Below are 63395 nucleotides of genomic sequence, written 5' to 3'. Positions count from 1 at the left end.
TTGTGTTGGCTGATATATTCAGCGGTGCTCTGCCACTGCAAGGTGTTGAACGCAACTCGTTCAAGGTTACGATGGTGCTCAGTTTCATCTTGTTCCTAAACATCCTCACCAACGTGCTTCCTGAAGACAGTAGATGCTGTGAGTCGGGGTACAGACAAAACGATTTGTACTGTGCAAATAGAGCAAAACATATAAAAATGATAGCAAGACAAATAACTATTATCATCTTAATGCGGCACAGGAATCCATTTCTGAATTTCTTAAGTCCTGATGGTGACAAGCATCCTGGTGTCAATAGTGTTGACAAAGGTGGCTCAAGATGGGTTGTCTTTTATGCCTGCTTCTGTAAAAACGTCAAAATGCCAGAGACCACAAAGAAAACGAGGATGGAGATGAGTCTGGGTTTGTTGCCAGGGGAACAGGGTACACATATCGAGACTGAAGCATTTTCTCAGTGAATTTTTGTCCCATGGAGTGACCAACTCTATCTGTAACTTTGATCTCTGCAGAAGCCAAAAGGTGACATCAGCATCATACGGCGTGATGCGTCTGAGGACTCTCAAAGGCTCCTGAAGATGGTCAGATTCCTGGAGGCTTATGACACCAAACAGGCAGAAAGTGAACATTATCAGATGCTTGCAGATAAGCTGGATAAGACCTTTTATTGTTATATGTGGTCTACATTGCTGCCAAATCCTCTAATATTCTACATTATGATTGCAGATTTCACCATTTTACTTTTTGGGAGTAACATAGCAAGCAGATAATACCTAAGTGTCTTTGATCCCTAAATTAATAATAGATGTAGATCCTTATAATAGGATTATTTGCTAAAAGCACTGTTGTCTTAAACCATGTTACTTGTCAGTACTTAAGCATTTCCAACTATTTCATCAAGGTACTCGTGTATAGGGCCACTTTTTATTAAAAACTAGAAATACAGTAAATAATATAAGCAAATTGCAAGCTTCACATCGAAGGGTATGGTAAAACAAATTCAAAACAAATACACAGCTTTTTAGAGGCAAAAAAAGTCACTACCTAAATTTACCAAAGCAAATAGGTACTAGGCCTCCCATAAGTACACTATGCCTTGCAGCAAGAAGGTCCTGGGTTTGACTCCAACCCTGGGTCTTTCTGCATGGAGTTGCATGTTCTCCCTGTGCGTGGGTGGGTTCTCTCCAGGTACTCTGGCTTCCTCCCACAGTCCAAAACCATGACTGTTAGGTTAATTGGTCTCTCGAAGTTCTCCTTAGTGCGTGGATGGCTCTTTGTCCTGTCTGTCTCTATGTTGCCCTGTGATAGACTGGCGAGAGGCGAGAGGTGGAGTACACCCCGCAAAGGGTGTACCCCACCTCTCGCCCATTGATAGCTGGAGATAGACACCAGCACGCATCGCGATCCCATGAGGGATAAGCTTGTATAGATAATGAATGGATGGATCGACCTGGGTCAGGAGCTGTCCAAGACATTACTGAAACTGAAGGGATTGTGGGGACCCTTCATCATCGTGAAAGGAATGTGATACAAATGCAAATAATTTTGGTCAAGGGAGCATATAGATTGGTCTCTGGTACTAAGAAAGAATGTAACGTGGTCTAAAGCAACTAGATGCTGGTGAAAATGGTCATTCCAAAAAAGCAAAAAACAAAACAACTGGACTTTTGTCCAAAGTTTGAAAATGTTTCGCTTCCTATCCTGGAAGCTTTCTCAATTCAAAAAGTCGGGAGTAGTGTGGAGTTACTGTACAAGCTTTATACTACTGTCCAACAAAGACCCTGTAATGGCTTAGATAACATGCAAATTGAACTGAAACAGCTCCACCCCCTTAGTAACGAGCAGTCCTCATTACTAAGGGGGTGCAATGGGGAGATGCAATAAATAATAATCAATTATTATGATTATCAATAATAATCAAGCTAGGTATATTAAAGTGCATTTATTTGCCAAATAATTTAACACGATTAATACTTTAACCATGATGTTTGTTGCCACCTTGTGGACAAATTTTTACCTAGAAAGTGTCCCCTTCCCCCTCCTACTAAATTAGATTTATCCAATGTTATTACTAAAAGAGCCCCTAGCTCAAATATTCTAAAATAAAAGGGTGCCTGTTCATATTTGACACATGTTTTGGACAAACCCAAAAACAAAACAAACATTCTCAAAAATGCTACTTGTAGATAATTATTTTATTTTTATAGTTAGAAACATATCATAATTTGATCATATAGCAAACTATAACAAACTTTCACAAAGAAACATACAGTTTGGTCAAAAAACATTTTTATATTTATATAGTTTTACATTTACACGTCCTCAAGCTACCAAATGTTTTTACAAAAAAACGCTTAAGCTTTGATTTTTACCCTCATTATAATCTGACACTGAATTTCCTCAGAACCACCACATGTGAAGGAACAGAAAGAAGACCCTCTACCTTATCGAGCAAATATAATGGATCCCTTCGATTCTGAAACTGTTTTTGTCTGAAGGTTTTCTGTTCAGTTTCAGGTTTTCTGTTTCCTTCATTCCCTTTTTAGGAGAAGAAAAACAAAGTTTAATTGGTTGGACCATATTCCAAGTAAATATAAGAACGCTATTTCTCATACCTCTTTGAATTTCTTTCTATGAAAATTCCACACCTGGTTTAGTTAATGGGTTTGTTACTATTAATTCCATGTAGGTTTGTTTTATAAACAAATAAAAATAGTCACAAACCCTATTACTAAGTATTATTTTACTAACCTTCACAGTCCAGAAGTCGCACAACAGCATAAGGATGATGGTGACCATGCAGACAATAAAGCCAAAACTGAGAAATTCACATAGTAAATAAACAAAGATGGTGCATGTCCGGATGAAGAGGTGGAAGAAGGATGCCAAAGGGTGTCTGCAACATCCGTTACATTTTTTTGTTTCAAAGATCCGCTTGGTAATGATAATGTAATGACAGGGTGTAAATACACGCACACATCCTTGGTTTAAATACTTACCGAGGACCGTGCCTTGACTTCTTTTTCATTTTCAATCCTATCTATGGGTACTTACTCTGACCTTAACCCTAAACCTAACCTTTTCCAGAATAAACCTAATCCTAACCTAAACCTAACTGACACCTTAATCCTAACTCTTAACTCTAGCCCAAAAAATGCGGGGACCAAAAAGAAAGGGTTACATCAATGTCCTCACGTTACAATTAAAATGCCCAATTTTTTTCTCACTGAGCAGCAAGTACACATACAAACAATTTAACCTAATATTAGATCATTTTAGCCTAAAGCTTTCATCCTCCTCGCCAAAAAAAAGGAGACTCTTGAGAGTCCTGGAAAATAGAACGCACAAAATCCACCAGAAAGATTAACAAGAATCTTGCTGCCGACTCTAAACACGCATTTTTGTCTATTTTAGATATTAACGAACATGTGACTGAATCATGCAATAACCTCCTAAATGCGCCAAAGAAATATAAAAATTAAAAGAAAATCACCAGTTCATGCATTTCTGACGCAGGATTTTACCTGGTGGCATGGAAGGACCCAGAGAAAGGGTGGCCGTCAGTTTGCCTGAGTTAAATCTAAATATGTACTATAGTTTCAGCCATGTGTTGCCTTTAAAAATAAACCACTAACGTATCGGTTTCTGTAAAAAAATGTTGGCATGATCCATATAACTCATTTTCTAATTAAAATTAACTTTGTGGAACAGTTATGCCACAACTGTGCCTGATGAAATTGATACAGGTAGAATAATATTGTCATAATGTCTGTCATGGTGTTTTCGTGTTTGGCCAACGTGCAGAACACACTCGTCAGTCAGGAGAATGGTTTAAGATGTTTGTTTAGGCTACAGGCTGTACAGGGTGGAGCATGGGCAGTGTTACGATGTAGAAGGCAACGGGGAGTGTGGGAGACAGGGAAGCATGGAGGAGAGTCTTTCCACTTAAAGATTTCATGCATCATTTGCAACTATTTAGGCATATTTAGTCACTTTGACTCAATTGTTTCAGGTCCTACCCTGCTAACATGAAGCAATTGTGCTAAAGTAACTATGCTTAAGTAGATGGAAATGTGCATATATTTTTTTCAGTGAACAGCAGTGTATGCAATACTTATCTAGCAAGAAAACAATATTTACCACATCAGACGTTTCATTATCTAGACCATCAACACAGTACACATGATGGGTGATTGAAAACTGTAGAATATTTAGTTATTTTCAACATAACCCTTCTTTGATGTCTCTCCAGAATGTACTTGCGATAGGACAAGGAAAAAAGGTGTTCAGGGGAATCAGCAGAAAAACGGCAGAAGGCAAATCCAGTGACAATGAAGAAAATAGAAGGAAAAAAAATTAGGATTGAGGTTGGTAAATAAACAAACCAATAAGCATTTGCTTAAGAGACACGCCCACACTGTCGGACCTCCCAGAGGGGCGTGTGTGGGCGTTCCAATAGGGGCGTGATTGTTGCTGGTTGTCTCTGCAGTTATTCCCTTTGGGGAAAAAAAATCTGCTCCCAAGCCTAGTGCCTCAAAACGAAAGACAAATATGTGTGTGGGGCATTCAAAACTCAGACTGTCTGCCTTAAGCCAGACGCGTGGTCACCCTACTGTAATACGTTATTATTGTGTTCTTTCCTCCGTTATTGCAGTTTTGCAGTTGTTGTGTACCTCCTCAAGATTTTGCAATGTATGCTTTGTTTAATAAAAATTAAGTTTTTTCTATAGGTATATTTGTTTTCTTAAATCCGCCATAGCTGGCAACACTTTCCATTGTTCTTTTATAGATTATGAACGTAAAGGTTTTGTGAGCCCAGTTTTTCAAGCTTGCTCTTTGGGTATTATAGTGACACTTTTGTACCACCAGGGGGCTCCGTTAAGCACATACCCGTTTGTTCCTTTAGAAAGCATAAGATTTAAGATGAATGAGATATTTTCTATTCTATGACTTTAGTTTTGATATAACGCCTAGTTATATTATTGTGGGACCAACTGGATGATTTTTCAAAACTAAAATTCACGTTATTATATCTGGGTCAATTATGTATGTACATTTATTTATTATTTTTAGAACTAATAATGGGAAACCATTGTTGTTAATTGTGCACTAACACCAAAACATGGTCTCTGACAAATGTATTGCTTTACATTAGACTAAGGGCAGCAAAGTCAACTGCAATTGACAATAATAATAATAATAATAATAATAATAATAATAATAATAATAATAATAATAATAACATTGGCTTGGACTTAGATTCCTCTTTTTTATTGCTTGCAAACAGATATTACTGTGTAAACTGGATTGCACAAGATAAGCTTTACAAGACATTTAAATTGCAAAAATAAAGTTTTAATATATTTACATTGTTGCATAAACATACTACTAAATAAAAAATAGAAAAAAATAAAACAAGTTATTCAGTTTCTCCTTGACAAAAAAATACAAATCAAAAAATGCTCCACAAAACAGTTAAAAATGCCAGTTTACAACTTTCTGTATACTCTTTTCCATGTGCTTATTTACAACTTCTGGTAGACTTCAAATAAACTGGCAACGGAGTGCATTCGGTAAAAGATGCCAAAAGGAAGGCCCACGTTCACAACAGCAGCCCACATGCTGAACTGGTAGAACTGTGTTTCAGTGTCGTGATCAAACTGGGGACGAGCACCAAAGGCTGGCATGATCCACAGCTGTGAAATACAAAAAGAAGAGGCTTAGCGTCCGGGAAGTTGGCTGCTGTGAATGTGAGAGAGAACGGGAGAAAGATACTTACTATGACGTTACCCAGTAGCAGGAACGCGCAGATCTCTCTCAACACTCGCCTCTTCCACAGCTGTTTGTGTCTGTCTTCCACTGCTCTACTGTTGCCACGTGCTTCAGTGTCAGGGTTGGATTTTTGGTCTAAGTCTCTAACTTGTAGTCCGCTTCCATCTTTGCTGGACTCCGCCGCATATGGATTTGCAACCACTGTGTCAGGTTCAGCCTCATGAAAGGGCTCCCGGTGCAGGCCCACAATTATGAAAAAGTTCTGTAGGCCGAGCTGGAGTACCATCAGTATGCCCCAACTCAAGTTGAGCCTGTTCAGGTGGCCCTTGGCCCCAGTTGCAACCATGGCAACAATGGAGAAATAACTAACAATGAATTTCCCCAGTGAGGCACCCACCAGCAGCCCCACGTCCAGACTCTGGGTGGGGTTCTTCTCCGAGATGTGCTCCCTATGGTCCACCATGAAGATAGCGCTTCCGACGATGGTGCAGACACACATCGTGGTCGCAATGACTATGTTCATGACAAAGTGCATCATCAATGCTGTGTCATGGCTTTCTTTGTCAGAGAAATTCGTTTTCATATCGATTTCATACACAACGAAGGTCGCGATGCCTGCTGCCACGAGGAGGATGCCCAAAACGAGGCCAATGACCACATCCTTGAGGCTGAATCTGGCGTGGTGGTGGTGGTGGTTGCTTTCGTGCGCCGCTCGGCCCACATTCTTCCACATGACGAACGCCATGGTGGAGGCAAAGAGGCTGTACTCGATGTTGAAGGGGTACAGGTAGTAATAGGCATCCTTGAAGATGTCACAGGAAGTGTGGCTGCACGTACACTGGTCATCTCCATAACTGGCTGTAAGACCACAAATCATATAACACGATATAAAAGTGTTCCATTGTTTCTGCATATTGACTGCAAAAATCAGCTTTCATTTGCTGAGCCTACCGCTCTTGATGTACTGCTGCCGTCGTGAGAGCTTAGCGTGGTCGGTTGAGAACTCAGGAGAAATTGTTTGGTGAAGGGACTCCTCTGTAACTTCAGTCATCCATAAAACAAGGTTTGTGGAGAGGGTGAGCATCAGTCCGCAGCTAAAATATGAAAAAAGGGGAAAGATTAACAATGATCAAGCTGAGTGGCACCAACCCATCTGCCAAGTTTTCCTTTGACTGAGATTGACTGGCAATCTGTAGGTCACATACAGAAAAACCTGAATCATTCAATATTTAATTAATGTAACACCAAACAGTGAGCATTTTAATGTACCTTATTTAGTATTTTCTAAAAAATACTATGATGTTTAAATAGTTGATTTATGCATAAATGAGGTATTTAATGTACTCCTTTCATATACTGTTTGAAACCCACTGCTTCTATTAGGGCACCTAAAGCAGTTTTCTTTTTTTTTATGTTATAATCCTCAGACAAATAAGCAACGACTTCACAATCAATCAAAATCACCCAGATATAACTTGATCAGCCCATTTTTAATTATTACAAAACAAAGGCAAAGAATCTGTCTCGCAAAAATAGCTGTTAAACAAAAGGTTATTATGTGAGCTACTGGACTAGGATGAGCTTCTTGTAAAGGCCCATTTGGGTGAGGCACATAAACCAGCATTGGCAAAACCACATGGGCACGCCATACAGGCCTAACTTCTGTCTTCAATGTGTATTTTTTATCACCACATCGGTGCTAAATTCACCTTATCTCCCAAGTTGTGTTGATTTCCCACATACAGTATTAATTCAACTGACATTTGACCACAATGAGACCTGAGATCCAATTTTTAGGCCGTTTCCTATATTCCTCTGGACCCCATTTGTAAATGTTGGTTTGGAAGGCACAACTTGAACTTTTATTTCTCTTAGGCTATTCCATGTGTTTGGGGACAAAACGTTGGCAGATAATATGCATACACCTTAAAAGCTTACCGTGAAAGGTTCTTTTGGACCTGCACACAGTCCCTTGAATGGATCCAGAAAAAGTATGTCTACAAGTGCAATATGCAAAATATCAATATTTTTCAAACATCAGGACTGAAGAACATTAAACAATATTTGATTTCTACCTGTATGAGAACAAAGACAACTTGCACCACAGGGAATGCAACTTTAATGGCTGAATCACAGTGGAGGTATCCCACATAGCTGACTATCTTAAAGATGTCCATGATGATACTGAGGATTCCAAAGAGCAGAAGTCCACCTGAAGGACAACCAACATTTAGAGAAGCAGACAATTATCGATTTGTCCAAATAATACTCCTTACATTGAATGTTTAATTGTTAAAATTGTACTTTACCTCTGAGCCAAATGGGTCCCGCATGTCTATCCTTGAAGACAGAAACATTTCTTGCCCTGGAATTGTAGGTGAAATAGACCATCCAGATCGAGGTGAGCAGAAAGAGGAAGATGAGGAAACTCTGCAGGTCCAGGCTGCTGATTTTGACAATCTCTGAAGTGCCCGCGCTGACAAAGGCGCAACCCAGAATCAGGATGTTCAGGCAGATGAATGCAGAAAGCATCCACCCCCAGTTTTTGCCCCTGTCCCACCCAACTTCAGCTGAAGAGGTGTCCAGAATTTTTTTTAAAGAAAACTAACTTAAGAGACCTGAGTTATGTTATTAAATAATGACAAAGAATGAACTCAAGTGACCAGTAAAATGACCAAAATAAATATACCAAATAAATAAATAAAATAGCCTATTTAGGTGGGAATAGTACACTAGTAACTTCTCAGGTTTCATAATTGAGAGGCTGATGCAGGGCTGAGGTCCGAGGTTGTGGCGTGGGAAGACGCAGATGGCAGCTCATTCAAAATCTGTATATTATACTGTATATTATTATTTTTACCCATAAATCATGTCTGTCCAGTAATTTAGCACCATCTTGTTTGTTTGTTTGTATACATACATACATACATACACACAAACATATACTGAAAAACTCACACAGAAAGAAAAGGCAATTAGAAGAATTTTATTGATACAATATTTTAAGAGTTTGGCGCTCAGACCTCGGCAGGAAAAATTCACGCTGAATTATACTTTAATATGCATAAGCAGGCGTATGAGAATAGGGATATTTCCCCCCAGGTCTGAAACTGGTGGTGGAGTGGAGATACATAAAGTTTGTTCAGTCCATATGATGATCTGTTTGAGCTAGATGTTCAACTTGATAAACACAGGTTTGCATGAACTGTCCATGATGAGCAAGCATGAAGCGACTGTGGAGAGGAAAAACTCCCCCTTGGGAAGAAACCTCTGGCAGAACCAGGCTCAACATGGCGGTCTTCTGCCGGACCGTTTTAAGGAGTGACTGGGAATTCCATAAGAGTCCAGGAGGAATTACACTCTGATAGCGACGAAGTTGAAGGAGGACCGTAGGAAAGCCAGGCGAAGCTTTCTAAGATGGTGGAGAAGGGGATGGAGGTGGGTTGAAACCGGTCAACAGAGTCCAAACCGGACACGGCGCAGCCACCGCTTGCTCGCTGAGGAGAAGGCCGAGACGAGGATGTGGAGTTCTTTTTAAGATGAACCCAGGATGCTGATTGGCTTCGAGGAGGAGCAGTTCAAAGCTGATTGGCTTGTGTCGGAGGCGGATGAGTCCCTGATTGATGGAGGTAGGCAATAGTGTTTCTTCAGTCTGAATTTTCGCTTAAGCTGCATATACATACATACATATACATATATATATATATATATATATATATATATATATATATATATATATATATAATGTATATATACTCAGTCAGATCTTTTAGAAATCAGGGTGTTTAATGTACTCTTCTCTGCTTCCATCCCTGCTACCCATTAGCACATATTGTGTTTTTGCCAGAAAAATTGTAACTGTAAAGCATGAGGATTATCTATCATAGAATCTTACTTATGGAAGGTAATTCCCCAGGATCTGGTTCTTAGTGTCCTTTTATCTGCGCACCCATAAGCGGAGTAAAAGTCGGGCTTCCTGAGACGTAGCTCTGAAAGTTTGCTTACTTTCAATAGAAAATCGAAATTACTTATTAAGTAAGACAAAAATTTAATTCAATCAATTGGTCCCATGTAGCCCCTAAAGGGGTGACGTTTTCAGTCAGTTGATTCATCTGGAAATCGGTTGAGAATTCACCGGATTCAGAGTGTCTGAAAACATAAAGTACCACTTTCACGTGTATTCTCTCTGAGCGCAGCTTGGTCTGACCTAAGATGGCCGCTCTGTCGGCACGCCTCTCACCCGACGACGGGGCGTCTACGTATACATGTCTGTGCTCACGTTCACACAGGCGCAGCCTTTATCTCTGTTTATTTTTCCATTAACAACTCGTATCATGTAAGTATGTACAAAAAAGAAACTAATTTAATTTATTTTCTCTTTTAAAAGTTTATGATTCAAGAATGTTCTTTTGCGATTGATTATTTGCTAATATAAAAATAAATTGTATTATCTTGAGTGAAACAGACTATCGAAACACAATCTGTTGAAAAAGCATCCAATTTAGATCAGTGTAATGTCATTATGAAGACCTTTTTCAAAACGTGGAAATAATCTGTAACTGATAAATATACAACGGGTATTGAAATATTCAGCTAGCTTCTGATTTTACGGCAGATATATTGTGTCTTTCTAGTGACATAGCTGGTCTACTTCTACCCTGAACAGGAAGTCCTTATAGATTATTTTAAGTTTATGGGTATGATGTGAAATATATGGTGTGGTGGTGAAGATTCTCAGTCATCCTGGTCATGATTAATCCAAAAAAAGGTTAAAAAAAATAAAACTGGATTTCTTTTCTGAAGCTGAAGGCGTTCTGTTTCCCATCTTGGAGTTCCAACCTTTATAGACCTGCAGACGAGGCCTTTTTAGAGCTTAGATTCACCTGGAACTGGTCGCCCCCACAATGGAGAGTCGTTAAGCTCATCGTTAGCCTGGCTCACAGGAGAAATGTTGTGGTCACATGTGTGGAGGAAAGATAAGATAAGAGACTTTATTGATCTCACAGTGGAGAAATTCACGTGTCACATCGGCTCAATGATCAAAAGAAGGTGCCAAAAGGAGGAAAAGGTGCATGAGGTATATGACCCGCCGCTCTGACCTCTGTGGTTATGAAGTCCTTTGAGCGCCTCGTGCTTTCACACCTGAAAGAAATCACCGACCCCCTCCTGGACCCCCTACAGTTTGCCTACAGAGCCAACAGGTCTGCAGACAACGCTGTCAATTTGGCCCTTCACTACATCCTCCAGCACCTGGACTCTGCAGGAACCTACGCCAGGATCCTGTTTGTGGATTTCAGCTCTGCCTTCAATACAATCATCCCAACTCTGCTTCCGGAGAAGCTCTCCCAGCTGAATGTGCCCGACTCCACCTGCAGGTGGATCACAGACTTCCTGTCTGACAGGAAGCAGCACATGAAGCTGGGAAAACTAGGAGGTTATGACACCACAAAAATATGTAACTATTGAATACAATGGTTATATTCAGACTTCAGTAATGGTGCCAGCTGCAGGACTGAACGAGAAATTTACGAGAGCCTTGTAGAACAGATAATGTTTTTTAAAAAGCTTTAAATAGATTGCATTTAATGGCCGAGTGTCAGAAAGCACATGTCTGTGGCAGACTGAATGTCTCCAGAAAGGGGGGTTAGTCCAGCCCCCTTTTGGAGCCGTGTGTGTGATAAAAGACATGTTCCCAGGGTAAACGGACAGACACAACTTACAATTCATGGAAGATACTTCGGGATAAGATTAGGCTATCCGCGTCGTTGATAAAACTTGTAAGTTGTCTCCCATTTGGAATTCCAAATTGTAATAAATATGTGTTTTAACTGTTTCTGCCTTTGATTATTTGTGTCCTCTCTTGCTGCCAAATCATTGAACCAGATGGGTGAGACGGGCCGTGGTAATATTGGAGTAGGAACGGGCCCAGAGTTTTATCAGTGGACAGAAACAATGTCTCACTTTAATACTTAAAGTCTTTATTTATTGAAAACACGTTAATTTTCATCAAAAAAAATTGGATTTAGGTCATAATTGTGGTATAAATCTGTAATGCCTCATTTAAAGAAACACCATAAATTCACATTATAGCTCTTAATCACAGATTTTGCTGCTAAACACATCCTGTAAGTTTTAAGTTTCAAATAAAACTATATTGTACAGCTGCATTGTAATTTTTACTGAAATACTAATTAGAGTTGTGGTGATTTTGTTGTTTTGAGGTTATTTACCTTAAAGATGTTTTAAATGAATGGTTAAACATAGTAAAAAATTCAAAATATGATAATTCTCAGATGAGTAATTTACAATATTAGATGATATCTGTTGTCTCGTGTGTGTCTGGACTCAACAAAACGGGTCCAAACCAGAACCGGATCAAAGAACTGGTTCCACCTTTTAAACCTGGGGAATCATTTGACATTTTATTGCTGAGTTCACAGTTTTTGCTGCTAAAAGCAACAAGGAGGAAAAACAGCAAATATTCTGGTGCGGATCAGCTGGTTTAGAAAACAATGTTGAGAAATGAACAAACCCAACAGAACCAGAACATCAATTCTGAAGAAAAACAAGTGCTGACAATCTCTGACTATTAATTTCTGTGCAGTTTAGACATAAAACAACAACGATCAAGAAAATAATCTGCTGGAGATTTAAAAACCAGAATCAAACTCACTGAACCTTCAGTGGATTCTGTCTATTTGGGTTTACAGAACTCAGCAGAACCTCCAACATAAACATAAACTCCAGCATGTAGCGGCTGAGTGAAGGTGGTCTGGACTCTGTGGAGGAGAGTCATGGTTTCAGAGACGCTGTAGAAGGACAGAATACCTGCTCTGTGATCCAGGTACACTCCTACTCTGGAGGAACCAGGACCTGAGATGGAGGTCCAGATGCTGTTGTGACCAAATTGATAACCTCCTTGGTAACAATCTAATGCCCAAGATTTGTCATTAGCTCCAAATAAACATTCATTCCCACTTCCTGCTCTGCTGATATTCTTGTATGCGACTGCTACATAAACTCTCTCTCTCCACTCCACCTCCCAGTAACAACGTCCAGTCAGACTCTCTCTACTCAGAACCTGAGGCCAATAAGTGAATCTGTCTGGATGACTAGAATCAGACTGAGGTTGATCCATCCTTGTCACCTTCCTGTTCCCCTCTGATAGTAACAGACGACTGTTTGCTGTGTTTGGATCCAGTGTGATTTCACATGAATATCTCAAGAATCCAGCTCTGCTCTTTGGTTCTGGTTCTGACAGTAAAACATCCACCTCAGTGAGTCTCAGTGAGATGTTTGTCCATGCGTCTCTCAGGATGTCCTGTAGTTGATCTCTGAGCTCTGACACAGCTGCTGTCACATCCTCAAAGTAGCTCAGAGGACGGATCTTGATGCTGGATGAGTGTGTAGACTCACTGAGTGCTGACAGTGAGGGGTAGTTGTGGAGAAACTGGTTGTGATCCTCTGTGTCTGAGAGCTGCTTCAGCTCAGCGTCTTTCCTCTTCAGCTCAGTGATCTCCTGCTCCAGCTTCTCCTGAAGCTCTTTGACTCGACTCCCTTCAGTTTCCTGCTGGGATCTGATCTGCTGCTTCACATCAGAGCTTCTTTTCTGGATGAGACGGATCAGCTGAGTGAAGATCTTCTCACTGTCCTCCACTGTTTTATCAGCAGAGTGCTTGATGGCCTCCAGCTCCTGTTGAAGCAGCTTCACATCTTTCTCTCTGTCCTGGATTCTCTGCTGGATGTTTTCTCGTCTCACCTCCAGCTCTCTCTGCCTCTCAGTCCTTTCTGCTGCAGCTGACACTGTGTCGTGGCCTTTATGTTCATCCACAGGGCAGAGATAACAGATACACTTCTGATCAGTACGACAGAACATCTTCATCACCTCATCATGACGAGAGCAGATGTTCTCCTGGAGGTTCTTGGAGGGCTCCACCAGCTTGTGTTTCTTAAATGCAGCTGAATCATAATGAGGCTGAAGGTGTTTCTCACAGAAAGAGGCCAGACAGACTAAACAGGACTTGATGGCTTTCAGTTTTCTTCCAGAGCAGGAATCACAGGCCACATCTTCAGGTCCAGCATAGCAGAGATCAGCAGGAGCAGCTTGGAGTCCAGTCTTCTTCAGCTGCTCCACTAAAGCTGCTAACATGGTGCTTTTATTCAGCTCAGGCCTCGGTAGAAAGGTTTTCCTGCACTGAGGGCAGCTGTGGATTCCTTTCTGATCCTCTTCATCCCAGAAGTTTTTAATACACTTCATACAGTAGCTGTGTCCACAGGGAATAGTCACCGGATCCTTCAGTAGATCCAGACAGATCGAACAGGACAAGGTTTCTCGGTCCAGCTGGTTCTGCTCCATTTCTCCTCTCGGTCTCAGTGACTGTGTGAGTTTCATTTCCTGAAAACAGCAACAGCTCTGAGCTCTGATCTACGAATCACGTGTCAGAGCAGAGAGGCTGCAGCCAATCAGCTTTCACCTCCAGCAGATGTTGCTCCACCAGCTTCAAGGTGTGTCTGAGAGCAGGAAGAACAGGGAGGGTTATCAGGTTTTACAGCCTGCAGGATAAGGAGCAGAGGTCGCCTTTATAAAGCTTGCGTACGCACAAAATGGGCCTGAAACGTGTGAATTACCATTTACACGCAAAATTCAGATCTAGAATAAAAAATAACTTGAGGGGAAAATGTTCGGTCCTCACGGCAGCTCTGACCCAGGCTGACGCTCATTTTGGAGACGGAGGAAATTGGTGACACAGATGGTAAAGTGGTGAGTTGCAGCCAAACTGCGTCATGATTCCTCTCAGACGTTCAATTTCACTCCATATCAGATTTTAATCATAGATCAACTTCATCATTAGCCTTTCAAACCACAAAAAGGACCTTTAAATAAATAAAATAAAAATGCCCATAAGACAACTTAAATCTTAACATTTTATCAGGGTTTTCTACCATCAATTTCCCCGATTATTACCAGGGTGACGTTTTTCATAGATTACAAGATTATTGTGAAAAGGTGTGCAGCAATTAATTCCTGTAAACGGTCAAACACACTCATGCGTTAATCTGAGGATGCATTGGTACTGTTGGAAGACCTTGGATGAGGGAGAATTAGGAGGAAACACATTTTCAGGGATAAAATATTTCCTAACCAATGATGATGACTGGCCTATATACCGCTTTAGACTCTGAGCTTTACATTCTGCCATAACCTGCAGGGGAAAGAGGCTACACCCGCCTCCAGGTGCTGAAAGGCAGCTCTCCAACCCCAGAGCGCAGAAAAGGTGACCATGCAGCACTCAGCATCCATCGGCTAACTAAAATGTTTTTTCTTTTTTTGGTGTTCATTTATATTTATTCTTTTCTGGTGGGGGTGGGCAGTATGTATTTATTTGTTCTGTTCTTTTACAGCACTCAGAGTTTGAATTGTCTTGTTACTAAAAATGTGCTACAAATAAAAATGTCTTGTCAACTGTTCACTAGGCAAGGCAAAGTTATTTGTAGAGCATTTTAGTACAAAGACTAAAACAGATTAAAAGTAAGTTGGAATAAAATGTAGAAAAACGTTAAACAAAATAAAACATGGCATAATAGAAACTAAAAGCAAATATTAAAATCAGTTCGACTACAAACTTGAACTAGTGATGTTTCAGTAAAACATTTTAACTAAAACAGTCAAAGGAAATCCTAAACAGATGTGTTTTTAATCTTGATTTAAAGGAACTCAGGCTTTCAGCGCTTTTCCAGTTTTCTGGAAGTTTGTTCCAGATAAGTGGAGCATAGGAACTAAATGCTGCTTCTCCATGTCTGGTTCTGGTTCTGGTTCTGCAGAGCAGGCTGGAGCCAGAAGACCTGAGTGGTCTGGAGGGTTGATGCACTGATAACCAGTCTGTGATTTATTTAGGTGCTAAACCATTCAGGGATTTAGTTTTTTCTCAGCGAATTTTGTCCCATGGAGTGACCAACTCTATCTGAAACTTTGATCTCTGTCGAGGCCAAAGGTGACATCAGCGTCATTAATTGGTCTCTCAAAATTCTCCTTAGTGCGTGGATGGTTCTTTGTCCTGTGTGTCTCTATGTTGCCCTGCGATAGACTGCAGAGAGGCGAGAGGTGGGGTACACCCCAGAAAGGGTGTACCCCACCTCTCGCCCACTGATAGCTGGAGATAGACACCAGCACTCCATGTAATCCTATGAGGGATAAGCTTGTATAGATAATGAATGGATGGATCGACCTGGGTCAGGAGCTGTCCAAGACATTACTGAAACTGAAGGGATTGTGGGGACCCTTCATCATCATGAAAGGAATGTGACACAAAAGCAAATCATTTTGGTCAAGGGAGCATATAGATTGGTCTCTGGTACTGAGAAAGAATGTGACGTGGTCTGAAGCAACTAGATGCTGGTGAAAATGGTCATTCCAAAAAAGCAAAAAACAAAACAACTGGACTTTTGTCCAAAGTTTGAAAATGTTTCGCTTCCTATCCTGGAAGCTTTCTCAACTGAAAAAGTCTGGAGTAGTGTGGAGTTACAAGCTTTATACTACTGTCCAACAAAGACCCTGTAATGGCTTAGATAACATGCAAATTGAACTGAAACAGCTCCACCCCCTTAGTAATGAGCAGTCCTCATTACTAAGGGGGTGCAATAGGGAAATGCAATAAATAATAATCAATGATTATAATAATCAATAATGATCAAGCTAGGTATATTAAAGTGCATTTGTTTGACAAATAATTCTAACACGGTTAATACTTTAACCATGATGTTTGTTGCCACCTTGTGGACAAATTTTTACCTAGAAAGTGTCCCCTTCCCCCTCCTACTAAATTAGATTTATCCAATGTTATTACTAAAAGAGCCCCTAGCTCAAATATTCTAAAATAAGTACATATTTGACACATGTTTTGGACAAACCCAAAAACAAAACAAACATTCTCAAAAATGCTATTTGTAGATAATTATTTTATTTTTATAGTTAGAAACATATCATAATTTGATCATATAGCAAACTATAATAAACTTTCACAAAGAAACATACAGTTTGGTCAAAAAACATTTTTATATTTATACAGTTTTACATTTACACGTCCTCAAGCTACCAAATATTTTTTTACAAAAACACGCTTAAGCTTTCATTTTTACCCTCATTATAATCTGACACTGAATTTCCTCAGAACCACCAGATCTGAAGGAACAGAAAGAAGACCCTCTACCTTATCAAGCGAATATAATGGATCCCTTCGATTCTGAAACTGTTTTTGTCTGAAGGTTTCCTGTTCAGTTTCAGGTTTTCTGTTTCCTTCATTGCCTTTTTAGGAGAAGAAAAACAAAGAGGGTCAGAATGGGTTGGACAATATTCCAAGTAAATATAAGAACGCTATTTCTCATACCTCTTTGAAATTTTTTCTATGAAAATTCCACGCCTGGTTTAGTTAATGTGTTTGTTACTATTAATTCCATGTAGGTCTGTTTTATAAACAAATAAAAATAATCACAAACCCTATTACTAAGTATTATTTTACTAACCTTCACAGTCCAGAAGTCGCACAACAGCATAAGGATGATGGTGACCAATGCAGACAATAAAGCCAACACTGAGAAATTCACATAGTAAATAAACAAAGATGGTGCATGTCCGGATTAAGAGGAGGAAGAAGGATGCCAAAGGGTGTCTGGAACATCCGTTAATTTTTTTGTTTCAAAGATCCGCTTGGTAATGATAATGTACTGATAGGGTGTAAACACACACACACATCCTTGATTTAAATACAGAGGACCGTGCCTTGACTTCCTTTCCTTTTCAATCCTATCTATGGTCTTACTCTGACCCTCAACCCTAAACCTAACCTTTTCCAGTATAAACCTAATCCTAACCTAAACCTAACTGACACCTTAATCCTAACTCTTAACTCTAGCCCAAAAAATGCGGGGACCAAAAAGAAAGGGTTACATCAATGTCCTCACATTACAATTAAAATGCCCAATTTTTCCTCACTGAGCAGCAAGTGCACATACAAACAATTTCACCTGATGTTAGATCATTTTAGCCTAAAGCTTTCGTCCTCCTCACCAAAAAAAGGGGACTCTTGAGAGTCCTGGAAAATAGAACGCACAAAATCCACCAGAAAGGTTAACAAGAATCTTGCTGCCGACTCTAAACACGCATTTTTGTCTATTTTAGATATTAACGAAAATGTGACTGAAATATGCAATACGCTCCTAAATGCGAAAAAAAAAATATTAAAGGAAAATCACTAGTTGATGCATTTCTGATGCAGGATTTTACCTGGTGGCATGGAAGGACCCAGAGAAAGGGTGGCCGTCAGTTTGCCTGAGTTAAATTTAAATATGTACTATAGTTTCAGCCATGTGTTGCCTTTAAAAATAAACCACTAACGTATCGGTTTCTGTAAAAAAAAAAATGTTGGCATGATCCATATAAGTCATTTTATAATTAAAAGTAACTTTGTGGAACAGTTATGCCACAACTGTTATAATAAATGTGATGAAATTGATACAGGTAGAATAATATTGTTATTATGTCTGTCATGGTGTTTTCGTGTTTGGCCAACGTGCAGAACACACTCGTCAGGCAGGAGAATGGTTAAGATGTTTGTTTAGGCTACAGGCTGTACAGGGTGGCGCATGGGCAGTGTTATGACGTAGAAGGCTACGGGGAGTGCGGGAGACAGGGAAGCACGCAGGAGAGTCTTTCCACTTAAAGATTTCATGCATCATTTGCAACTACTTAGGCATATTTAGTTACTTTGACGCAATTGTTTCAGGTCCTACCCTGCTAACATAAAACAATTGTGCTAAAGTAACTATGCCTAAGTAGATGGAAATGTGCATATATTTTTTTCAGTAAACAGCAGTGTATGTAATACTTAGCTAGCAAGAAAACAATATTTACCACATCAGACGATTCATTATCAAGACCATCAACATAGTACACATGATGGGTGATTGAAAACTGTAGAATGTTTAGTTATTTTCAACATAACCCTTCTTTGATGTCTCTCCAGAATGTACTTGCGATAGGACAAGTAAAAAAGGTGTTCAGGGGAATCAGCAGAAAAACGACAGAAGGCAAATCCAGTGACAATGAAGAAAATGGAAGGAAAAAAATTAGGATTGAGGTTGGTAAATAAACAAACCAATAAACATTTGCGCTAACAACACGCCCACACTGTCGGACCTCCCAGAGGGGCGTGTTTGCTGCTGGTTGTCTCCGCAGTTATACCCTTTGAAAAAAAAATAAAAATCTGCTCCCAAGCCTAATGCCTCAAAACGAAAGACAAATATGCTTGTGGGGCATTCAAAACTCAGACTGTCTGCCTTACGCCAGACGCGTGGTCACCCTACCGTAATCCGTTATTATTGTGTTCTTTCCTCCGTTATTGCAGTTTTGCAGTTGTTGTGTACCTCTGCAAGATTTTGCAATGTATGCTTTGTTTAATAAAAAATAATGGAAATAAGAATAAAACAAAACAATGGGAGGATGACGTCACACCCGGTAATGACGTGCAGTGGGGACGCCCACACAGCGCTGCGGTTATTCCTTACTCAAAGGGGTCAGAGCCAGCAGAGGCCTGACTGGCGTTGCCTGCTGAGTCCTAACAATGTCATTCTATAGTTTTTTCTATAGGTTTATATTTTTTTTTAAATAAGTCATTGCTGGCAACACTTTCCATTGTTCTTTTATAGATTATGAACGTAAAGGTTTTGTGAGCCCAGCTTTTCAAGCTTGCTCTTTGGGTATTATAGTGACACTTTTGTACCACCAGGGGGCTCCGTTAAGCACATACCCGTTTGTTCCTTGAGAAAGCATAAGATTTAAGATGAATGAGATATTTTCTATTCTATGACTTTAGTTTTGATATAATGCCTAGTTATATTATTGTGGGACCAACTGGATGATTTTTCAAAACTAAAATTCACGTTATTAAATCTGGGTCAATTATGTATATACATTTATTTATTATTTTTAGAACTAATAATGGGAAACCATTCTTGTTAATTGTGCACTAACACCAAAACATGGTCTCTGACAAATGTATTGCTTTACATTAGACTAAGGGCAGCAAAGTCAACTGTAATTTATGATGGAATAATAATAATAATAATAATAATAATAATAATAATAATAATAATAATAATAACATTGGCTTGGACTTAGATTCCTCTTTTTTATTGCTTGCAAACAGATATTACTGTGTAAACTGGATTGCACAAGATAAGCTTTACAAGACATTTAAATTGCAAAAATAAAGTTTTAATATATTTACATTGTTGCATAAACATACTACTAAATAAAAAATAGAAAAAAATAAAACAAGTTATTCAGTTTCTCCTTGACAAAAAATGCAAATCAAAAAAGGCTCCACAAAACAGTTAAAAATGCCAGTTTACAACTTTCTGTACCCTCTTTTCCATGTGCTTATTTACAACTTCTGGTAGACTTCAAATAAACTGGCAACGGAGTGCATTCGGTAAAAGATGCCAAAAGGAAGGCCCACGTTCACAACAGCAGCCCACATGCTGAACTGGTAGAACTGTGTTTCAGTGTCGTGATCAAACTGGGGACGAGCACCAAAGGCTGGCATGATCCACAGCTGTGAAATACAGAAAGAAGAGGCTTAGCGTCCAGGAAATTGGCTGCTGTGAATGTGAGAGAGAACGGGAGAAAGATACTTACAATGACGTTACCCAGTAGCAGGAACGCGCAGACCTCTCTCAACACTCGCCTCTTCCACAGCTGTTTGTGTCTGTCTTCCGCTGCTCTACTGTTGCCACGTGCTTCAGTGTCAGGGTTGGATTTTTGGTCTAAGTCTCTAACTTGTAGTCCGCTTCCATCTTTGCTGGACTCCGCCGCATATGGATTTGCAACCACCATGTCAGGTTCAGCCTCATGAAAGGGCTCTCGGTGCAGGCCCACGATTATGAAAAAGTTCTGTAGGCCGAGCTGGAGTACCATCAGTATGCCCCAACTCAAGTTGAGCCTGTTCAGGTGGCCCTTGGCCCCAGTTGCAACCATGGCAATAATGGAGAAATAACTAACAATGAATTTCCCCAGTGAGGCACCCACCAGCAGCCCCACGTCCAGACTCTGGGTGGGGTTCTTCTCCGAGATGTGCTCCCTGTGGTCCACCATGAAGATAGCGCTTCCGACGATGGTGCAGACACACATCGTGGTCGCAATGACTATGTTCATGACAAAGTGCATCATCAATGCTGTGTCATGGCTTTCTTTGTCAGAGAAATTCGTTTTCATATCGATTTCATACACAACGAAGGTCGCGATGCCTGCTGCCACGAGGAGGATGCCCAAAACGAGGCCAATGACCACATCCTTGAGGCTGAATCTGGCGTGGTGGTGGTGGTGGTTGCTTTCGGGCGCCGCTCGGCCCACATTCTTCCACATGACGAACGCCATGGTGGAGGCAAAGAGGCTGTACTCAATGTTGAAGGGGTACAGGTAGTAATAGGCATCCTTGAAGATGTCACAGGAAGTGTGGCTGCACGTACACTGGTCATCTCCATAACTGGCTGTAAGACCACAAATCATATAACACAATATAAAAGTGTTCCATTGTTTCTGCATATTGACTGCAAAAATCAGCTTTCATTTGCTGAGCCTACCGCTCTTGATGTACTGCTGCCGTCGTGAGAGCTTAGTGTGGTCGGTTGAGAACTCAGGAGAAATTGTTTGGTGAAGGGACTCCTCTGTAACTTCAGTCATCCATAAAACAAGATTTGTGGAGAGGGCGAGCATCAGTCCGCAGCTAAAATATGAAAAAAGGGGAAAGATTAACAATGATCAAGTTGAGTTGCACCAACCCATCTGCCAAGTTTTCCTTTGACTGAGATTGACTGTCAATCTGTAGGTCACATACAGAAAAACCTGAATAATTCGATATTAAATTAATGTAACACCAAACAGTGAGCATTTTAATGTACTTTATTTAGTATTTTATAAAAAATACTATGATGTTATGGTTGATTTAGGCATAAATGAGGTATTTAATGTAATCCATTCATTTACTGTTTGAAACCCACTGCTTCTATTAAAGCACCTAAAGCAGTTTTCTTTTTTTTATGTTATAATCCTCAGACAAATAAGCAACGGCTTCACAATCAATCAAAATCACCCAGATATAACTTGATCAGCCCATTTTTAATTATTACAAAACAAAGGCAAAGAATCTGTCTTGCAAAAATAGCTGATAAACAAAAGGTTATTAAGTGGGCTACTGGACTAGGATGAGCTTCTTGTAAAGGCCCATTTGGGTGAGGCACATAAACCACCATTGGCAAAACCACATGGGCACACCATAGAGGCCTTACTTGTGTCTTCAATGTGTATTTTTTATCACCACATCGGTGCTAAATTCACCTTATCCCCCAAGTTGTGTTGATTTCCCACATACAGTATTAATTCCACTGACATTTGGCCACCAAGGGGACCTGAGATCCAATTTTTAGGCCGTTTCCTATATTCCTCTGGACCCCATTTGTAAATGTTGGTTTGGAAGGCACAACTTGAACTTTTATTTCTCTTAGGCTATTCCATGTGTTTGGGGACAAAACGTTGGCAGATAATATGCATACACCTTAAAAGCTTACCGTGAAAGGTTCTTTTGGACCTGCACACAGTCCCTTGAATGGATCCAGAAAAAGTATGTCTACAAGTGCAATATGCAAAATATCAATACTTTTCAAACATCAGGACTGAAGAACATTAAAGAATATTTGATTTCTACCTGTATGAGAACAAAGACAACTTGCACCACAGGGAATGCAACTTTAATGGCTGAATCACAGTGGAGGTACCCCACATAGCTGACTATCTTAAAGATGTCCATGATGATACTGAGGATTCCAAAGAGCAGAAGTCCACCTGAAGGACAACCAACATTTAGAGAAGCAGACAATTATCGAATTGTCCAAATAATACTCCTTACATTGAATGTTTAATTGTTAAAATTGTACTTTACCTCTGAGCCAAATGGGTCCCGCATGTCTATCCTTGAAGACAGAAACATTTCCTGCCCTGGAATTGTAGGTGAAATAGACCATCCAGATCGAGGTGAGCAGAAAGAGGAAGATGAGGAAACTCTGCAGGTCCAGGCTGCTGATTTTGACAATCTCTGAAGTGCCCGCGCTGACAAAGGCGCAACCCAGGATCAGGATGTTCAGGCAGATGAATGCAGAAAGCATCCACCCCCAGTTTTTGCCCCTGTCCCACGCCATCTCAGCTGAAGGGGTGTCCATGTCTGGCTCAATCACACCACTGGCTGAGTCTGCATCTGGAAGTAAGATATGAGACATGTCAGCTTCAACAGCAAGACCCAATCACTGACTCCCTAATAAAGCCACATCCAACACTAAAGAAAACCTTTCCAAAGATCACACAGTCAGTTCTTATCATAATTCACTTTCCTTCTGAGGTTTTGGGAAGAACAAAACCACACTAACTACAATTTATTTTCATTACATCAACAGTATTCTACTGCATTTGTAAAAAATAAAAACTGCTATTGATGACAAAGAACAAACTTCCAACAGTAATAAAATGCAGTGTTTAATCAATCAGCCTCTTTTTAACCAAACAACATCCAAGGTTTTCAGCATGTTTGTCAGCTTACCTGCTTGAACTGATGCCGTGTGAGACAGGATGCTCTATTGTGGCTTTTATATACCTCCAAAACCAAAGTTGTTTACGTGTAAAGAAAGTCATAAAGTCATTAAATGGTTACCTGTTTTTAACAACAACAATCAAAGTGTGTTTAGCACTAAACATTACCATAAACTCCATAACACTTTTCCAGGAATACCCTTTTCCCATTAGTTTCAGTATTTATAAAGATACAGGCTCCATACTGGAATAAATAGCAATTTTTTTCAAAATACATTTTACTATTTATTTGGAAAGTTGGATCTAAACCTGCCAAAAATGTGTCTGAAATCCATCCATCCATTTTCTGACCCGCTTTATCCCTCATGGGTTTGCTGGTGCCTATCTCCAGGGTTCACTGGGCGAAAGGCGGGGTCCACCCTGGACAGGTCGCCAGTCTGTCACAGGGCAACACAGAGACAAACAGGACAAACAACTATTCATGCAACATGCAAACTCCATGCAGAAAGACCTAGGGTTAGATTTAAACCCTGAACCTATTTGCTGCAAGGCACAGTGCTACCCACTGCACCACTGTGCAGCCTCGTGTCTGAAATCCATGTTTTTTTCAAATTTAAATTTAAGATTCTTTCCTGCTTTCATTGTATTTGCTTTTTTATGTACAGAATGGCATGCAAATTTCCTGTGATAGTGGCATAGGAGTTAGGGAGTTTGTCCCGCAATTGGCGGGTTGCCGGCTTGATCGCCCGGTCCAACCGTCTCAGTCGTTGTGGCCTTGGACACTTCACCCGAATTGCCTGTTAGCGGTGGTCAGAGGTCCTGATGTATGGCAGCCTCACCTCTGTCTGTCTGCCCCAAGGCAGCTGTGCCTACGGACAAAGCTCACCACTGTGTGAATGTGAAGGTGAATGGGTGAATGACGTAGTGTAAAGCGCTTTTGGGGTCGTCGGACTAGTTAGAGTGCTATACAAGTACAAGCCATTTACCATCTTAAAAAAAAAAAAAAAACACTTCCAAATTTTTTATTTTCTTAATATTATTTTGAAGTTGTTCAAGATAAACTGCTTTGTCTTATTCAATGCTGTAAGGATCTGGGAGCGGCTCCAGGTCTATGCTGCTGCTCTCCCTCTCTTTCCACAGGTGGAGGCTGAAACGCCGGTGCTCCTCGTTTCACGCTCCAATGGAGGAACACAAAAGGAGACGGCTGCCAAACTTCTTGGCCAAAGAAACCCTGAGTTATTCTAAATTTAGGTTAACAGCCCATTTGTTTAGAGTTGACTCTTCAATCTAAACCATTAATTTCAGTCTGTATTCCTAATTCACTTCTCATTATTCTGCCACTTCAGCATACTTTTAGATGTGATTTATTTTCTCATGTTTTCGTGAGGCACTTTGAATTTGCTTGTTGCTGAAATGTGTTATATGTAACCTTTAGTTCTCCTTCTCAATGCTCTCCGTGTTGTGTAAATAGTGATGGTCAGGAAACAGGATGAGTGAAAAGATAATTTATCTGTATTGAAATGGAATAAACAAAAGAATCAGGTCTCAGGCTCATCAACACCGGAACAGCACCTCCTGCTCATCACTTACCCACTGGCCTAATAACAATATTGAATACATTTACAAAGAAATAAAATAATATGTACCTGTATAGAAATGGAATATAGAAAACAATCAGGTCTCAGGCTCGTCAACACGGGAACAGCACCTTATGAGGTATAGCATTCTCTATTAGCTGGCTAGCCGACACATTCCCACATGTATTAAATAAACCCAGCTAATAGTTTCCTTGAATACATCATATATAATACATTAATATCCTTGTTAAACTACATACACTTTACAGTTGGCAAACAATTACATAGAACGGTAATACATTCCTTTTACCACAGCATCCCCTAAGTGACCTTAACTCGTGCTCGTCACTCATCGAATGGCAACCAGGTGCCTGTGTCTACAACGCTTTTCACCGCCAACTACCAGTAGTGGGGTGCTGTTTCTCCCCGTTATACCTGAACCCAATAAGTATATGACAAGTGGAATTATCTGCATATTAAACCCTGTTACAATCTCCCTTGCCGAATTCCACTTGTCCAATCAGAACCAGACATAAAAAACAAGACTATCAGACTATCAATACATAGCACATAATTAAAAAAATGTGCCAAAATAATGCAATAATGCAATAAAAATTCAGATACACAGGAAGGCAATACACAACCACCCATTCCAAATGTACAATTAAGGTGTTACCATATCAAAATTACAGCTACAAAATCCTAGTCCCTAAGACTATCCTGTAAGGAGCAGTATGAGGAGAGGTTGGCTAGACCCATCCACACACAAAGAAAACACAATATGCCTTTATGAATAAACCCAGCACACAGAATATTTCAGAGAGATAGAAAAACTATCCCTAAGCAAAATCACGAACAAGCAAGTCTGTCCAGTCTCTGGGCAAGTTGTAGCAACCACTGAACAACTAGAGTGCCATACTCTGCCATCCTCTAAAGCAACTCCTCCCACGGATAGCATCTGATCAAAGACCAACTGAATCCGAGGTGACACACAAACCTCAGCCGTAACAACTGCAGATTCAGATACTTTATGGAACACAGCATCCTCACCCTGATCAGCATCCCCCATATTCGACTCACAACTTACACTCAGTGTAGTCCAGAAACTCACACGCTTGTTCTGAACTCAGCCCAGTCCGATGTAACCACAGAGCTGATTTCTCCATACTCAAAGGTGAAAATAACATTCTATTTATCTTTTCTACAAATTGAGCACATTTCATTTGCTAAATGTGAGAAGCTAAATATTCCAATTTCTTAAGTATTTATTAGTGCTGTCAAACGATTAAAAATTTTAATCGCGATTAATCGCATAATGTCGATAGTTAACTCGAGGTTAATCGCAAATTAATCGTATATTTTATCCTTTTATTTCTGAAAGTGTAATAGCCTGTTTGGGCATTTTAATGTGCAATTTTGCAATAAATGACACTAATAAAATACATGCTTGTACAAAACATATTTTTATGTAATTTTTCAAGCACTTTTCAGAATTGGAATGAAAACATCCTGGTGCCAAATGTTAAACTCTGGACTATAATGGCTAAATGACTAATCATGACACCCTGATGTTTACACCATGTGTAAACAAATGTGTAAATAAATACCTGTTTTCATGCCGATATATTTTTTTTGCCCCTTAAACAAAGCTAGACATGGTATTATGCATAAACATATAAATTAATAAAAATTGTACATTTCAATAAAGTCATAAGTTTTGTTCATTTCTTCACTCTCTCTCTCACACACATCTAATTCTGAGCTTTCACACCAACAACAATAATTTCTTTGAATATTTTTGTTTGCTGTTTATATCCATATTCATAGTTTAAGCCTGGAAAAAGATTTTAAATTTCCAGGTCATTCCAGTCTTACACTTTGCTTGCTGTTTATATCCATATTCATAGTTTAAGCCTGGAAGAAGGTTTTAAATTTCCAGGTCATTCCAGTCTTACACTTTGTTTGCAACTGGGCAGGAGCTTAATACCCTGCATGAGACTGTTTAGCAACTGTTTAGTAACTCCAGGTCCTTCGTTTGGCAACGTAATTCAGCCTTAGTTTGTCAAATACAGAGATAACAAATTAATAAGCATTAAAGTACGGTTTATGGGTTGGGTTTCTGCAATTTTATCAACGTGTAAAAGCTCATCTTCAGAACCAGTGTCTGATAAAATGGTGATCTGCACCATGTAATCTACTTTTAGCAGTTATCACCGGTTATTGCACCGTAAACTGCAGAAAATACGTGCAGAGTTGCTCTGTCTGCTTTTACTACCGTCGGCTCCTATGGAGGAGGGATATTTCAGCTGGATACAAAGTGTCTAGTGCAGGCAGGTCTCTTAATAACCGCTGTTTCGTCACTTATTTTAGAGCCCAAATAAGCGATTTCACTTTCAGAAATGTGCCCAAAAAAACCTGCAACCTGTGACTCATGAAATTTAGAAGCGCTTTTAGAAAAAAGAAGCCCAAAGTCGCATGTGTCCGAGGGTAAAAGAAACTTCGCGCTCAGTGTTGGCAACATTGAGCGCAGCGCGGGTCTGTTTTGCTACAGTTTTCTAGAACTCTTGAAACTACGGAAAGCGCAGAGGGTAAAAGAAACACAGTCCGTAGAGCGCGGCGGGGGGAAAAACATTAGGGAACGGTGTGTGTTTTAACGCCGATTTTAACGCCGATTAACGCCGACAAAAAAATAGTCGGCGTTAAAATGGGTTTGCGTTAACGCCGTTAATAACGCGTTTAACTGACAGCACTAGTATTTATATTTAAATTTTGAGTGAGAATATAGAACAGATTAGGCTACTGGGTCAATGTGCGCTTCTGTGCTTTCTGTGTCTCTGCTCTGTCTTCTCTAAGCCCCAGTGGGTCGAGGCAGATCACCGTTCACACTGAGCCTGGTTCTGGTTCTGCTGGAGGTTTTCCCTTCCCGTTAATGGGGAGTTTTCCTCTCCACTGTCGCTTAATGCATGCTCAGTATGAGGGATTGCTGCAAAGCCATGGACAATGCAGACGACTCTCTCTGTGGCTTTACGCTTCTCCAGGAGTGAATGCTGCTTGTCGGGACTGAATCACCTACCTTAATGTATTTGTTTATGGGAATTTTTTTTTTTTTTTTTTTTTTTTTTTTTTTCCCAGTGTCCTGTCTAGCACTATGGCAATAGGAATTGATATCTCAATGCCAGATGGAGCTCGACAGATTTTGCTTTTACAAGTGGAGCAAACAGCTTTCGCCATAGTGCTCCACTTGATTTATGCTTGTAAATAGCTTTATTATGATTCCTGCAAGGAGAATTTCAAATTATATGGACATGACAATGGGAGAGTAAAGGAAGAACAAAAAGTGAAAGAAAAGAAAAAAAAAAGAGTAGAGGTGAAAGAAAGAGGAGATAAAAGGAAGAGAATGATAAAATGTCCTCTGTCTGCTCCATCACCTGGAAAGAGACACAAAAAGAACAGCACAACCAACAGACATAAAGCAACAGATACACTCTAATAACACCTAGATGCCATTACTAAATCATATATATTATTATGTAAGCTGACATGTGTAATGTGATATTTGAAAAAAGAAAGTGACACAACATAAATAAATAAATAAATAAATTATAAGATTACTGTATATAAGTGAACACTTAATACCTGGGACCCAGCACCAGTGGGAGATGTGAAAGTGCACTAGTTTAGGTGAAGATTATCCAGAAATAGCTTGATAGTGATTGTGGAGAACCAAAGACCCACCTTCCCCGAGCACAGAGGCAGGCGTCAGGGGACCCGTAACCCCGGACTCCCAAAGGGGTCCCTAAAGCAGGTCGCCCAGGAGGGGCCGACACAGGATATCTGCAACCCCCCCCCCAAGGAAGGAGCAGAGACGACCCCGAGGAAATCCCCCAGCCACCGCAATGCCGACGCCCTCAAGAGCCGCGGAGACGAGCCCGTGGGCTCCGCCGGCAGCCAGCCCCGCTGAAGTGGTCCCGGCCATGGGCCCTGAGGGCCAGAGGCCCCAGGGGCGCCCCGCCCCCGCGACGAGGGCCCCGGCCGCCCCCCGGGGGGCCAGGCCCCGCGAAGAGGCCGCCAGGAGCGGGCCGGCGCACGCCCGGGAACCCGCCCCAAACCCGAAGCCAACTAATGCGCCAGGGGGCCAAGGCGCCCGCCAACGAAGTGGAGGAGGGCAGGACGTGGGGGGATGGGCTCCGCACCTATCGGAGACTTGAGATGTTCTTGGGAGAGGGAGCGGACCACACCCATACCTGAAAAAAAAAAAAAAAAAAAAAAAAAAAACTCATTCACCCCATCCCTCCCTTGTGCCCCACTTGCCACACACAGAAAAAAAAAAAAAAAAAGACGCTGTACACACATTCCCACATAACACTCACATCCAACACTGACCAAAGGGGGGGGGGACACCCCAAATCGACTATACGACTGCTTGTGCCCGACCCCCGGCCCCGGCCCCCGACCAGACGCCCCCCGGACCGGGCCCCCCCAAGAGGGCGGGCCAACACGACCCGCACGAGCCACCCGGCCAGAGCCCCCCCCTCCCCCTAAATACCTAATAAACCCACTCCCTCCCCCCACCTTACCCTTGCCATCCCTGCCCCCCGCCCCCTGGGGGGAGCGGAGGCATCAGCCCCAGACCTGGCAAGCCGCTGACTGCACACCGCAGCCCCCCGCCAAGACCCCGGACACAGTGGCCCGCACCTCCTCCAGGCCCCAGACTCCTTGCCTCCATCGGAGAACGGGGGTGTGCAGAAGACCCCGACCCTCCCTACGCCTGCTCAAATGTTGTGTTGTTGCATGTTGTTCTCAAGTGCGTTTAAAAACTGGGAGCGCCGAAGGGGATGCACGGCACAGCCCACCCCCCTTTCGGAAGGTAGCTGTTGCCAGCGCACCCCTTCCGTGTGACTGCCCAGAACCCTCAATGTCTAAGTGGGAGAGGAGGCGAAGGGAGCCGTCCGAGGTGAGGCCCACACAACATAAGCCCCCTCCCAGACGTCTTCCCCCCACCCCCCCCTACCATGGCCTATATGAGTGTGTGATGTGAAAAATGTTTGAAGTGAAAGTGTCTAAGATGCAAAATAAAATTGGGGAGAGGGGCGTCACCAGAAAGTGGCAACCTCCAGTAACGCCCCCTCCCTCATGACCTGCATGTGTGGCAGCGTGATGGAGCAGGCAGAGGGAGGAGTCCGGGGATGGGGAGCAAATGACTGGGAAGCCAATCCAGGGAGCCAGCTCCCCTACTGACTCCAATAGGCACCCCCGCTCCCCGAAAGCCCCACCTAGAGAAGGGGGCCTCGCCAGCGGCACCACCGTAGCCCGGGGGCCAGGGAGAGGCCGCAGGGCCCGCCAGCCAACCACCCACCAGGACCAACACCTTACTTTAAAAAAGTACTTTTACAAAATTCCCATCAAAAGGAGAATAGCTGCTGTTTAAATTGTGATTAAAGGTTAGACTGGATCCATATTAAAATAGCTCAAACCTAGACTGCAATGGAACAATGTTGTTCATTAAGATTTATTTTATTTTCTGAGTGCAACAACAACAAGTAAACTGAGAGCAGATAGCGGTGCCTTCCTGCCAAGAGCTTTTATTGATACATTCTGATAACAAACTTTGAATTTAAAGCAATGATAATGGATTATCAGTTTTTGCTTTTCCCCTTATCAAAGCATGTTAGTAGTTGACTGAGTTCATTAATGGAGCTGATATAAACAGCTGTCATTCACTTGCTCGTGAATACTAGTCATATTAGAAAGCTCTGTATTCATCACTTTCTTTTGACACAATAAAATGTAAATAAATGCAGCTATATCTAGCTGCACCTTTCTTTGTGTAGAGTACAGATATTTTTCATTAGCCTTACAAGTGACGGATTAAAATTTATTGTAGTTACATTTCATCAAAATTCACTTGCAGTCATAGGCTCTGTTTACAGAGTACTTAAACAGTGTAATTCCCATGCCGCACTACTAGTAGTGCTGTGAAACTCCATGTCAAATTGCCCAGAATAAGAAAACAGCGGCTGGCGGTGTACTGTTTCGGCTGCAAACTCTTCTGAATAAACCCACAGCTATAGCTGAAAGTCCCCTTAAGCAACAGTTAAATCTTGTAGTGTGTAAATGGACAGTACAAACGCAACGCAAACCTGTTTTCACTTTGTAAACAGAGCCACAGACGTATCACAGTGCTGCAGGTGTATCCAGAGCAAAGTTATTAATTATAAATAATAACTGTCAAATCGATTAGATTTCATGTATGCAACTTGCTTTATATTCATGACTTACCTTGTAACTCCTCAGTGCAGAAATACATTCCTCCAACAGATGACGACTTCTTGAAAATAAATAAAAGGTCTCCCTCTGTCTGTCTATCTTCTCCCTGTCAGGATGCAGCTTATTGGCTGCATGCTGAGCCTCTCTCCCTCTCTCTTGTTCCTGCGCAGCCTGATCAGTTTCACCTGGCAGGCTGCAATTAACCCACAACTGCTTCCACCTGTTTCCACCGCTTTATAAGACTCACCTCTTTCTGTTCCCGTCGCCGGTCCATAGCGTTCACTCCCGCTCAGTCCCTGCCAGTATTCTTGTCAGCTCCGTTTGTTACCGTCAGCCTGAAGACTCCTTTCACCTGGTCTTGTTACAGTCAGCCCAAAGACTTTCCGACAGTTTGTTTTCTCCAGTACTCGGCTCAGACGTTCAGCCCTCCACTGCTCGGCTCAGACGTTCAGCCCTCCACTGCTCGGCTCAGACGTTCAGCCCTCCACTGCACGGCTCAGACGTTCAGCCCTCCACCGCTCGGCTCAGACGTTCAGCCCTCCACCGCTCGGCTCAGACGTTCAGCCCTCCACCGCTCGGCTCAGACGTTCAGCCCTCCACCGCTCGGTTCAGACGTTCAGCCCTCCACGGCTCGGCTCTGACGTTCTGCTCTCCACGGCTCGGCTCTGACGTTCTGTTCTCCACGGCTCGGCTCTGATGCTCTGCTCTCCAGCACCTGGCTCAGATGTTCTGCTCTCCAGTGTTCGGCTCCAGAGTTCCTCCCGGTCAGTCTCTCCACACTCCTCCTGCCGGCCAGCTTCTACACCCTTCACCTCCGTCCGTTGAAAGACTCTGGTCTCATCCTCCATCTTCCAAACTATTCAATAAAACTCACTCATAAGAACTGACTCTGTGTGTGCGTGCTGTGTCCGGGTTCATCCCAGAAAAATATATCATAACATTATGGACCGGCCAAGGGATGAACCCGAGCACGCACAGAGCCTGGTGTAGAAGCTGGTAGGATCTGCCTCGCCTCCGGTTCGTCTCGCCTGGGTCGCAAAGTTGCGACGCCACGCTTCCGTCTCGCCTCGCCTGGGTCGCCGTGCGGCGACGCCTTGCCTCTGTTTTTGTCTCGCCATGGTCGCTGGATTGCGACGTCACGCTTCTGGTTTGTCTGCCGGGGTCGCATCCGCGACGCCCCGCTTCTGACTCTGTTTCCTGGTTCGTCTTTCGCAAGTTCCGCCTCCTACGCTGCGCAGCCGTTAAAGACGGCGCTCCTCGTCGTCGCTGCCCAGCGTTGACTTTTGCCGCTGCCCAGCATACAAAGACTTTGCTGTCCAGCACGTCCTGGTTTCTGTTTTGTTTAAAGTTATTTTTGGGTCCTGGTTTTTGAGTTATTTTTTAATTACTTAACGTTTCTTAGATTTCTTAAAGTTATTCAGGTTTTGTTGTGTTCTAGTTCTGCTTTAGTTTCTAGTCTTTTTGTATATTTTTTATTGTTTTAGAAGAATTATTTCCACCTTCTGTTCTTTTGTTTTGGCTCAACCTTAGTTTTTGGGTTACTTAGGATTTTTTGGGATTTATGTTGTTTTGATTATTGTGTTTTATTTTGTCCGGGTTTTTGTGTCCCAGGTTATACTAGTCAATCGGGTTTTTCTTTAGCATTCTAGTTTTTGTTCTTAGTCAGCTAGTTCGGGTTTTTGTTCTCCGTATTCTTGTTTTAGCCCTAGCCCTGATTTAGTGTTCTAGGTTCGCCTTTAGTCTTCTGAGTTTTTTGTTTTTTAGTTCCAGTTTTTTTTTCCTTAGACTCCCTGTTCTGTTCCGTTTCATAGTTTTGCTTTAGCGTTTGGTTCCTTTCCTAGTTGTCAGTCTTGTTTGTAGATCCGGTTTTAGCCCTGTAGCTTCGTCAGCCCTGTAGTTTTAGTCTTGTTCTGTATTTGTTTTTTCTTAAGTTTTGTTTGTCTTTATTCCCCCCCCCCCCCCCCCCCCTTAGTATTTATGCATCTGGGTTCCTGCGCTGTATGGGTTCCTGCGTTGGATGGAGTCCAGCGCATTTAAAGGTCCCTGCGCTCTCTAAGGTCCCTGCGCTTTCTAGGTCCCTACACCCTTCTGTTTTCTTTGTTTGTTTTTGCTCTGTTTAGGTTAGTTTAGTTCCCTTCGGTAGTTGTTTTGTTCTGTCTTGCCCTAGTGTCTCTGTGTTGTTTCCCTGTTTAGGCGCATGCAGGTCGCTGCCAGAGCCCTCCGGCGCTCCTATGTCGCCGGCTGAGCCCTCTGGTACGCCAGCCTGTTGCTACCCAGTGCACGCAGATCGCCGCCAGAGCCCTCCGGTGCTTTAGTCGCTGTCTGTGCCCTCTGGCGCGCTTGGCCTGTTGCTGCTTAGCTTACCCTCTAGATCCTGGTGTTTACGTTCATCTTGATTCCTCGATGTCTTTAGACGCCCTTTGTTCTTGGTTCCTCGGCGTGTTAGGACGCCCTCTGTCTCAGTTCCCTGGTGTTTAGATTCCTGGCGTTTTAGAAATTCCTGTATTCCTTGTGCCCCGGCGTTCCCCTTGCGCCCCGGCAATCTCCTTCCTCGCGCCCCGGCGTTCTCCCCACGCCCCGGCGTTCTCTTCCCCAAGCCCCGGCGTTTCCCTCACGCCCCGGCGGGTTTCCCTCTGGCGTTGTCGTACGCCTGTTCTTCCCTCTGGCGTTGTCGTACGCTTGTTCTTCCCTCTGGCGTTGTCGTACGCTTATTCTTCCCTCTGGCAGTGTCGTACGCCTGTTCTTCCCTCTGGCGTTGTCGTACGCCTGTTCTTCCCTCTGGCGTTGTCGTACGCCTGTTCTTCCCTCTGGCGTTAAGTACGCCCGTTCCTTCCCCTTGGCGTTAAGTACGCCCGTTCCTTCCCCTTGGCGTTTCCGTACGCCCGTTCCTTCCCCTTGGCGTTTCCGTACGCCCGCTCCTTCCCCTTGGCGTTTCCGTACGCCCACTCCTTCCCTTTTGGCGTTTCCATACGCCCGCTCCTTCCCTTTTGGCGTTTCCATACGCCCGCTCCTTCCCTTTTGGCGTTTCCATACGCCCGCTCCTTCCCTTTTGGCGTTTCCATACGCCCGCTCCTTCCCTTTTGGCGTTTCCATACGCCCGCTCCTTCCCTTTTGGCGCTGTGTTGCGCCCGCTCCTTCCCTTTGGCGCTGTGTTGCGCCCGTTCCTTCCCTTTGGCGCTGTGTGGCGCTCGCTTTTTCCCCGGCGCTGTCAAGCGCTCGCTTTTTTCCCCGGCGCAGTCAAGCGTTCGTGCCTTTCCCTGATGTGCCGCCCCCTGGTTGTGCTTTGGCACATCAGTGTTCTCTAGCTCCTTGGTTCCCCCGTGTTCTTTGGCTCCTTGATTCCCCGCTGTTCTCTAGTTCCTTGGTTCCCCGTGTTCTCTGGCCCCTTTTGGTTCCCTGTGTTTGCAGGCTCTTTGGTCCCTCAGTGTTCGGTTTCGACTCTTGCCCGCCTTCCTGGGCCCCCTCCACCCGCCCGGCGTGGGGATTCTGGGCCGTCCGGTGTCCGGCCTTGGGGGGGGGGGGGTACTGTCAGGATGCAGCTTATTGGCTGCATGCTGAGCCTCTCTCCCTCTCTCTTGTTCCTGCGCAGCCTGATCGGTTTCACCTGGCAGGCTGCAATTAACCCACAACTGCTTCCACCTGTTTCCACCGCTTTTTAAGACTCACCTCATTCAGTTCCCGTCGCCGGTCCATAGCGTTCACTCCCGCTCAGTCCCTGCCAGTATTCTTGTCAGCTCCGTTTGTTACCGTCAGCCTGAAGACTCCTTTCACCTGGTCTTGTTACAGTCAGCCCAAAGACTTTCCGACAGTTTGTTTTCTCCAGTACTCGGCTCAGACGTTCAGCCCTCCACTGCTCGGCTCAGACGTTCAGCCCTCCACTGCTCGGCTCAGACGTTCAGCCCTCCACTGCTCGGCTCAGACGTTCAGCCCTCCACCGCTCGGCTCAGACGTTCAGCCCTCCACCGCTCGGCTCAGACGTTCAGCCCTCCATCGCACGGCTCTGACGTTCTGCCCTCCACTGCACGGCTCTGACGTTCTGCCCTCCACTGCACGGCTCTGACGTTCTGCCCTCCACTGCACGGCTCTGACGTTCTGCTCTCCACGGCTCGGCTCTGACGTTCTGTTCTCCACGGCTCGGCTCTGATGCTCTGCTCTCCAGCACCCGGCTCAGATGTTCTGCTCTCCAGTGTTCGGCTCCAGAGTTCCTCCCGGTCAGTCTCTCCACACTCCTCCTGCCGGCCAGCTTCTACACCCTTCACCTCCGTCCGTTGAAAGACTCTGGTCTCATCCTCCATCTTCCAAACTATTCAATAAAACTCACTCATAAGAACTGACTCTGTGTGTGCGTGCTGTGTCCGGGTTCATCCCAGAAAAATATATCATAACACTCCCATGACACTCAAAACTCCAATATCCTGTGAGCTGATGCCGTTGTTACAAGGAGAAAATGATCTCGTTTTAACAAGATAAGTCTCTCGTTAAACCGAGAAACTTATGTTGTTTAAACGAGAAAGTTATCTCATTATAACGGGTTACCTTGTCACCCGTCTGGCAGCAAAACACATCGGTACGATCCTTGAAAGTCACATGACCTCCCACAGCCAGTAGAGGCAGCCTGTGAGCCTGCGCTCAGGGCATCATCTCCAGATATTACGCATACCATAGACATCATATACGTAGACGCCTCATTGGGCGCAGGTTTGTACGTCAACATCACCGCCATATAGTATGTGGCAGAAAGTAGCGAACGTCTATATTCCCTATGTATATGTTTTAAGTATTCAGATAGAAAGATATAGATGGAGCTTACATATACTTGTAAAAAAATATAGAGAGCTCAATTGATTGGCAGCCAAATTGACTTTTGATCGATGTTTTGATTGATATGCATATATAGATTTTGAAGTGTTCTAAATAGATAGTGTTAAAGATTGGATTTACAGGCACGCTGTTACATGTCTATTGAAAACCCATCTTACCCCAGTTACGGATTTGGCCGCAACTGACATTAATCAAGAGGTAGAACAGTTTAAATGCATATTTAATTTATAGAAATTAAATATGGAGACAGAGTATACATTTACCAATCAAGATGATTTCCCCGCGCGGTCAAGAAGTCTGTCTGAAGTAAGCTTTGGACAAAGACTCTTTTTATCAACTTTAAAACTCCTCCTGCTCTCTCAAGGGGGAGGAGGACTGACCCCCTCTACTTCTGACCACCCCCTCGGGGCAATGAAACGCCCTGTTATTCTACCCAGCAACAGAGAGGGGAGACACCCCCACTAAGATATATATTTTTTTAATTCTCAACAACCCCCTCTGTTTTGATCATAACTAGATCAAACCAATAACTAGGCTAAACTAAGTCCATGTCTTGAAACCCTTAAACAAAGTGTAAATGGTAAGATGTAATATTGTAACCCACTGTGCCCTCTGTTGGCGACTTGTGAAAGTAACCCAAGTATAAGCTAATAAGCTACTAAACCTATCTGAACCTCTTCAGAGGTTCAGATAGGTTTGCCTTGTTTTTTATTTTTAATAAAATGATCCACATACAGCTGTGTGGAGACCGCGGTTGGAACATTGACTCTATAACCCATCTTCTTTGACATCTCTGAGACGCAAGACATCATGACAACAAATGAATGCATTGTGTAAAAAAAAAAAAAAGAAAAAGAATTTTTCTTAACAGTGATTTTTTTAATCACTGTAATTCCCATATGAGTTACATATTCCTTGGATGTTAAATGCTAGTACTGTTAGAATCTTGGTTTTGCATTGCATGATAATCTATTTTTTATTCTGTGGTTTGATCTCAGTGTAGTGCTTTCATAGGTTATATTAATTTCTAAAAAGATATCTTGTTAATTTAGGGTTAGGACTCTTAAAGTCATATTTAGATCATATAACAGTTTCTGGTAGTTGCACTTTTTTCTTAGCCTTGCAACCTCTCGGATAAAGGTGCTTACTTTTCTTAATTCTAGTAGGTCAGAGCACGCCTCTCAGCAGAACGATTGAAAGCTTTCCAGACTTGTCTGGCAGCTTTTTGCAGAGGTGCGCTCATGAAATTCAGACTGTGCCACAGACTGCTGGGTCTGATGGCATCAGCACTATCGGTCATCACACTCGGCCGCCTGCACATGTGACCGTTTCAACGGTGGGTAGCATCGCTCAATTTGAGCCCAACACGCCATGCCCACCGGAAGGTGATCGTTTCTGGGACATGAGCACTCGCTCTGAGTTCGTGGAAACACCCCACATTCCTGAACGCCGGTGTCGCCATGGGAACCATCCTAACACGGAAGGTTGTGACCACGGACGCCTGGTTGACTGGCTGGGGAGCCACACACGAGGGCATGATGGTAAACGGTGTCTGGAGCTCACAAACACGGACAGCTCACAAAAACTGTCTGGAGCTCCTAGCTGTTATACTGGCTCTGAGACATTTTCTGCCCTTTATCAGAGGGCACCATGTTTTGGTCAGAACAGACAATACAACGGTGGTTGCATACATCAACAGGCAAGGAGGCCTTACACATGCTGGCACACAGACTGACAGTCTGGACCAGCTCACGCCTTCTGTCACTGAGAGCCACTCATGTGCCAGGGGTGATGAACAGGGGTGCAGACCTGCTGTCGAGGGGCAGCCCCCGCTTCAAGGAGTGGAGACTCCACAGCGAGGTCATAACCCAAATATGGCAGCGGTACGGTCAGGCGGAGGTGGACCTCTTTGCATCAGAGGAGAACACTCATTGTCTGAGGTTTTTCTCCCTGACCGAGGAGGGTGCTCCGCTGGGGCTGGATGCTCTAGCACACGAGTGGCCTCTGGTGCTTTTGTATGCTTTTCCACCGCTGAAACTGATTATTCCTACCCTCGCCAGGGTGCGAGAGAGGAAACATTCGCTCATCCTGGTAGCTCCCCGCTGGCTGGGGAAGCACTGGTTGGCAGAGATTTTCCAGTTACTGCAGGGCGAGCCATGGCAGCTCCCCCTCCACAGAGATCTCCTAACGCAGGCGCGCGGAGAGATATTTCATCCTCACCCAGAACGCCTGGCTCTATGGGCCTGGCCTGTGAGAGGCTAAATTTGGCAGCCGGCGGGCTCCCCCAGAACATCATTGACACAATTCAGAGCGCAAGAGCAGTCTCAACTCGTAGTGCATATGAGGGAAAATGGCGTGCTTTTGAGAGTTGGTGCGAAAACAACATGCTCAGAGCAATGCAGAGTCCTGTGTCAGTTATTCTGACATTTTTACAAGAGCTGCTGGACAAAGGCTTGGCCTTTTCCACTGTCAAAGTCTATTTGGCAACTATTTCGGCTTGCCATGTAGGCTTTGGAGACAAAACAGTGGGACAACATCCTCTGGTGTGCCAGTTCATGAAGGGTGCACGACGGCTCCGGCCAGTGTCCAAAAGCCTCACCCCTTCATGGGATTTGCCGACGGTGCTTGATGCTTTGTCACATGCACCTTTCGAACCTTTGGAGCAGGCTGAGCTTAAAGTGCTTTCATTTAAGATAGCTTTGTTAGTCGCATTGGTTTCTGCCAAACGTGTTAGCGACATTCAAGCTTTTTCAGTAAACCCTTCCTGCATGCGGTTTACTGAACGAAATCTTAAGGTTTCACTTAAACCCAATCCGGCTTATATGCCAAAGGTCTTTAACCCGACTCTACCATGCCGTCCTTTGGAGCTGATGGCTTTCTGCCCTCCACCATTCTCCTCTCAGGAGCATGAACAGCTGCATACGCTCTGCCCTGTGCGAGCTCTTCAGATCTATGTGGAGAAAACAGCTAGTTTTCGCAAATCTGAGCAGCTGTTTGTGTCATGGGCTTTACCACATAAAGGGAAGCCCCTAACTAAGCAGCGCCTTTCCCATTGGATAGTCGGAGCTATAACTATGGCCTATCAGAGTAAAGGCCTGACACCACCTGCAAGTCTGCGAGCCCATTCTACTCGTGGCATGGCCTCATCCTGGGCACTCTTTCAGGGCATACCTTTGGAGGACGTATGTGATGCTGCCAGCTGGGCAACCCCTCACACCTTCACTAGGTTCTATAGACTGGATGTCACTGCACCAACTCTGGCTCACGCGGTTCTGGGTGTGGGATCCACATTTAGATGACTGCAGCATGCATCTTTTGGTCTTCGAGTAAGCTTATCTGGCAATACAGGAGTCGCCATATCCCATAGTGAGATACCGAAACGAATGTTGAAAGAGAACTTTAGGTTAAGGAATTAACCCCGGTTCTCTGAAACATGAGTGAGGTATCTCACCAGATCACCCTCCTTGCCTGGAGCGAGGAAGAGGTGTGCTTATAAGACTGAAGATCGCTTGCATGACGTCAGCTTTTATAGAGGGAGGAAGCACCTCCTCCTGGAGCCGACGTCACTTTTGCTGGCCAGTCAGGACTGGCGTAGTGTAATAGAGCTTCTGGGGGACAGCGCTGGGGTTGTGTCCCATAGTGAGATACCTCACTCATGTTTCAGAGAACCGGGGTTAATTCCTTAACCTAAAGTTTATCATAGTATGCAACAGTTATTTGTACAATAGAAAAATATCAAGACTTGTGAGCTATTAAGAAATAACCTAACAGATCCGTTTAACCTATGTTGTTTAAAAACAGAATGTCCCAAGCAGGACACATCTGTGCTTACCTGAGAGGCCCATGTAATAAACCTGTCCCCTCAGGACGTTGCAACCCCCCTTGTGGAAATTTATGACATGCAGTTGTTAACCAGAGAGACAACTCACAGAAACCTAAGTATAAGTGGAGCATGTGAAAGTATTCCCACCCCAGTGGATTGTCTGCCCATAGAAGATATGGTAAAATACACCTGCTGCTGTTTAATTATAAGCAATATGTTCCTGGATATAATAGAAGTAAAACTCATGTGTAAAAGGAACATGTCAGTTACATAGCAAAAAAATAGAAATTAGAATATTTTTCAAAACCGCAAACCTGTACGCTGGGATACGCTCAATTCGGCTGCCATAAGAAATGTTTTACCGACTTCTGATCCATTTGCCTGAGTGCTCAAAACATAAACAATATGAGGACACATGTCATCCAACATCACATTCCATTAAATTTGTTCAGTAGTATATGGCTAAAAATAACTGTCTGTTTTACCTTAAAAATGTTTGTTATCAGTCTGTTGTTCCTGAGATGGACTCGGACTGACATTTTCAGCAGATCAGGCAGATAGGAGATTGAAGTTTAGACTTCGCACTCACAGCTTCCATGTGTGGAACTCCACATTCCGTCCCCCTTGTGTTGCAGTGATTCGCTGTCGACAGACCTCAGTGACAAAGTTCCAGTCCACAACTCAGAAAATGGATGAAGTATGCAGCTCCCATGTATGCAGACAGTCATTTCCCTTGACAGCTTAGGATCTGTGCTGTTCACAGGCGTTGGCCATTGTTCCATGGTGTGTAAACATTGTTCATGGGAGCGTTATCCCCTTGCTGGGGTACTGACCTTCTGGAGGTAAGGTCGTATTGGGACTGACTTGCTTGTGATGTGAAACAGCCTCTTGCTCAGTGTCTAGCGTAAGCGACTGTAGCAGATGTGATGGGTGCCCCATGGATACACATATCGGCTGTAAATGCTCAGTTTTATTCCTCCAACCCCAAATCGATCAATAAGATATATTTTTTAATCCTCAACAATAGATAGATAGATGGTCTCTGCTTTAGAGATGTTTAAAGTTGTGGAGGTGTGGCCGATCTGAGCGTCTCTTTCTCTGGCTCCACGCTGAGCCACCGATGCACTTGTGTGTAACTTTATTGCAATTTAATTCAAATTATGTTCGAAATTTATTTTATAACCTTTGTTATGGTGGTTGTACTGTTGTAACTGCAACTGCAATTATTATTATTGTTATTATTATTTTTATTTTTTGTGAAGATTGGGGGTGCGTCAACCTGGTTTGGACACAGAAGAGGGTACGCATCAAAAAGGGTTTGGGAACCCCAGCACTAAAGTATAAAAGATGTTTTTGGTAAAATTTGACTCTTTTGAATATTTGGCTCTCCAGGTAAAGAGCCCGGTACAAACTATGTTTCGGAATATTTATAGGCATCCAAAGTCCAAATAAATTTTTTTAATGATCTTTGTGACCTCCTGTCTGTGATATGCGTTGATTATGACTGTTTAATTATTGTAGGAGACTTCAACTTTCACGTTGAGAAACCTGAAGACAGAAGTGCAAAAGAACTGTGTGACACACTTAGAAACGTTGGTTTAGGGATGGCAAGGGTAAGGTGGGGGAGGGAGAGGGTTTATTAGGTATTTAGGGGGAGAGGGGGGCTCTGGCCGGGTGGCTCGTGCGGGTCGTGTTGGCCCGCCCTCTTGGGGGGGCCGGGGCCGGGGGTCGTGCACAAGCAGTCGTATAGTCGAATTGGGGTGACCCCCCCCTCTGGTCAGTGTTGGATGTGAGTGTTATGTGGGAATGTGTGTACAGCGTCTTTTTTTTTTTTCTCTGTGTGTGGTGAGTGGGGCACAAGGGAGGGATGGTGTGAATGAGTTTTCCATATTTTTATTATTTTTTTTTCTCCAGGTATGGGTGTGGTCCGCTCCCTCTCCCAAGAACATCTCAAGTCTCCGCTAGGTGCGGAGCCCATCCCCCCACGTCCTGCCCTCCTCCACTTCGTTGGCGGGCGCCTTGGCCCTCTGGCGCATTGGTTGGCTTCGGGTTTGGGGCGGGTTCCCGGGCGTGCGCCGGCCCACTCCCGGCGGCCTCTTCGCGGGGCCTGGCCCCCCGGGGGGCGGCCGGGGCCCCCGTCGCGGGGGCGGGGCGCCCCTGGGGCCTCTGGCCCTCAGGGCCCATGGCCGGGACCACTTCAGCGGGGCTAGCTGCCGGCGGAGCCCACAGGCTCGTCCCCGCGGCTCTTGAGGGCGTCGGCATTGCGGTGGCTGGGGGATTTCCTCGGGGTCGTCTCTGCTCCTTCCTTGGGGGGGGGGGGGGGGGGGGGTTGCAGATATCCTATGTCTGCCCCTCCTGGGCGACCTGCTTTAGGGACCCCTTTGGGAGTCCGGGGTTATGGGTCCCCTGACACCTGCCTCTGTGCTCGGGGAAGGTGGGTCTTCGGTTCTCCACAATCAATATCAAGCTATTTCTGGATAATTTTCACCTAAACTAGTGCACTTTCACATCTCCCACAGGTGCTGGGTCCCAGGTATTAAGTTTTCACTTATATACAGTAATCTTATAATTTATTTATTTATTTATGTTCTTTCACTTTCTTTTTTCAAGTATCACATTACACATGTCAGCTTACATAATAATATATATGATTTAGCAATGGCATCTAGGTGTTATTCGATTGTATCTGTTGCTTTATGTCTGTTGGTTGTGATGTTCTTTTTGTGTCTCTTTCCAGGTGATGGAGCAGACAAAGAAGGTTTTATCATTCTCTCCCTTTTATCTCCTCTTTCTTTCACCTCTACTCTTTTTTTTCTTTTCTTTCACTTTTTGTTTTTCCTTTACTCTCCCATTGTCATGTCCATATAATTTCAAATTCTCCTTGCAGGAATCATAATAAAGCTATTTACAAGCATAAATCAAGTGGAGCACTATGGCAAAAGCTGTACGCTCCACTTGTAAAAGCAAAATCTGTCGAGCTCCATCTGGCATTGAGACATCAATTCCTATTGCCATATTGCTAGACAGGACACTGGGAAAAAAAAAGAAACTTTGGTTTAACTCAACATGTTAAACAGCCAACACACAAACAGGGACATATTTTAGACTTGATCATCACTAAAGGGCCAAAGATTTCTAAAGTCAATGTAACTGATGTTGCCCTATCTGATCATTTTTCTGTTACCTTTGAAAGCATAATTTCCAGTGACTCATTTAGCCAAAGGGACATCATAAGAAAACGCACCTTTAAGGACAATGCCACGGAAACTTTTATTCAAGCTTACTCTGCTACTTGAACGTAGCAGAGTAAGCTACGTTGAAGTAGCTTACTCTGCTAGTCAAAAAAGGGAGTCTTTAAAAGCTGAATGCAGGTGGAGAAAGACTAAACTCCAGTTTCACTATGACATCTATAAAGAGAGACTTTGCAGATATAACTTAAAATTGTAAAATGCAAGAGAATCTTTCTTTTCTGAGATCATTACCAAAAACATTAATAATGCTCGTGTCTTATTTTCCACAGTCGACAGGTTAACAAATCCTCCTGTGTCCTGGCTTCTGAACTCCACTCCACCACACTGCAAAAATGGAAATAAAAGTAAGTATAATGTTCTTGAAATGAGTATATTTTCCTTGATTTGAGCAGCTAAATAAGACTATTTGCCAATGGAATAAGAGTTTTGCACTTAAAATAAGAACATTTCATCTCCATCATCTTATTTCAAGTGCCGTATATCTAATTATCTCATCTTTTAGCTACATCAGCTACCATAACTATGCAGACGACACACAGCTCTACATCACCATGTCACCAGGTTACTATGAACCAGTTCAGGCACTGGGGAAATGTTTAGAAGAAATCAATGCGTGGATGTGCCAAAATTTTCTCCAACTGAATTAAAACAGGAGAGATCAAAAGTTAGCACACAGCTTCAGCTGCTTCATCTAGGAACCACTGAACAGGTCCGAAATTTAGGAGTAGTGATGGACTCAGACCTGAACCTCCTAAAGCATCTAAAGACAGTTACAAGGTCGGCTTTCTATCACCTGAAGAACATTTCCAGAATTAAAAGGACTGATGTCTCAGAAGGATCTGGAAAGACTAATCCATGTGTTTATTTTTAGTAGAACTGATTACTGCAACGGTGTTTTCACAGGTCTGCCTAAAAAGTGGATCAGACAGCTGCAGCTGATCCAGAACGCTGCTGCCCGCGTCCTCACTAAGACTAATCCCTGAATGGCTTAGCACCTAAATACATCACAGACTTGTTATCAGTGCATCAACCCTCCAGACCACTCAGGTCTTCTGGCTCCAGCCTGCTCTGCAGAACCAGAACCAGAACCAGAACCAGACATGGAGAAGCAGCATTTAGTTTCTATGCTCAACTTATCTGGGATAAACTACCAGAAAACTGTAAAAGCGCCGAAAGCCTGAGTTCCTTTAAATCAAGATTAAAAATACATTTGTTTAGGGTTGCCTTCTACTGCTCTAGTTAAACTAATGTACTGAAACATCATTAGTTTAAGTATGTAGTCCATTTTTTATATTTTCTTTTTGTTCCATTTTCCCATTTTATTTTGTTTAAAGTTTTTCTACATTTTATTCCAACTTACTTTTAATCTGTTTTTATTTGCCTACATTTTAATCAAGTAAAGTCCTTTGCACTGGCTTTGTACTAAAATGTGCTATACAAATAAATTTGCCTTGCCTTGTGACCAGTTGGCTAGGCATTTTTATTTGTAGAAGACAATTCAAACGCTGAGTGCAGCTGCATGGTCACCTTTTCTGTGCTCTGGGGTTGGAGAGCTGCCTTTCAGTACCTGGAGGCAGGTGTAGCCTCTTTCCCCTGCAGGTTATGGCAGAATGTAAAGCTCGGTGTCTAAAGCGGTATATAGGTCAGTCATCATCATTGGCCAGGAAATATTTGATCCCTGAAAATGTGTTTCCTCCTAATTCTCCTTCATTCAAGGTCTTCCAACAGTGCCAATGCATCCTCAGCATTACGCATGAGTGTGTTTGACTGTTTACAGCAATTAATTGCCGCACACCTTTTCACAATAATCTGGTAATCTATGCAACACGTCACCCTGGTGATAATCGGGGAAAGTGATGGTAGAAAACCCTGATAACTTTTATTATTTTTATTTATTTAAAGGTCCTTTTGTGGTTTTGAAGGCTTATGATGAAGTTGATCTACGATTAAAGTCTAATATGGAGTGAAATAGAACCTTTGAGAGGAATCATGACACAGTTTGGCTGCAACTCACCACTTTACCATCTGCGTCACCAATTTCCTCCGTCTCCAAAATGAGCATAAGCCTGGGTCAGAGCTGCTGTGAGGACCGAACATTTTCCCCACAAGTTATTTTTATTTATTAATTTTTTTTATAGATCTGAATTTTGCGTGGAAAGGGGGATTCACACGTTTCAGGCCCATTTTTTGTGTATGCAAGTTTTATAAAGGCGACCTCTGCTCCTTATTCTGCAGGCTGTAAAACCTGATAACCCTCCCTGTTCTTCCTGCTTTCAGACACACCTTGAAGCTGGTGGAGCAACATCTGCAGGAGGTGAAAGCTGATTGGCTGCAGCCTCTCTGCTCTGACACGTGATTCGTAGATCAGAGCTCAGAGCTGTTGCTGTTTTCAGGAAATGAAACTCACACAGTCACTGTGACCGAGAGGAGAAATGGAGCAGAACCAGCTGGACAGAGAAACCTTGTCCTGTTCGATCTGTCTGGATCTACTGAAGGATCCGGTGACTATTCCCTGTGGACACAGCTACTGTTGTGACTGCATTAAAAGTCATTGGAATGAAGAGGATCAGAGAGGAATCCACAGCTGCCCTCAGTGCAGGACAACGTTTATACCGAGGCCTGTTCTGGGTAAAAACACCATGTTAGCAGCTTTAGTGGAGCAGCTGAAGAAGACTGGACTCCAAGCTGCTCCTGCTGATCTCTGCTATGCTGGACCTGAAGATGTGGCCTGTGATTCCTGCTCTGGAAGAAAACTGAAAGCCATCAAGTCCTGTTTAGTCTGTCTGGCCTCTTTCTGTGAGAAACACCTTCAGCCTCATTATGATTCAGCTGCATTTAAGAAACACAAGCTGGTGGAGCCCTCCAAGAACCTCCAGGAGAACATCTGCTCTCGTCATGATGAGGTGATGAAGATGTTCTGTCGTATTGATCAGAAGTGTATCTGTCTTATCTGTTTAATGGAAGAACATAAAGGACACGACACAGTGTCAGCTGCAGCAGAAAGGACTGAGAGGCAGAGAGAGCTGGAGGTGAGACGAGAAAACATCCAGCAGAGAATCCAGGACAGAGAGAAAGATGTGAAGCTGCTTCAACAGGAGCTGGAGGCCATCAAGCACTCTGCTGATAAAACAGTGGAGGACAGTGAGAAAATCTTCACTCAGCTGATCCGTCTCATCCAGAAAAGAAGCTCTGATGTGAAGCAGCAGATCAGATCCCAGCAGGAAACTGAAGGGAGTCGAGTCAAAGAGCTTCAGGAGAAGCTGGAGCAGGAGATCACTGAGCTGAAGAGGAAAGACGCTGAGCTGAAGCAGCTCTCAGACACAGAGGATCACAACCAGTTTCTCCACAACTACCCCTCACTGTCAGCACTCAGTGAGTCTACACACTCATCCAGCATCAAGATCCGTCCTCTGAGCTACTTTGAGGATGTGACAGCAGCTGTGTCAGAGCTCAGAGATCAACTACAGGACATCCTGAGAGACGCATGGACAAACATCTCACTGACAATCACTGAGGTGGATGTTTTACTGTCAGGACCAGAACCAAAGAGCAGAGCTGGATTCTTGAGATATTCATGTGAAATCACACTGGATCCAAACACAGCAAACAGTTATCTGTTACTATCAGAGGTGAACAGGAAGGTGACAAGGATGGATCAACGTCAGTCTTATTCTAGTCATCCAGACAGATTCACTTATTGGCCTCAGGTTCTGAGTAGAGAGAGTCTGACTGGACGTTGTTACTGGGAGGTGGAGAGGAGAGAGAGAGTTGATGTAGCAGTCGCATACAAGAATATCAGCAGAGTAGGAAGTGGGAATAAATGTGTATTTGGAGCTAATGACAAATCTTGGGCATTAGATTGTTACCTAGGAAGTTATAAATTTGGTCACAACGACATCTGGACCTCCATCTCAGGTCCTGTTTCCTCCAGAGTAGGAGTGTACCTGGATCACAGAGCAGGTATTCTGTCCTTCTACAGCGTCTCTGAAACCATGACTCTCCTCCACAGAGTCCAGACCACCTTCACTCAGCCGCTACACGCTGGGGTTGGGGTTGTAGGTTCTGCTGAGTTCTGTAAACCCAAATAGACAGAATCCACTGAAGGTTCAATGACTTTGATTCTGGTTTTTAAATCTCCAGCAGATTATTTTCTTGATCGTTGTTGTTTTATGTCTAAACTGCACAGAAATCAATAGTCCGAGATTGTCAGCACTTGTTTTCCTTCAGAATTGATGTTCTGGTTCTGTTGGGTTTGTTCATTTCTCAGCATTGTTTTCTAAACCAGCTGATCAGCACCAGAATATTTGCTGTTTTTCCTTCTTGTTGCTTTTTGCAGCAAAAACTGTGAACTCAGCAATAAAATGTCAAATTATTCCCCAGGTTTAAAAAGTGGAACCAGTTCTTTGATCCGGTTCTGGTTTGGACCCGTTTTGTTGAGTCCAGACACACATGAGACAACAGATATCATCTGATATTGTAAATTTCTCATCTGAGAATTATCATATTTTTAATGTTTTAATATGTTTAATCAATAATTTAAAACATATTTAGGGTAAATAACCTCAAAACAACAAAATCACCACAACTCTAATTAGTATTTCAGTAAGAATGACTGCAGCTGTACAATATAGTTTTATTTGAAACTTCAAATTTACAGGATGTGTTTAGCAGCAAAATCTGTAATAAAGAGATATAATGTGAAATTATGGTATTTTATTGAAGTTACAGAGAGTTACAGATTTATACCACAATTATGACCTAAATTTAATATTTTTGATGAACATTAATGTGGTTTCAATAAATAAAGATTCTTAGTATTAAAGTGAGACATTGTTTCTATCCAGAGTCACTTTATTTTTCTTTTGGCATTAAATAGTACTTAAGCATAATCTTTCACATATGTCTTTTACTTTTCTGTATTTCAAATATTTTCTAGAAATGTATGGAATCACGTTTATGTCATAAGTTACGCGAGCAAAATAAACATATTCACATGTATGTTAAACTACTTCTGCACATGGTTTTTCTGTCGCCACGCGAGCAACTGCTGCTTCGAGAGGAGAAAATCGCTCTCTGCGTGCGCCAGCTCCTCCTACGGGCGCTCTGGATCTCACCCCGTGCATGATTTTCTATCTGGCGGCTGCATGCTCAAGAGAGTCTCTGTGCTCGGACTGATTTTCTCCTCGCGTGAAGGAAAATGTGTTTTGACAGGTTGGGCAGAGAGAAACTTCTTCTGTAAGCCTCCTCTCACAGTCTTGCTTCCCCGGGTTCGTTAATTTGTTGTGCAGGACTTTAAAATAATAACTTAGCCATGGACGCCGATTTCCATTTCACCTTCGCAAAGGGAGAGATGCACCTGCCAGCCTCTGCGGGCAGCAACTCTGGGTCTCTCCCCGTTCAGGCTAGTTTTTATTAACTTCAAAGGATGATTTCACAGAGTCACACAAGCAAATGACGTACACAGTATCGGTTTCTACTCCCTAACAGCTACCTTTACCTTTTATGGATTTGTATTTTCCTTACGTTGAAACCTTCCCTTCTGCTAATTGCTGACCTGGCCTTAAAACTCTGTCTTCTACCTTGCTCAGCAACAGTGCATCTTACCCTGATTTATTCACATTCTACTTTGAAGCATATAAAAACATATGAAAGCATCTAAAAGCATATAAAAACATATTAAACCTTCATACTTTATTGAGAAACAGAGCAGAGCAACACATGGACAAAGTATTCGCACCGCGCGGCTGCAGCCTAGCGTCTGCCCCTGTTTCTGCCCGACCTCGCTTTCGGCTCTCCCTAATACTGCACCGTGGCCTTGGCAGGAGACAAAGCAAAGACAGCCCATCCTAGACAGTCGTCAGCCATACAGTGTTATGCTGCAGCATTCGGCCTTGCACTCAGTAACAGTGGATTACATACACAGACATCTCGTCTCCTGGGTCTGTGTCCGAGAGGCAACAGGTCACTTTGACTGTAGGGCAAAGATTAATACAACATTCCACCCCTTGATCACATAGAATATGTATAATCTATGTGATCACCCACAAATCAAAAACAAGATGACTCGTGACATGAACATGCAAGTACAAATCATGTGTGCTGGAACTTCAGTAGTGATTAACATGAATGCTTCGGAGAGTTTTAACACACAAGATCAAAGTTTAGCATTTGCCTACAATTTAGGGTTCATCTAATTAAAGTAAGGCCTGTTTTAGGTCCTATGCGCACATTATTTTAGGTGTATTCGACTAGGTAAGCTAAAACCTGTATACTAATTAAGGTCAAATCCGTCTACTCTCACCCCGCCCTGAATACCCTCCTACTCCTTTCTCCACTTACCCCTCCAGTGGACAATAATCCACCACTCCAAACTTACAACACCAGGAGCAAAGGCAGGAGAGGTTCAGTGCGGGCAGGGGAACGCCAGAAAAAACTACTCACAGGAGTAGCAAAAAATTGGTAAGCCCCCCCCCCCCCCCCCCCCCCCCCCCCCCCCCCCCCGGGGAGATCGGCTCTCGGCCAATCTGAGCCCGAAAACCCTGTATTGAATCTAAGTGTTATCATTACCAGCTAATATTAAAGGATCTTTGGAGCCAATCAGATCCCAGGTCCACCTAAGGGAAAATCAATGGTTGCATAAATCAGTGATCTTTAGTGTGAGAAAACATTCCATTTTCTTTCAGCAGACAGTGAGAACAATTGAGAATCATATTGGGTAAACATTCAAACTCCAATAACAAAAAAAATGATTACGCATAACCGAGGTAACACATCAAAACTTAGATCTATGCCTAAATCAAAGTTGACATTAGACCAAAACAACGAATGAAGGGAAAATAGGAAACCCCATCTGACATTATGACTGTGGAATAGCCCCTGATAAAAAGGATTGAATCAAATGAATCATTGTCAGGAACACTTAAAGAATTAAAATAAAATTCAAGGAACAGTCACCCAAAAGAAAAGTATTCCATGTTAGCAGGTAGTATCATTAACATCACAATCATTATTATCATAATCACCATCGTCATAATCACTCAGATCAGAAATATCATCATTACTAAGATCAGAACTTTCAACTTCTTGGGCATGGTTCTCAAGGGAAACACCAGGTTCTGCATTCGGTTGACCTGTAAAGAAGCTAACTGATACTGCAGAAGTTAACATTCGTTTAACCAGAGGGATTAAGCAGCCCGACAAAACAATCAGCAGGGCAATGACCACCAGGACTGGGGTGAAAATACGAACCAAGATCGACTGCCATCCACTCCCTGTAAGCCATGCCCATCCGTCATATTCAGCTGAGGGAGAATCAGCTTTAACCATGGAGTTAAACAAATCATGCAGGTGTTGCTGGATAGAGGTTATGTTTGATGAAGAGTCTGGGATATAAGTACAGCACTCTGAGTCAATGACTTTACAGACGCCCCCTTGTGTTGCCAGTAACATGTCCAAAGCCATGCGGTTCTGTAAGGAAGTTAATCTTAGAGCCTTCAATTCCGGGGCGTAGCTTTGAAATCCCTCATCCACCAAAGCTGTCAAGTTCTCTAAATCTGCAGCCAGTCTGTTAATGGCTTCAGCATTACTAACAGCACCATACCCAGGGAAAATTGCTGAGGCTATCTCGCGTCCCATTGATATCCTGGTTCCCCTCTTCCTGCGATTCTGGGCACCCACTGGTACAGACGCAACTATCCTAACAGAGGGAATAAGATAAGCCAAATAACAGGCGCCACACCAATTACTTGGGAGATACAGGTAGGAACGATGGCCACAAATCCATACCATATTAGTAGGACACGGATAACCATCAGGAGATGGAGTATACACCTGGAGGGAAGAAAAGGCACCACCCCTTAAACCCCATTTGGTCAAATTAAAAAGTCTTAGCCATGGTTTCAATGGGTCGTCTGCACATAAAGGTCTTTTATCTGTAAGCGCACAAGAAGCTGGCACAGTATTGTCACAGTTAACTGCATTGCCCAAATTAAAACTGGATCTGACACAGGGAAGAACAAAACACAGGGGTGCTGACCGCATATGTGATGAAACTGAATGGGTCATAACAGAACCCGCAACACTAACATTTGTAGCATTTGAGAAACCATAAGGGAAGCGCACAGAATGATGAGAAAAATTAATTGCCCAGGGAAAATGTTTCAGGGGTTTAGAAGCCCCCAGGATATGGGACCTGTTACTTTTTTTTTCTCTTTTTTTTTTTTTTTTTTTTAATCAGTCAGTTCTCTGATATTTAGGGAGCATAAGCAATGAGCAAACAAATCTAGTTCTTGGAACCGCTGTGTTCCACAGATCAGCCGTGTCAAAACAAACTCTGTTGAATCAGTCTCTGGAGACAAGCAACGCAAATCACTGCCCGGAATGTTATTGTGATTCCGTCGGAGCAGTGTTCTTCACCCACCTCTTGCTAGGAACCAAACTTGTGGTGGGCCGCAGTCCTCACAGCCAGCTCGGTGGCTCAGGTGGATGATGATGATGCCAGTGTGTGATTTTTCTTGTCCTGCGATCGGTCGGTCTCCCGCGGCGGTGGCACCTTCCTGCAGTGCGATACGTGGATCCAAGGAACTCGCTGTTCGACCTTCACTGCCGTGTGAGGAGCACCTGGAATGGACCCAGCCAGCGTTTGGATCTCCAATGCTTCCTGCGGAAGTCCCGAATCAGAACCCAGTCTCCTGGACGGAACGAATGGAGGGCTCTGTCGGCTGCCACAGGCAATGCTTCCTTCACTGTCTGAGAGATTTCAGAAAGCACCTTTGTGAGCCTAACGCAATATGATAACATGTCATCATCACACAAAGAAGTGGAGGGCAAGTAACGGTTTGTAGGTCCAAAGCCCAAGTTTGGCGGCCTTCCAAACAGAATTTCAAATGGACTGAGGTTAACTTTTGCCCTTTTCCTCATCCTCATATAAGTGAGGACAATAGGCAAAGCTTTAGGCCAGGAAAGCCCTGTTTCTTCACAGCATTTTGCCAGCTTCAACTTCAAAGTTCCGTTCTCACGTTCACAGCAGTGTGTCCTTAAGTCACAGCCCAAGAACTTACCCACCTCCGTCACAGCCGCGTTGACAAAGTGGGATCCATTGTCACTTGAAATCCTAGCCGGGATCCCCCAACGAGGTATAATCTCAGTCAAAAGGGCTTTTGTGACAGCATGGCTGTCAGCCTTTTTAGAAGCGAAAGCCTCAGTCCATTTACTGAACATATCCACGATGACAAGGACAAACTTCTTACCTTCAGAAGGAGTCAGTTCAATGAAGTCCATCATGATGTGGTCAAATGGCTTACCAGGAGGAGGGTGTGCACCTAGAGTCCTCTGAGGAGCACGCCCTGCATTGAATGAACAGCAGATCATGCATGATTGACAAAACCTTTTTGCATAAAAGCCTCTAGTGAACCACTGAGGTTTTAAAGTAGCTGCCATGCTGATGTATGAGGAATGGTCTAAGCCATGGGTTAGCTTTGCAAAGTGTGGGAAGAAGTGTTTTGGCAAGCATGGTAACCCATTTGGTCCATACCAAATGTTATCTCTGCACTTCGCTCCAGAAGAAGCCCACAGTCGTCTCTCACCAGCAGACGCAAAACTCTGTATCGCACTCAAGTCTGTGAGTAAGGAAGAACATGGGGTGTACCCTCCTCCTTGCCCTCAGAAGAGGAGAAGGCAATGAACAGAGGAGCTTTCCCAGCCGCACGCTTCGCAGCTGCATCGGCCCTCCTGTTTCCCTGCGAGATAACATCACCAGACGAGGAGTGAGCTGCGCACCGGCACACTGAAATGACCTTGGGCAACAAGATGGCCTCTAACAAGTGTGCAACCTGCTTAGAGTTCAGAATTGGCTTTCCATTCGATTTCAGGAACTTCCTATGTTTCCATAGGGCACCAAAATCATGAACCACACCAAATCCGTACCGGGAATCCGTAAAGATGTTTACCGTCTTCCCCTTTGCCAACTTGCAGGCCTCAGTCAGAGCCACCAGTTCAGCTGCTTGCGCTGAAAAGTGTTTAGGAAGAGAACCCGAAAACAGGGTCTCATGCGATGAGCAAACAGCGAATCCCACCCGATTCACACCAGTGATACGATCCCTGTAAGCCGAACCATCAACAAACAACTGCAAATCTGGGTTCTCCACTGGAACATCAGAAAGATCAGGTCGTGGTGTGCAAACTTCCTCCAGCACCGACACACAGTTATGCGGATCCCCATCCTCAGGAGTGGGAAGAAGTGTAGCTGGATTTAACACATTGCACCTCTTCACAGTGATGTTTGGCAAGTCCAGCAAGATGGAAGTGTACCTCAGCCAGCGCGCTGCAGAAAGATGTGAAGTCTTTTGTTCTAGAAGAATGATGGCAACGTTGTGAGGCACAAGCACTGTTAGTTCAGAATAGCCCACGATGTCACGTGATGCTAAAACAGCCCGCTCAGCTGCAGCCACTGCCCTAAGACAGCCAGGCAGTCCCGCCGCAACTGGATCCAGTTTCCCAGAATAATAGGCTACTGGTCTCAACTTCCCACCATGGTCCTGCATGAGGACAGAGGTCATGCATCCATGTTTCTCATCAACAGCCTGAACAAAAGGTTTTTTAGGGTCCGGAAGACCCAAGGTAGGGGCCTGCTGTAAAGCTAATTTAAGCTGAGAAAAAGCAGACTCGGCTTCAGATGTCCAAGTAAGCTTATCAGCAGGTTGAAGATCTTTACCATGCATGATGGCACTCAGAGGAGCTTCCAGCAATGAGTAGTTTGGAACAAAGTTTCTGCAGTAAGATGTTATTCCCAAGAAAGACAGAAGCTGCTTCTTCGTGACAGGCTTAGGGATGTTTTGAACTGCAGCCACACGCTTAGGTGATAGAGTCCTGCCCTCTGAAGAGATGTGGTGACCCAAAAAGGTCACTTGAGGCTGCACAAACTGCAGCTTAGATAGAGAGGCTTTGTGTCCCTCAGAATGGAGGTGCTTCAAAAGAGCAACTGTGTCCTCCTCACATTGCTGTTTTGTGGGACTACAGAAAAGAATGTCGTCGACATATTGGACCAGCGTTGTACCCGGACGCAGCTGCAGAGAGTCCAGACTAGCCTTCAGAGCTGCATTGAAGATAGTCGGACTCTCTGTGTAGCCTTGGACCAAACGCGTGAAAGTGTAAAGTTTCCCTTCGAATTGGAAACCAAACCAGTACTGCGAGTCCTTCTGGACTGGCACACTGAAAAAAGCGTTGGACAAATCAATGACAGAGAAAAACGCAGCATCCATAGGAATCTGCGACAAGATCGTGGTAGGGTTCGGTAGTACGGGCGTTCGACCAATTACAGCTGAATTCACCCTCTGCAAATCTAGGATGAATCTCCACTCAACTGGCTTGCCCTGGTCTTTCACCTTTTTCACATGGAATAAAGGCGAGCTCACGGGTGAATTTGGACATTCAATGATCACCCCTTCTTTTAGAAGGGATTCGAAAACAGGTCTGATGCCCTCAACTGCTTCCTGTTTCAGAGGGTACTGTTTCTGACAGGGTCTGTAATCTGATTTAGGGGTTACGTTGACTGGTTCACACCCTTTGATGAGACCAACATCATATTTATTCTTTGCCCACAGTTCAGAAGGAACCTGGGACAGCAGGGGATGTGAAGTGACGTCAACTTCTGGAAACAGACCATGAGAAAGGAATGAGTGGAATGTTTAATTTTCTGGAACCAAATGAACTGTTCTTTGACAATGAACAGTACCGGTGAAAGGCCTTTTGTAAGCAGATAGTCTCTGTGAAAACAGAATGTTAGGATGTTGTGGTACCACAGTCCAATCACAAATCGTTTGACATTGTGAGACAAAATTTGTTAATTCACTCCATTTCCCTTTAACGGGCTTTGTTAATGGAATGTGTGGAATTCCATTTTCTCTGAAAAATGCTAGCTGGTGAGGTAGCAAATTGATCGCAAGCGCAGTGTATTGGGAACTCCAATACAATGTGGAAAAGTTTAGTTTCTCAGATGACACCCGAAACCACGCCTCCCTAAAGTCTGCATCTGGGCCCCGTGACGTGTGTGCTGTGCAGCTCAGATCAGTAGAGCTTTTAGTCTCTGAAAGAGGATTTACAAGCTGTTTGACTTCCTCCATCAGCTGCCTGCTAAACAGAGAGTTCTGAAATTTCCACTCGTAAGCATAAAGCAAGTTCTGCGGGCTGTATTTCACAGCACTGACCACTGTCTGATCTCCGGTGCTCACCAGAACACCTTCTGGTGTGGAGATCAGCACGATTCCCAACTCAATCATCAAATCTCTTCCCAGCAGATTCACAGGGCACAGAGACGATAGCAGAAAACTGTGTTTGAAAGAACTCCCCTCCGGAGTTACGCAGGTGAGGGGTTTTGTAAACTGCTCTTTTGTCACCTGACCCGAGGTGATTACTGATGATGTCGCTCCAGAATCAACCATAAAGGATATTCTGTGTCCATCAACCACCAGTTCCAGAGTTGGAAAAGCCCTATATGCTTCAGATCTTAAGTGAGCATAAGTCGGAACCACCTCCTCAACCCTTTTCTCCAAAGATGGTTCAGTCAAAATGTTACTGTCCACACACTCATTTTCTGCACTTTCAAGACTCCACACAGCCGCAAAAGATTTCAAAGCAGGTACTTCATTGCGAAAAGCAGAGGATTCCAAATGGCTGAGGGATTTCAAATGTGTGTGCGTGTTGACATTGTCCAGCGAGTGTGTCTCTGTATCAGGCAGAGAGGCAACACTCGCAGCTGTGTTTGTGTCTGCAAAAGCTTGCAGCCCGTTATCTGCATGTGTGTGTGTGTGTGTGTGTGTGCTCTCAGTGTTGCTATGTGTGGAAGCAGTGTGAGGAAAAGAAGGAGAGGGGAAAGAAAGATCATTTTCAGATCCCCTATGTGGTACATTACCAATCTGTTGACCCCACAAGCGTGACGGCTCGCCCCCCTCCGGCTTACAGCGTCAATCTGCTTCCTGACGCCGCGAAGGGCGACCCTTACGAACCCGACAGTCCCTCCACCAATGGCCTCTTTTCCCACAGCGATGACAGACATCTTCTTGCCCCGGGTTCCTCTGTTCTGGCCAGGATCTTTCTCGGTTTCTTCCTCCTCTGCCTCTCCCTCCTTGGCCTCTTCCTCCTCTGCCGATGTATTGATACGTGGAGATGGCAGCCAGATGCAGTTCTTTCTCAGTCTTGTCCTTTTTTGTTCTTTTTTGCTCATCCACCAGACTGGCTGCATGTCTGGCGTGTTTCCGGACTTCGGACAGTTTTGGTTCCTCAGCCCACCCCACGTAGGCTGCTTTGAATGCCTCGGCAACTTGTGGGAGAAGTCCTTTAATGACCGAGTCACAAACCAGGGTTTCCCAAACTGTGATATTACCGTCCACCCCCAGTGTGGAAGGTTTTGGCTGTCCACTGTGACGTGTGACACACTCTATCACTCTTTCGATGAAGTCGTCTGTGGACTCGTCAGCCTTCTGCTTGCAGGTGTAGATGCTCGTCATGTTGATTTTTGTGGGGAAAGTTTTCTTAATTTCTTCGGCCAGGCCGTTGACTGCATTCACGAACCCTTGATTGTCCGCATGATCCCAATCTGGGTTAAGAACTCGCAGTCCCATTTCAGGCAGTTTGTTATGAATCTTTGCCAGTTCAGTTGCTCTTAGTTTGCGTGCGAGAACTCTGCGAATCTCAGCACCTGTTGGACACAGTTCCTTGCAGAAGTCAGTGAAAGCAGTGGCAAACTTCTCACCACACAGGGTGGGATCAGGAAGAGACTTAGCATTCTCCTCAATGTCCTGTGGTGTCCAGGCCCTGAAAACCAGGTCTCGTCCATTCGGGCCCATAACTTCAACCATCGGGGCACTGATGTCCGTGTAGCGGTCAGGAGGTTTGATGTCTTGTCTCAGTTCGTAGGAGCGACCCGCCCCAGCAGCCCCTCTTGGTGTATCGGCCTCAGTCTTTAAGGCTGCCCGCTGCGTGGGGGCCGATGCTGATGCAGGTCCCCCCGCCTCAGAAGATGTGTCGACCGGGTGGCTGCTGCTGCTCACATGCTGGGGTTGTGGTTTGGCTTGTGGTTGCCCTGAGCCAAAGGCGTATGAGTCGAGGTCGTGGTCCATCACGCTTGTGAGGGCGCTCAGATCAGGATACATGGAAGTAGAAGAGAAAGGAGGGTTATTAGACAAATCCTGTTTTTCAGAAGCTTTGTATGGAGGAGGTGTTTTCTCTCTAGTGTGTGCACGTGTGTGTGTTGCAGAAACGCCAGAGTCATTCTGGACATTAGGGACAGAAGCGGAGGGGACAGAGCAATTGTCTTCACGACCACACACGCTTCCCGTCACATCCAGTCTCCCAGCCAACCGTTTACTATTTTGTTTTCTTTGCCGTCTCTCAGCTTCATCTTTCCAACATTTAAGGCATGCCCGTTGTCTCCGTATTCCCAATATTTCTTTTTGTTTGACTGTCTTCTTTGTTTCTAATTTATTTTCTTGTTCTTTTATTTTGTCTTCAATCCTTTTTAGTATTGCCATATTAAATGACCCCCCTTGTGGGAAATCTGCATGTTTAATCCAATCATTTATGCATGACATGCTTTCGGGCCCATATTTTTTCAGCATGAAATCGAACGTCTCACCCTGAGGCAAGGCTGGACCCTGAGAACTCTGCCTTTGACCCATTACACGGACTCTTCTGCTTCCAGACTTTTTTATTTTATTTTATTTATTTTATCCTTTTTTTGTGTTTTTTATTATTATTTTTTACGTCCTTAGCACGATCGACCAACTAAATGAAAGGCCTCACATCCGATGGTCGCCTTTTTGGTATAATGGTCGGGGTCCCCACTTATCAAAGCTGCAAACGTCTTCGCAACAGTCAAGGACTTAAGCATCCCTGCCGCTTTCATCCACAACAGAAGTGGACAGCCTCTTGCACAAACCCAAGACAAGAGGACTTTAATGGACCAGCTGGAAACTGCTCAGCCGGTCACCTGTTCTTCAGGTGAAAATCACTCTGCCCCTCCTCCCCCCTTGTGGGAAAGTCCGTATTCCAGCTGAAAAAACGTATTCTAATTGAATTTTGAATTTTAGTTTAATGTCAAAGCTTTAAAACTGGTCTGTATTTTTGAGTCCTACTTTATTTGCTCCAGAGATTAAACTCATTTAATATTTTATAGGCTTTCTTAATTTCTATTTTGTAGGTTTAAAGTTTTGCAGTATTGGCACTGTTATCTAAAAAAAATTCAGTATTTTTCTAACAACAATGGGTTGTTTTTTTGTTTTGTTTTTTTTTTGTTTTTAAATTTAAGCCTAATTTTCCTTTAAGCAATTGCATTTAAAGAAAATGCTGGAAAGTATCTCTCTTACCGTCTCATGAAAAGAAAGGTTCGAATCTGATCCCGCGCCGACGCTCCAGAGCCGTCCCGAGATCAGGAGCCCCTCCTCATCCCTTGAAAATCCGTTCGGGGTAACAGAGGCCGGATAAACTTCTCCGGGCCGGCCAAAGCTGCTCCTGTCCCCGGACCCCCTGGCCCGCCGGTCGGAGATCTTGTTCGTTGACGCCAAATTGTTATGGGAGTTCTGAACAGATAACTGACTTCCCTGAGATTTACTGAAGAAGGAGACGTGGAGTGTTACTGTTCCAGCACTTTATTGAGAAACAGAGCAGAGCAACACATGGACAAAGTATTCGCACCGCGCGGCTGCAGCCTAGCGTCTGCCCCTGTTTCTGCCCGACCTCGCTTTCGGCTCTCCCTAATACTGCACCGTGGCCTTGGCAGGAGACAAAGCAAAGACAGCCCATCCTAGACAGTCGTCAGCCATACAGTGTTATGCTGCAGCATTCGGCCTTGCACTCAGTAACAGTGGATTACATACACATACATCTCGTCTCCTGGCTCTGTGTCCGAGAGGCAACAGGTCACTTTGACTGTTGTATACAACAGATGGATCAAACACACAGGTGTGGATCCTAAATAAATCAGTCCAATTTCGGGGAAATATTTAGAGTAATAGTGTTACAAAAAAAACGTGTCCTCTTCAATATCTCAGCTGATGAATTTAAATCTTGATACGCTCGCTGAGACAATATTTGATACACCATTTGCCTGTGACTCAAAGGAAGGGTGATACACAACGCTTGAGTTTGTTAATTACTAAAAGTTGGTAAAATTACAGTTATTGGAAAACAACATAGGTAGGGAGTGAGAGTAAGCAGCTGATTCCATCAAGAACTGTCTCTATTTTAATTTAAGGTGGGGGAGCTCCCTTCCCCCCCTGTTTTTCTTTTTCTATCTTAATTTTGTTACAGGTCTGTTCGTTCTGGAGTATGGACACGGATGACATGAGACGCAGATCGGTGCCGATTTGGGGTTGGAAGAATAAAACTGAGCATTTACAGCCGATATGTGTGTCGGTGGGGCACCCATCACATCTGGGACAGTTGCTTATGCTGGACACTGGGCCAGGGACTGTTTCACATCACCAAATCCTGGCATAAAGTCCCAATACCACCTCACCTCCAGAAGGTCAGTGCCCCAGCAAGGGGATAACGCTCCCATGAACAATGTTTCCTCACCCTGGAACAATGGCCAATGCCTATGAACAGCACAGATCCTAAGCTGTCAAGGGAAAATGACTGTCTGCATACACTGGAGTTGCATGCCTCATCCAGTTTCTGAGTCGTGGACCAGAACTTTGTCACTGAGGTGCGTCAACAGCGAATCACTGCAACACGTAGGGGAAGAAATGTGGAGTTCCACACATGGAAGCTGTGAGTGCGAAGTCTAAACTCCAATCTTTTTTCTGCCTGATCTGCTGAAAATGTCAGTCCGAGTCCATCTCAAGGACCACAGACTGATAACAGACTTTTTTAAGGTAATTCAGACAATTATTTCTACCAGTATACTTCTGACTAAATTTAATGGGATGTGATTTTTCATATTTTTTCTGTGTCTCCAACTTCTGAGCTTCTAGGCAAATGGATTGGAGCTGGGTAATAACTTCTTAAGGCAGCTGAAAAATATACTACTGTCTCTTAATTTTTTTTACTATGTAACTGATATGTTCCTTTTAAACATGAGTTTTAATTTTATTATGTCCAGGACCGTATTGCTCATAATTGACAGCAGAAGGTGTATTTTACCATCACAATTATTAGCAGAAAATCCACTGGGGTGGGGATATTTTTCACATTTAGGGTTCTGTGATGCTGCATGCTCACAGCTGCATGCCATAAATTTACAGACTGGGAGTTCTTATCAGCTTTTACGACGTGGGGGCCTCTCGCTAGCATGCACAGCGGTGTTCTGGGTGAGACGTCTTGTTTTTCAACCAAATACTATTCATTGCAGAGTCACGCTTTTTAGGTTACACAAATTAGTTAGGTTATTTCTTATTAGCTCACAAGTATTGAGATTTTTCTATTGTACAATATAACTGTTGCCTGCTAAAACATGTCACATTCTCTCCAGAATTTGCCGTTACCAGGTGTTTTATTCAGGTAAGACCCACTGTTTTATCAGTATGTAAGTACCTTGGAACATTCAGCATTCTCATAACATCAACTTGCTGTGAGCAAATTAGTTTACTGTCATCATTTCAATGGGTACACTGATCTTACACAACTTTTGAAGGACTTCTTGCAGATCTGTGGTATTATGAAATTGCATTATGTTGTGATCTGAATCCAGGATATAGGGCAGTGTTTTTCATACTTCAATTTAGATAATTATTTGCAGTTAATTGATTCCCTGTGATGACTAATACTATTCTTTGTTAATGTTTTGTAACAAAATTTTATTTTGTTCCAAGCAGAGGGATATGACATAAACATTTATATGACATAAACATTTATATGATAACACTGTATCATAAAGTCATATAAATGTTAAACTTTATATTAACCCTTGGCACAAGTAATTTGGATGAAGGGTTCTTGTGCAGGACCCCACGGAGGTATGTAACTGCGTTGTAAATCAGATAACACTTGTTTAAACAAAAAGAAACCCCCCACAAAAGACCTTACCCATAGCTCTGAATGTTTGTTCAGTTGACTCCCAAAACAGGCCGGAACCATAAATTAGATTTAGTGGGCAAGTGTCAGACACCACGTATCTGCTAGAGACAGATTCTCTGAGAGGGGTTCTTGGAAAAAGGCTTAAACAGTTTAAGCAGGACAATAAAGTGAATGTTAAATTAAATAGAAAAACTATATGAACTAGAAAAAAAATGGATAAAACAGAGATAAACAGAGGGTAACTTAATGCATATTTAATTTAGTTTAAAATCATTGGTGTGTCAGGTAGGTTAGTTAAGGTTTCAAAGCCACATATATCTGTTAAGTAAACCGGATCAGGATTTGTAACAACTGGATGAAACGATAGGTGAACAAAATGGGGGTTTGCTTTTTCTCTCAGATTAAAAGTAGGAATTTTTTGCAGTACACAGAGTGGACATCTGAAATAATAGTAGAGGTTACAGAAATGGTGTGTGTGAAGTGGTGCAATCTATGGCAATTTTTCAATTCAAAAAAGCATTCTGACATTCTTACAGGAAAATGTACTTTGATTTCAAACTAAATTAACTAATTTTTGATTCCACAGACATGGCGATTCCCACCGGAGGTATTACGTTTTTGTGCAGGCATTCTTTTGCAGGACAATCAGCGTCAGAAAAGAGGAATTGCGATAAAGTGTCTCATTAACTATTACATTTCTAAAATAGGTTTCTCATAGGATGGAGATGGAACAATGGACAGGTGGTAAGGATTAATGGGAATAATTATAAACACAATTGGCTAAAATTCTGTGCACCGACAAATTTGGAAATGGGGTGAAAAAGCTGTGAAGTGTGTTTCTTGTGGGAGTGTTCAGTTAATTTCATTACAGGATATGATTCCATATGACTGAAAGGAGCTTTTCGGAACCGAAGTCAACCTCCGGAATTACAGGTTGCACACAACATTTGATATCTAAACAGTTGTCGTGTAAATTTCAGGAGACTTGAAATTAGGAGAGTCCAAGTATGTGAAGGGAGTCCACCAACCCCCAACCTCGAAGGATGCGCGCTGAGGTCACCAACAGACAGATGTGGTGGGCCAGAGGTCAGGGGCCCTTCACATTCCAGGAGCCATGTGTACCAGCAACAGAGGGTTCAAGGGAACAATACCATGCCAGCCTTCGGGTCAGACTGGCTGACAGGAAGAGTTTTCAACTGCCACCCACCCGTGCCATCCGGCAACGAGGGCAGCTCGAAGCGCAGAGCAACCCACGGAGGGGCGGCTGGAAGTTTATTTTTTTTTCGTTTTTTTATTTTTAATAAAGATTAACATACAGTTCTGTGGAGACTGCGGTTGGAACACTGACTCTTTAAACCATCTTCTTTAAAGGCGAGAAGAAGACATCTCCGAGATGCAAGACATCATGACAACAATTGAATGCATTGTGCAAAAAAGAAAATGAGAGTTTTGTAACCACTGCATATGTCTTATAAGTTTCATATTCATAAGGTGTTAAATGTTAGTATTGTTAGACTCTTGGTTCTGCATTGCATGATAATTTTTTTTATTCTGTGGTTTGATCTGAGTGTAGTGCTTTCACAGGTTATCTTAATCTCTAAAAAGACATCTTGTTAATCTAGGTTAGGACTCTTAAAGTCATATTTAGATCATATAATAGTTTCTGGTAGTTGCACATTTATCTTAGCCTTGCACCTCTTGGATAAAGGTGCTTACTTTTCTTAATTCTAGTAGGTTAGAGATTCAGATAGGTTTTGTAGCTTTTTAGCTTATACTTGGGGTATTTTACATTTAAGGGGAACATTTGAACTTTATTTGATTTCATAAGTCGCCAACAGAGGGGACAGTGGGTTACAGTATTACATCTTACTATACATTTTGTGTAAGGGTTTCAAGACATAACCTTAGTTTAGCCTAGTTATTGGTTTAATCTGATGATTAAAACAGAGGGGTTGTTAAGAATTAAAAAATATATCTTAGTTGGGGTTACTGAGGAAAGCAGAGTGGTGTCTGTCCCTCCCTGCTCCAGAGTAAGATAAACATGGAGTTTTATTGCTGAGGGGGTGGGTCAGAAAGAGAGTTCCTTTGTTCAAAACAGATTATCCCCTCCTCCAAAAAACATGGGATGGTCTCACCCTTAAAAAGATGTGTTCAGACTTTTTAAAGATTAGACAGACTTCTCCACCGCGGTGAGAAAACATCTTGTATGGTAATGTACTCTGTCTCCATATTTAATTTCTATGAAT

The 63395-nt window shown here is 43.3% G+C and overlaps 3 protein-coding genes and 1 pseudogene across 3 annotated transcripts; 1 reads left to right on the top strand and 3 right to left on the bottom strand.

Moving 5' to 3' along the window:
* Positions 1-5597: 5597 nt before the first annotated feature.
* Positions 5598-7823, bottom strand: LOC110366410 (proton channel OTOP2; the record flags this gene model as incomplete). The annotated part of the gene is made up of 5 exons (XM_036134546.1): positions 7806-7823; positions 7708-7766; positions 6721-6863; positions 5777-6627; positions 5598-5693 (listed from the first exon to the last, which is right to left on the bottom strand). Coding segments are annotated over exons 1-5 (1167 nt in total), but the record flags the coding sequence as incomplete, so codon positions are not given.
* Positions 7824-12250: 4427 nt separating this feature from the next.
* On the bottom strand, positions 12251-14343 carry LOC118562278 (tripartite motif-containing protein 16-like). Its single transcript, XM_036134547.1, has 2 exons — positions 13666-14343; positions 12251-13584 (listed from the first exon to the last, which is right to left on the bottom strand). Exons 1-2 carry the CDS (start codon positions 14159-14161, stop codon positions 12464-12466), a joined length of 1617 nt encoding a protein of 538 aa, XP_035990440.1. The 5' UTR covers positions 14162-14343; the 3' UTR covers positions 12251-12463.
* Positions 14344-20110: 5767 nt separating this feature from the next.
* On the bottom strand, positions 20111-23120 carry LOC105922106 (proton channel OTOP2-like). The gene is made up of 6 exons (XM_036134549.1): positions 22761-23120; positions 22527-22663; positions 22390-22448; positions 21406-21548; positions 20462-21312; positions 20111-20378 (listed from the first exon to the last, which is right to left on the bottom strand). The coding sequence occupies exons 1-6, from the start codon at positions 23092-23094 to the stop codon at positions 20208-20210; spliced, it is 1695 nt and encodes a 564-aa protein (XP_035990442.1). The 5' UTR covers positions 23095-23120; the 3' UTR covers positions 20111-20207.
* Positions 23121-45433: 22313 nt separating this feature from the next.
* On the top strand, positions 45434-51647 carry LOC118562277 (annotated as a pseudogene).
* Positions 51648-63395: the final 11748 nt, after the last annotated feature.

This window comes from Fundulus heteroclitus, unplaced genomic scaffold (genome assembly GCF_011125445.2).
Source record: "Fundulus heteroclitus isolate FHET01 unplaced genomic scaffold, MU-UCD_Fhet_4.1 scaffold_85, whole genome shotgun sequence".
Classification (NCBI taxonomy): Eukaryota; Metazoa; Chordata; class Actinopteri; order Cyprinodontiformes; family Fundulidae; genus Fundulus; species Fundulus heteroclitus.
The sequence above is the reverse complement of the archived record's forward strand: the minus strand, read 5'-3'. Positions and strand labels throughout refer to the sequence as shown.

What these genes read in the sequence shown, in the direction of transcription:
- LOC118562278 (XM_036134547.1), bottom strand. Translation starts at nt 14,161, where the DNA reads ATGAAACTCACACAGTCACTGAGACCGAGAGGAGAAATGGAGCAGAAC. An exon ending in CCAGGAGAACATCTGCTCTC is followed by an intron (nt 13,585 to 13,665) that starts GTCATGATGAGG and finishes ATGAACATAAAG; the next exon opens with GCCACGACACAGTGTCAGCT.
- LOC105922106 (XM_036134549.1), bottom strand. Translation starts at nt 23,094, where the DNA reads ATGTCTCATATCTTACTTCCAGATGCAGACTCAGCCAGTGGTGTGATT. An exon ending in TTGTCTTTGTTCTCATACAG is followed by an intron (nt 22,449 to 22,526) that starts GTAGAAATCAAA and finishes TTGCACTTGTAG; the next exon opens with ACATACTTTTTCTGGATCCA. An exon ending in GCAGCAGTACATCAAGAGCG is followed by an intron (nt 21,313 to 21,405) that starts GTAGGCTCAGCA and finishes GTGGTCTTACAG; the next exon opens with CCAGTTATGGAGATGACCAG.